The following is a 70,753-nucleotide window of genomic DNA, read 5'->3' on the forward strand; positions in this document are numbered from 1 at the left end:
AATCAGTCTTAAGAGCAGCTTGGGGCTGGTCAGTCATTTAGATGTGAGCAGTGAAATAGATGGACAGGAGATCTTTCTACTTTTAATGCCTTTATTAAGAAGAATCAGCTCAGGTGGGGAGAAATCGACGGGTTGCGCCCACGCCGCCGTTGCTCCCAGGCATGGCACGGAGAAGGAGGGTGATGCAGCTTTGTCCACTGGTCTGCAGACAGAGCTGGGGATTCCATCCTCACGGGAGATTAGCAGATTCCTGGCTTTTTTGTCTAACACCCCGGGGCTTCTCTTTAATCAACATCTTTTCAGGATAGGGTGAGAAGCAAAAAGGATCCAAGCAGGTCCGGGACAATGCTCCTATCCTTAGACGTCACTTAGGTCACTTGTTGGCTCGTAATGTTAGGGGGTTTTCCTGTAAAAACTGTAAAACTGTAAAAATTTGGGGCGCAATGCATTTCTCATCTGCATACTGGCTCTGATGTCACTCCTATTCTCTTCATACTTGGAGGGTCTGTCCCTGTGTCCGTCCCTGGCAAGCAGCCAGCATCAGGGGAACAATGGCTAATCACCGGACATTAACAGGTAATTGAAGAGCTTTTCTTTGGCAGTGAAACTAAAGAGGTCTGATGGTCTGACTTGTTGTTAACTCTGAAACTTAAAAAAAATACAAGTTTCTAATCATAACAAGCACTGACTGGGGTACAGGCAACAAAACAACATTAGCTGCAGGCTACCCATACAGCTTTTCATCTTAATGAGCACAAAGCCTTTATTTTTGCGAAGGGATGGATATTGGGAGAAATTTTGCACCATCAGGCCGAGACAGAAGGCTCTGGATCTACACAGCACTTTGGTAAGGAGGGGAACACAGGTGGGGGCAATCCAGGCTGTTAGCAGTGCCCCCACCCCCTGATTAGGGACAGCACAATTGCTTTTAGAGCTCATTAACCAGATGGTGAAACACTGATCTTCTTTTCCTGCTCCTTGCATACTGACAGGCAAGTTGAACAGTAAATCTGCCTCTTCCTCCATGATCTCTGAGCACCAAAGCAAAGAACCAAGGAAAAAAAAAAAAAACAACAAAAAAACCCAAAAACACCCCAAGCAACTAAAACGCAAATATTATTTGCTCAGGCTAGGTTTTTTTAAGAGGCTTATAAGACTGACTAAGCCAGTGCTGATTTAAGAGTGGCACATGTTATGTGCCTTCCACAAAGTGTGGGACAGCTGCTGCAATGCAAAGTGGGTGCAGAGTCAGACCCTTTACTTCAGACCCAGCCCTGCCTTCCTGAGGGATAGAAATTCATCTGTTAGAATCCCTTGGAGCTTATGGAGCTGCTCTTGGCCGTCCTGTGATAACGGGACTACTGTGGAGCACTGGAGAACTTTCAGCTTGGTACCTGTTATATATATTATGGTAATTCGTGCTGATAGAATATATATATATATATGGCTAGATAGATAGATACATAGATATATATATAATGGTAATTCATACTCATACTATATATATATGTGTATATATATATATATATATATAAAAGAATAAAATATAAAACTTGAAATCACAGTAGCAAGGGAAGAGGGGATTGCTTCACAGGGTGAGGAAACCGCAGCTGGCAGTCGGGTAGGAGGAGTGTCATTAACATAGGAAGTGAACCCAGCCGGCACAGGAGATTGTCGTTCTCACTGGTGTGAACAGGAGGAGGTCCAGCGATGGTGGCCCATGGAGATGTTCATCTTAGACAGAGGGGACCATCAAGGACATACATCTGCATACGGGATTCCGGTAACCAAAGAGTGGATACACATCAGTTCCTGCACAAGGTTTTGTCCAGCACAGGACGGAGAATAGAGGCATCATGAATGTGAAGAACCCTGAGGAAAGACAAAGGGACTCCGCCACGGGCTAGAAAAAGAGTATAAGAAGGGATTCTGCCAAGCGGCATTGGTGACCAGGGGGGATTGGGTGCGATAGAAGGCGGATCTGTGTTCACCCAGCTTCCATCCCGGGGTCGGTGCTGTCCTTGATTGTTGGCTGTCGTGGCTGCATATCGGTTGTGAATAAATTTATATTTTATTTTTATTCAATTGGCTGGATCGATTTTTACCTATAACAGTATCCATGTATGGGGGCCTGCAGAATCTAAGCAGCATCTTCCTTGGCCAACAACAGACTGGAAAGGGAAAACCAGCATCAGAAACCTGTGAGATGGAAAACTTTGGGCTGTTTGAGATCAAAAATGTCACCTAAAAATCTCAATGGCGAAGAACAACCTTTCTGACAAGGATTCCAGTAGAATAAATGACACAGGTGTTGGAATAACAGCCAGTGCCCACAGCAATGACAATTCCTTGGTGAGGAGGGTCCCACGGAGAGTCGGCTGTGTAATGACACTCACAGCCAATGTGGCTACATGTCGTTCTCCTTTATTAAGCAACTTTGACATAGTTATCCTCCTCTATACACTGTCTCCTGCCACTAATGCTTAATGCTCATTGGTTAAGTAGCTATATTCACACATACATCTTAATTACTGATTGGTTGTCACACTATAAGCATCTTTAGCTAAGGTGTGCCAAATTAGCAGCTCCCACAACGTGCTTGGCGCATTTGGTTTCATCCTGGCACAATGCTCATTCTTCCTTGTTGTATTTGAGGACAGCACATGGTCTATCTTGTTCCTGTTTGAGGACGATACATGGTTTTCAGAGTAACTCTGTAATCTGCAGACCAGGGCTGTCCAATTCCCACAGGGTGATATCATGGCATTGTTCAGCCAAGAATCCTCCTACACCTTGGAATAAAAGGCAGTGCCCACTGCAAAGACATTTCCCTGTCCTGTGGGCTCCACAAACCGCACACGAACATGGCACTTTTCCTGAGTGCTTCCCAAAGCTTCTCTGCAAGAAGCACTGGGGAAGTGCATGGGGTAAGAGTTCTGCAAGTGCCAGGCTCTTGTGCAGCAGAAAAGTCATAAAATATGAAAGATTCTAGCAACCCAAATAAATCCATCATTTATGGCTTGTAAATATTCCGGTGAATCTCAGTTACTTCAGGGCAAAAACAAACACAGGGCAAACTTGCCCAAGTATGATTTCATGACAAGATTCCCATTTGTCTGCTCCTGTCTGTGGGAGAAGACGAGATTACAAGCTGTCCAGCTGAAGAAGGAAAGGAGGATCTACACTTCCCTGTCATATTTTCCTACTGACTAAGGAATTAAGACCAAGAATTTGGGTAATGGAGGGATAAGACTGGAGTATGGATTAGGGTTTACATCCTAAGATACTTCATTTGCTGAAATAGAAGCACTTTTATTGTACATGGATCTCCTTGCTAAACCTCTTTGTTTACAAACTCCCTTCCTCCATGGCAGAACTGAACAAGCAACATAAGTCAGAGCCTCAAGTTAAAAGCTCTGTGATGAGTTAGTTTTAATGGATCCATTACCATTCTGTGGGGTTGCTGTCATGAGGAGCTCAGGTGGCTTTTTGTTGAGATCAAAATCAATGAGCCATTTGTCCCAGCTCCACCTGTCCTGAGGCAGCACTGGCTCCACTGTGCCATTTCTAAATGAAAACAGAATCTCCTAAAGAAGCCAGGCCAAAATCACGAGGGAGTAGTCACAAAAAATAACTTAGGTCGTTTGCTGGGTATTCATCTAACAGATACCACCTTCCCAAAGTCCAGGCTACACTAAACAAGGCTCTTTGCTCTGTAATCAACCTTTCAATTGGTAGTGTTTCATACCCATGCAGAAGAACAAAAAGCCACTTCCACTGTAGAAACATGAGCTGCAGCTATGCAGTAAGTTGTGCTCAGTAGCTGACCTGCTGCTTTAGCTGTGAGGCAGGAGATACTGCCATAAAATTTCACAAGAAAATTTTCAAGCATCTAAAATATGCCGTGTTATGTTATTTTCTACCTCCAATATTGCCTGCACATAGCTTAAGGAAGAAAGGTATTTACCAGCCACCATAGATGAAAAAAATTAAAATGAAAAAAGGGCTTTTAAGGATATCAGAGTGATGGCCACCAGTCATTTTCCAGCTTTGTAGGATTTCAGCTGAAAGTCAATCTAAACAAGCCAGCATATGTCTAGCAAGAAGGAAATCACAGATCATCTCTGCTCCTACACCCAAGCTTTTATATATCAAAGATGGATGGTATTCTTTTCCAGCTCTCAAAAGATGTGTCATAATTTACGAATAAACAAAATATCATGCATAGAAATATTTCATGGATTGTAGCAGTTCCTTTGAGGGGAGCTCCCCAGGGAGTCCCCGGAGGGCCCCCTGGGCTGTGAGTTGGCTGGCAGCAGCAGGCACGCAAGGAGACTCCACACGGCTTCTGAGGCTGCTGATTAGATGAGGGTTTATTGGGGGTCCCAGCCCCGGGTGTAACATGGTTTCAGAGGGAGAAGGGGGAAAGGGAAAGAGAGGGGGAGAGAGGGCGAGCCTAGGGGAGAGATGGGCCATGAGAGAAACTGGTCTTCCTCACACAGCTTAAGAGGGAAATTCAATGTAGGTGCGAAATAAGGTTTGGGCAAATGGGATTGTAGATTCATGGGACTTCAGGGGAGGAACAGAGCTTGGAATAAACCATATATTTTCAAGAGCTACATTTTTGAGACAGAGCATACCATTTGAATAAAATGCAACACCACAATTGTTTATTAAGATAGATAGTTGATAGATAGATAGATGATAGATAGATAGATAGATAGATAGATAGATAGATAGATAGATAGATAGATAGATAGACAAGGCAGATAGAGATAGATGAATGCACTTGCCTGTATCACTTTGTATAGAAAGGGATGGGGAAGTGACAGGTTATTCTTTTCCACACATGGGAAACTATCTTTTTCCCAGAAAATTCAGCTTCCTTCTTCAGTGACCACCAGGGTATCTGAAGACCCCACCAAGAAGGCCCTGTGATGCCAATGGTCTGTGCATCCAGCAAGTCAAGAAAGTAAGGCCTGCCTCTTAATACTACAGTGGTATTAAAGAGGTTTATTCTTGGCTTTTGGTACAAAGAGGAACAAACTGAAGCCACTTACTGTAAAATGCCTGCATAAGCACCAGTGCAAATCACAGCCAAAGGAAGGATGAAGCCAAGGTGTCCCACAACCACAGCCCAAGTGGCCAGAGATCCTCCTTCAACCCTGGCTGCATTGAAACCCCACTGACTGCCAAGAAGAAAAGCGCCCTACTGAGAGCAAGCAAACTTAACCCTATGGCAGGACACAAATTTAGAGGGAAAAAAATGTTAAAACCCCCACACCACCAGCCACACTTCCCAGTGAGAAGGGTTGGAACTCTCTGGCTCCCAGCACTTGCCCAGCAGGCAGGTTCACAAAGGTGCTGGGAGCTAAGCTGTGCCCTCCGAGGGAACAGAGCCAGCCTCCCTTCAGTGGCAGAAGGCGCGGCCTCAGCTGTAGCCCCGGGTGCCTGCGGTGGCCCAGGGCACGGCCATGGCTGTCAATGTGTTGGGCTGCAGCACAGGGCAGGCCGGAGCTCAGCAGCCTCAGCAGAGCCCAGGGCTGCGGCCCTTCCCTGCCGGGGCCCGAGCCTGGCCCGGCCCGGCCCGGCCTGAGCAGCCCGGCCTGGCCCAGGGGATGGGCTGCGCCCGCCCGCTGTGCCCACAGGCTGGGCCCAAGCCTTTGCAAGAGGCTTTCTCCCAGCTTGGCAAAACCTCGGCCAAGTGTCCCTGTGCTGTGCTGAGAAGAGTAAAAAACCCCCTCAAATTTAACCCTGCTGCCCAACGCATGAGGGATCCCTGCACCCCTTAGGAGAGGCCATCAATACTCCTTTGTGCCTCATGAGGGATCCCTGCACCCCTCAGCAGGGACCTCAAAATATCCCTGTGTGCCTCTTCAGGTCCAGGCCCAGATGATGCCACAGAAGGAAATGTGCCCTCAGCCCAAGGACGCTCAGCATGGGCTCCCCCATCCCCTCGGGGCCCCGCCGCTGGGCACAGCAGCCCCTGCCTGGCTCCTGCCTGCCCACACCGTGGCCATCCATGGCTGCTCCTGGGCATGGAGCTCAGCCAGTGCTGGTGCCGGGTGGGCTTTGCTGCTCTTACCACACGGACATAATTGTGAAAACTTTATTCTTTTATTTGAATATGAAATATGGGCCAAGCCCTGCCCTGGCAGACAGGGGATGCCCACCTTCATTCCTGGCCGGGGAACAGGACCAGGAGGCTGAGGGGCAGAGGGTCTTGTTGTGGAGGGGTGGGTTTTGGGACGGCCTCCTGACGCTGCTGCAGCCATGGCAGGGCAGATAGGGGCAGAAGTGGAGAGCTGGGATAAACTGTCAACCTCCCGCTGCCTGTGTTCTTAGTCTCATCTGCTGACGATGCACAGGAGCATCTGTGAAGAGAGGAGGTGGCTGAGGCCCCAGCTGCCAGTGGCACACAGGGACCCTCGTGCACAGCAGGGCCCAGAGCTGGCAAGGCTCCCCAGCACGGCTGGAGCTGCTGGCACAGCTGGGCCCAGCTGGACAGCTGCCCCTCAAGGCCCCGGCCAGCAGGGCACGGCTCTGGGCAGGGTCCCTGGCCAGGAGCGGGCCCCAGAGCACCTCTGCCTTTCAAGGGCACCTCGGCCCTGCTCTTTCTCCTCCCCACCTCCCTCTGCCTCTGCCCCGAGCCCCTGGGGCTGCTCTTGGCCAGGCAGCCCCAGTGGGAGCCAGCTCTGGCTGCAGCCCCAGCGGGGCCCCCAGGACAAGGCCCAGCAATTGAGAGGCCAATGGAAGCACTGGGCAGCAGCAGAACCCTCAGCAGAGTTATTTGGACAATCATGGACTGGCCACAACCCCACTGCAGTCTCAATGGGAATGTTCCCTGACCACGTTAGACTTTCAAAAGAAGCTGTTGGAGGGGGAGAGCAACAAAACACTCACTGTTTTCTCTTCCCGATTCCAAATACCGGATTCCAAACAAGCACAACACGAAGACAAGCTCCAAACAAAGCAGAAATGCCAGTATTGCTAGCCAGCAGCCTGTTTCCTGATAGAAACCCCTTCCGAGGCCATCCTGGGCATTGGGAATACGTGTTGTGGTGCCGGCTGCATCTGTGGGAGCAATGGGAAGCGTGAGCCCGTGCTGTGCTGCACTGCTGAGCTGGCAGCACGCTGGATACGGGCAGGACGTTCTCTGTTTCCCCCAGAGCTGGGGCCTGCAGGCACCTTGCCGGCCCTTGGCACAGGCTGTGCCAGCCAACAAAGCCCAGCAGGCCGGGAGGAGAGCCCGGGGGGCAGCGCAGCTGCTTGGGCAGTGGCTGCTGCCAGGGACACGGGCCAAAGCCATCCCTGAGCAGCCACTGCCACCCCTGGCCCTCCCTGCCCCGTGACAGCTCCCCCAGCCCCAGGGGACAGGCTCAGGCCCTGTCAGGAGCCAGCGCAGCCCCTGCCCAGTCGGGAGCCAGGGCTGGCTCTGGCCCTGGCTGGGGCTGCTCCTGTGCCTTGGGCCTCTGGGCACTCAGGGCCAGCTCTGCAGCAGCTGCAGCGGGAGGGACGTTGCTGCACCAGTCCCATTTCCCTGGGGCTCTGAACGAGCTCCAGAGGCCTGGAAGCCAAGGGCAGGCCCTGGGGGAAGAGCTGCTGCCACACAGCCCTGCCCAGGGCTGAGCCCAGCACGGCAATTACCTCCTATGCCTTTGCTCATGTCTGGCAACTCCTCCTTTCCTCCATCAGAATCTGACACAGAGCCATTGCTTCCAGTATGATATGGCGCCATCTGCATGGACTTTTGCTCCATTGCTGTGGAAAGGAAAAAGTACAGCTGGACCAGATGGAACCATTCAGCATTGTGGAGGGTTGCATCATCAGGAATCAGTACTTGTGAAGTCATGGATAATGCTCAGGAAGATGGCCAGGTTGTTAGGTCTGGGCCAGGGTCCTCCCTCCTCCATGGAGCTGCCCCTCCACATGTGCTCAGAGACTGGGAAATTGCAAGGGATCTCAGGGTGGGCATGGCCCATGGTGCAGTTTGGGTTGCCTGGCAGCAGATGCCAAATGCTTTCCTGCAGGGGCTGGGCAGAAGCTGCAGTCAAGCCAGGCTGGGAAACAGCCCTGCAGGGTGTGAAAGCAGCAGCGGGGCAGTGAGGCTGCCATGGATCCCTTCCCGCTGTGTTGCCAAAGCCCCCGGCTGCTGCGACACAGGGGTAGGTTGAGGGAAATGCACCCACCACGGCCTGCCATCTCTTCCTTCTTCATTGTAGGAGGACCTTAATGGAAAATTGCTCCATTTCTCTTTCAGGCCTGAGTGGCAGTGAGGGCACCTGGGTGATTGATGCCCTCCAAGGTACTCCCTCAGCTCTGCCTTCCACTCAGGAGCAGGGGCAGGGGGAACATGTGCCTGCAGTGGCCCCACACTGGGATGGAAGCAGCCCCTTGCCGGGCATTCGGGGCAGAAAGGACTCCCTGGAGCTGCCAGCAGCTCTAAACCGAGCCACAGGCAGGGCCAGGGCTTGGCAGTGGCAGCAGGAGCAGCTCAGGATCCCCGGGGCTGGCAAAGGAGCTGCCAAAGGCTCAGCTCCGGGGCTCAGCCCTGGGCCCGGCCCCTTCCCTCTCTGCTCTTCTGCCGGGCTGCACAGAGCACACGGAAGGACACACTGGCATGGCACACGGGAGGAAGATGGACAGCTAAATGCTCCTTCCTCCCACAGATTGCAATCCTGTGAGATCATTCATGGTTCGAGAAAGGAGCATAGCCAGATTTCCAGATACTTTAAATCAAGAGATTATGTTAAGGGAAATAGCACATGAGGGAGCTCTTGCCACTTGGACACCAATTATTTTGTCAGGAAAGACACATGAAGAACATGCCTCCACCATGCTTTGGAGTCTTCCAACTGTTATGCACTAGCTTTTCCATATAAGCCATATCACGATCCCAATCTAGAAGGGAGCAAAGATCAGAAAATTTCCATGGTGTGCTGGGATTCCCCTCTCCCTTAGAGAACTGGGCACTGCAAGGGGGTCGGGTAAGGCCTTGGCTGCCAGATGTCAGTGGACAAGGCCAAAGCTGCACAGGGGCCTGGGGAGCTCTGGACTGGCTCTGGTCACTCTCCACCCTCTTTGCAGGCCCTGTGCAACACCCCTGGGGTGGTGGCTGGAGCAGCCCCAGGCCCATGGCAGCTCTGTCCCTGCCACAGAGGAAATCCTCTTTAAAGCCCTGGGCAAAACCATCCCCAGCGCTTCCCGGGGAGCAGGGAGCGCTGTTGTGGGAAAGGGCAGCCAGGCAGCCAGCTCACCTGCTCGCCGCGCTTGGAGTGGAGCCACCTGTGCAGCCCTGGCAGGCAGGGCCACGGCCAGGAGGAGCAGGAGTAGGAGGCGCAGAGCAAGGGCCATGCTGCCTTGCCCTCTGCCAGTCCCGCAGCTCTTGCTGCCACCGCTGTCCTGACTCCGCTGTCCCAATGTCAGCACCGCTGCTGCCACCGCTGCTGCTGCCGCCGCAACAGTTGTGCTCAGGGACTGACTGCTGGCTCCTTGTGCTGCTGTGCAACCGCGGGGCTCTAGGACCTCTGTGATCTCAGAGCCTGCTTGTGACCTCATGGCCAGGGTGGAGTTGTGTGGAGTGGGTTCTGCTTTCTTTGGAAGGGAGCTCATCCTGCTCAGCTGCTCTGCCTAAGGGCTGTGACACAGTCCCAGCTCAGCTGATCTCACAGGTTGGGACATGAAGGGATGGAGAGCAGCTCTGCCGAGAAGGACTTGGGGGTACTGCTAGATGAGAGGTTGGACATGAGGCAGCCATGTGCATCCAAAGGAGAGTGCCCAGCAGGTTGAAGGAGGTGACTCCCCCCCTCTGCTCTGGTGGGACCCCACCTGGAGTACTGTGGAAGACGTTTTACAGTGACCTCTGTGAACCATCGAGAAGTTAGGTAGGAGGATCCATGTTTACAACTAAAAGAATTTTCTAGTAATTTTCTATGTCATTGATCATAGAAACCAAGAAAGAAAGAAGGATAAATAAGAGAAACCTGCAACTCCCTATTCCAATGAGCATTTTGCTTGTCTCTTGTGACCAATGAATAAAGTGTAAACATAACAGCTTTGTAAGAATGCAGAAAAAGCATGCAGGCTAGAATAAAAACAGGGTTTGAAGCCTTCTGGAAATGGACTGTGTTGCTTTGTAGTGTCTCGGTCTCTCCCACGACAGAGTACTGCATCCTGCTCTGGGTCCCCAAGACAGGAAGGACACGGTCCTGTTGGATCTAGTCCAGAGGAGGGACTAAATGCTCTGAGGGCTGGAGCCCTTCTGCTTTGGAAACAGGCTGGGAGAGCTGGCAGTGTTCAGCCTGGAAGAGAGAAGACTCCAGGGACACCTGATTGCTGCCTTTCAGGGCCTTCTGGGGGCTTGTAAAGAGATGGGGACAGAATTTTTAGTAGAGCCTTTCATGACCAGACCGAGGGGGAATGGTTTTAATCTAAAAAATGGTCAATTCAGACTAGATGAAAGAAACACATATTTTACACTATTGCTGATGAAACCTTGGCAGAGGTTGCCCAGACAGGTGGACATCCATCCCTGCAGACATTCAAGCTCCTGCTCTGAGCAACCTGACCTAGTTCAAGGTGTCCCTGCTCACTGCAGGCCATTGGGACAAGATGGCCTTTAAATGTCCCTTCCAAGCCAAGCCATTCTGTGCTCCTGTGCACCATCAAAGCAGTGCTGCATTAGTGCTGGGCTGATTATGCTGGCACCTGTATTTTGGTACTTGTGCCATTTAGCAATTGACCACAAGAGGATTGATGGGCTGGACAGTGAAGTCTGCAAATAACACACAGTGTGCTCAAGGAGAAACAGGAGAGGAACATGGCTTCCAGTTCAGATAAATGCCAGCATTTTGCTGCCCATTCCTGGTTAGAGAAATAAAGGAATGTCCTGAAGATCCCTTCATGTGGGTGCATTACTTGCCATATCAGTACTTGTGTTCTGTAAAACAGGTTAAGTTGTTACAGCTTCTTGCCACATTTATCCCTGGATAAACCCCAAATACTGCTTGCTCCTTGTCTATTTTCTTCCAAGTCAGGGCAAATTTTGTTCATTACTGAGTGGGACATATTCATCTGTTCACAAGCAAATTCCTCTTGCCACTCTCACAATGGCAAGACTGCTTTGTTGATTTGCTCAAATCAGACTGTAATTAAGGCTACCTCTCACTAGAATTAAAGCTGATGCATTGGGAGGCAAAGTGTTGAGACATTTCTCCTGCAGTCTGACACTGTAGAGAGTTGTTCTGTAAGTAAATGACATCTGAAGACAGGTGTAGTCTACCATACTTCTGGCATACTAGAAGTGAGAAAAAACCCTTTGAATCAGGATTTTATCCTTTCTTCCTCCTCCCCCTCCCAGGAATTTTAAACTCTGAGGTCTAAGCTCTTCAGCTGCCTCACAAACATTGTTTTAATTCAGACAGTCATCCATGCAGTGAGCCACAAATCAGGACCGTGGTGTGAACCTGGAAGCAATGTAGGTTTATAGCACTGAAAATAATAATCCAATACCCAGGTTAAGCCAAGCATTTCTCAAATAACTCCACATGTCCTCAGAGATGTTTCAAAAATGATCATTTAATAAGCTGGGAGTGGGGAGAGAGAATGTCCTCAAAATCAAAAATACAGCTTTTTGAAGTCTTTATATTCCTATAAAAAGAGAGTCCAAGTTGTTAATCTATGGAACATTAACTAAGAAGTGAATGACAGATTGTCAAAATAATTGCTTAGGGAGCAAATGACCATTAATAAAAACAAGTTTAAATGTAGATAATAAGTAAACCATCACACTAAGGAAAAAGCCCGACCTGCCAAAACTAAAACAAATAAAGCTGTTTCAAATGTCTCATAAAAGAAAAAAAAAAAAGAAAATAATCAGAGATCCTCAAGGGCATTATTATCTATAGAAACTTTTGGGTATTGGGAAAAAAGGAAGGAAACTGTAGCATGCAATTCACAGATGTAACCTGGAATTTATTGGTGGATTTGTTGCAGAATTTCTGAGAGCAGAGTGGAGAAGCATAGGGGCTGATCAGACCATGTGTGGGCATTTACAGCAGTCTGAGGGATGTTTCTGGGACCAGCTGCAGAGAGGAAAAGCAGCACACAATTCCTGGGACAATCTCTTTGCTGGCTGTGGACTTTTTGACAGTCTGTCCCCTGGGGCTGGGGGAGCTGTCACGGGGCAGGGAGGGCCAGGGCTGGCAGTGGCTGCTCAGGGATGGCTTTGGCCCGTGTCCCTGGCAGCAGCCACTGCCCAAGCAGCTGCGCTGCCCCCGGGCTCTCCTCCCGGCCTGCTGGGCTTTGTTGGCTGGCACAGCCTGTGCCAAGGGCCGGCAAGGTGCCTGCAGGCCCCAGCTCTGGGGGAAACAAAGAACGTCCTGCCCGTATCCACCGTGCTGCCAGCTCAGCAGTGCAGCTCAGCACGGGCTCACGCTCCCCATTGCTCCCACAGATGCAGCCGGCACCTCAACACATTCTGACATCATCTGGAAAAGCATGAGAAGAGCTTTCTGCTGGGGAACAGCTTGTTTGATGAAGTTGATGGCCATTGTGGCTGGTGTGGCACTGTGCCTGATGATGTTCTGTGCTGGAATCTGGTATTGCTGGAAGATAAAACGGTGAGTGTTTTACAACTCTCTGCCTCAAACTCTCTTCTTTAAAGGCTGCTCATAGTCAGGGAACATTCCCAGAGAGCCTGCAGTGGAGCTGTGGCCAGTCCATGGTTTTCTCCTAATAACTCTGCTGAGGGTTCTGCTGCTGCCCAGTGCTTCCATTGGCCTCTCAATTGCTGGGCCTTGTCCTGGGGGCCCCGCTGGGGCTGCAGCCAGAGCTGGCTCCCACTGAGGCTGCCTGGCCAAGAGCAGCCCCAGGGGCACAGGGCAGAGGCAGAGCAAGGTGGGGAGGAGAAAGAGCAGGGCCGAGGTTGCCCTTGAAAGGCAGAGGCGCTCTGGGGCCCGCTCCTGGCCAAGGACCCTGCCCAGAGCCGTGCCCTGCTGGCCGGGGCCTTGAGGGGCAGCTGTCCAGCTGGGCCCAGCTGTGCCAGCAGCTCCAGCCATGCTGGGGAGCCTTGCCAGCTCTGGGCCCTGCTGTGCACGAGGGTCCCTGTGCGCCACTGGCAGCTGGGGCCTCAGCCACCTCCTCTCTTCACAGATGCTCCTGTGCATCTTCAGACGACGAACCTAAAAACAGAGGCAATGAAATCCTGGCAGTTTATCCCAGCTCTTCCCTTCTGCCCCTATCTGCCCCGCCATGGCTGCATCACCGTCATGAGGCCGTCCCAAAACCCACCCCTCCACAACAAGACCCTCTCCCCCTCAGCCCCCTGGTCCTGTTCCCCGGCCAGGACTGAAGGTGGGCAGCCCTTGTCTGCCAGGGCAAAGCTTGGCCCACATTTTATGTTGAAATAAAGAAATAGAGTTTTCACAGCTATGTCCATGTGGTAGCACCAGCAAAGCCCACCCGGCACCAGCAGTGGCTGAGCTCCATGCCCAGGAGCAGCCGTGGATGCCCACGGTGTGGGCAGGCAGGAGCCAGGCAGGGGCTGCTGTGCCCAGCGGCGGGGCCCCGAGGGGATGGGGGAGCCCATGCTGAGCGTCCCTGGGCTGAGGGCACATTTCCTTCTGTGGCATCATCTGGGCCTGGACCTGAAGAGGCACAAAGGGATATTTTGGGGTCCCTGCTGAGGGGTGCAGAGATCCCTCATGAGGCACAAAGGAGTATTGATGGCCTCTCCTAAGGTGTGCAGGGATCCCTCATGCGGTGGGCAGCAGGGTTAAATTTGAGGGGTTTTTTACTCTTCTCAGCACAGCACAGGGACACTTGGCCGAGGTTTTGCCAAGCTGGGAGAAAGCCTCTTGCAAAGGCTTGGGCCCAGCCTGTGGGCACAGCGGGCGGGCGCAGCCCATCCCCTGGGCCAGGCCGGGCTGGTCAGGCCGGGCCGGGCCAGGCTCGGGCCCCGGCAGGGAAGGGCCGCGGCCCTGGGCTCTGCTGAGGCTGCTGAGCTCCGGCCTGCCCTGTGCTGCAGCCCAACACATTGACAGCCATGGCCGTGCCCTGGGCCACCGCAGGCACCCGGGGCTACAGCTGAGGCCGCGCCTTCTCCCACTGAAGGGAGGCTGGCTCTGTTCCCTCGCAGGGCACAGCTTAGCTCCCAGCACCTTTGTGAACCTGCCTGCCGGGGAAGTGCTGGGGGACAGAGTGTTCCAACCCTTCTCATTGGGAAGTGTGTCTGGTGGTGTAGGGATTTTAAATTTTTTTCCCTCTAAATTTGTGTCCTGGCAGAGGGTTAAGTTTGCTCGCTCTCAGTAGGGCGCTTTTCTTCTTGGCAGTCAGTGGGGTTTCAATGCAGCCAGGGTTGAAGGAGGATCTCTGGCCGCTTGGGCTGTGGTTGTGGGACTGGCTTCATCCTTCCTTTGGCTGTTATTTGCACTGGTGCTTGTGCAGGCATTTTACAGTAACTGGCTTCAGTTCTTTCCTCTTGCCCCCAAAAACTGAGAATAAACCTGTTTAGCACCAATGTTTGGGCTCCCAAACAGAACTGTTCTCATTCTACGAGTGTCACAGACATATTTTATGAAAAATCCTTTTTCCAGGGTCTTTTCTCCTGTGAAGCTGGGAAGCTTCAGCTTCTCCATGTTTTGTTGCTTTGGAATGTGATTTGGAGAATTGTTACCCAGCATGTGAAATTGTTTTTACTTGATGAGCAATGACAGCCACCTGTGTTAAAGCTGTGAACAGTCACAAGATTTGTTATTCATTCCTTTGCTTTCCCTTCCAGCTTTTTGATGAATTCTTTCTCCCTATTTAGTATAGTTGTAGTGTAGTACTTTAATTTAATATAATATCCTCATATATCAGCCTTCTGAAACATGGAGTCAAGATTCTCATCTCTTCCCTCATCCTGGAATCCTCAAACAGAGGTATACCCAAGTCTTTCAGGCTTGCTCAGTGAATGAGCAGCTGATTGAAGTACAAAAATACTGAGAAACCCCACAGTCCCTTCCTAGGAAGAAACATCTCCCCATCTAAACCTCACCTGTCTTTATCCAGTTACAGGGGAAACAGACATATATATATATATATATATATATATATATATATGTATGTCTGTAATAAAATAACTTCAGCTTTAAATGAAATCTCTGTATTTATCCTTTTCCTATGAAATTTTGGTTAGAAAGAAGTTTTATTTTACACAGTTACATTTAGTAAAGACATTAAATAACAGATGCTTTTAAGATGCCAAATACTGGAACTGCAGCAAATTCCTCCCTGACTGACATTCATGAGTGCCTGCTCTCAGGGAGGAATCAGAAGGTCCTGTCCAGAGGGTGAGAGCAGATGTATGCCCTCTTCTCCAGGATCTGCTTTGCAGCTTTTTTAATGGAATCATCCAGGTTTTCATCAGCATCTGTGGAGAAAGAGAGAAAAGTCAACTAAGGGACCACAAAGAGCTGTTGTAAATTTCTTTCAAGAAGTGTTTTTGAACACAAATGCAAGAGTGTGAGGGCCAGGAAGAAACTGAACATTCTCTATTGAAAAAGATTGGTTATTACAGACTGAGCTTCAGAGACCCAATGCCCAGCTGGTCAGTACTTCCCAAAGAGTCCAAATCCCTCATTTCTATCAGCTACTTGTCAGAAGTATATACATGAAATGTAGATATTATATTCCTCAATAAGGAACTCTTGCAGTTGGCTTTAGCTATGAAGTGAAGACTCTTTTCAACAGGTTCCAGCTCTGCTGCTTGTTTCAATTAAAAGCGGAGCCAAACTCTTCTGTTGGTCACATCAAACTCACCTTTTTTTGATTACAGTCTGAAAGACAGAAGAGCGTAAGAACTATTTTATAGTACTTACATTTTTCTAATTGAGCCATGGCATAATTATTCTTGAAATAGGCTTCTGTGCAGAAGATATTTGTAAGAAGCACCTGGAAAAGGAGTAAAACTGAGTTTAAAAATAGTGAATGAATTTCATAACAAAAACCATGTAGTAAGAATACAGTAATTGAAACATCTCAAAGCTCTTTGATGATGGTGCCCTGAACCCCAGTCATGTGCAGTGCAGCCTCAGCTGTCCCTTTGAGGCCAGAGAACTGCCAAGGCTCAGGGCTGGGATGAGCCTTCGCCCAGAAGCTACTCCAAGACTGATTGGGAATCAATCCAGAGCAGGGCTCACACAAAGAGCAAAGTCTCAAGGCCAAAGCCAAACCTTCATCACGTTGGATTTGTTTTCACACTGATCTGGAGCAAATTTTTCTTGTGCTGCAACACCACTGTTACCATGAAACTTTACATGAGCTACTAAATAAGCACTGTCCTGTCCTGACCTGAGCTGTGCTGCCCAAATACTGTTGTGCTTATGTGTTTTTATTAATGATTATATGGAAAGAGCTTGGGAAGAACTGCATGGTGTTAACAGATTTGAGAGAACGTGCAGAGTTGTGGTGAGGTTCTAAATGTCTGTGTATGTGTTAAAGAAGTATTTTAAACATGTTGAAAGTGTGCAGCTCAACAAGCAGAGCCCCTGAGAGGCTCCTGCACTCTGGCAGGTTTAGCCACGTTCTGCTGCACTTTTATGGGAGAGTTTGCTGTAATTCCCCAGAGATGCAGCCTGCCTGCTGCCAGGAGCACAGCCTGAGTGGGAATGGTTGGTGCTGAGGGACACTCACCTCGTGGTCATGGTTCCTGAGCCCGATGCTGATGGAGCGGCTGGCCCGGGAGATGGCTGCAGTCATTGCATACAAATTAATCACCACATCTGCCACTCTCTTCAGCACCAGCTGCTCATCCACTATTGTCTGGGAGAGAGAAAATCATTATCTGCTTGTGGTTTGCCAATTTAAAACTTTAACCAAATATCACTGTCCATACTTCATGTTTAGGTCCAGCTTTATTTCGCATAAACCCGTTCTAGCCTAGGTCAGAAATTATCATTGTTAGTTTTGGGTTTACTAAGCTGCACCTTTTAAATTCTACTTGTAAAATTGTAATATTGATGTGTGCCTTAAACCACTTTGTTAAATGCCTGTAGCAGCAGGATTTGTGCTTACACAAGAAGAAAACAACCAATTCACTGAGGGTGCTGGTACTTTGGTTTTGGTTCTAACAATGTAACTTGCCCATTACACTGAGTACCTAATGTCAGTGTGTTTTCTCACACCCAGTGAGAAGGTGTCATGTGAAGGAAGTGCTGGTCCTGCCACACTCAGTCCCCTGCAGGTTCCAGTGGGGCCCTGAGGATAAACTATTCAGTAACAAAGACAACAGACAAAATAAATAGTTACCTTGCCAAACCTACTTAGCAGGCCCCTGACTGTAGTTCCAAAATAATAAACGTTTTCTTCAAGTTTCTTGGCATTCTCCTATAAAACAAAACACAAAATAGAACAATTTGAGTAGTCTTATAACAGAAAAGCAACATACCCCCACCCCCTTTAAAGAGGATACTGGATTTTCTCTTTTTTAACATTCATCCACCTTGCTGCTAAAAGCCAGACAGGCACATTTCTTTCTCTCAAAGATCCATTACAATTTTCTGGAGTTTACTCTCAGTAACTTTTAGTATAGGCTTATGATAACAAAAGTAACTAACAGAACGCCCCATGAAAAATATACCTTATCTTTTTCCTATTAACAGAACATTCATTTTTGGTCATAAAAACCTTTTCCTAAGTGATTAAGCAAGTATGTGTATGTGTAATTCACAGTCATTCTGACCTGAAACTCTGTTCCAATTAAACAGGAAAAACTCCTGTTTTGTAACTAACCTTATAACAAAGGGCAGCTATTAAAAACGCTTTAATATGGTGAAGGCTCAATTTATACAAATTATCCAAATGGATCTAAAACTGGATTTGGTATAAACACAGGCTTAGAGCAGCCTTCATCCTCCCTTGATACCTGGACAATAACTGTAACTTCTTACCCTGTCATGGTGCCAACATCTTCTTACCCTGGAAAATCTCACTGCCCCTAGGTATACATTTTGGTTTGCAAAACCAGGAGATGAAATTGTGGCAAGCAGCAAAGGGAACAAACACAAGAGCTCAGCAGAGAGGCCCTTACCTGGAGGCTGGGATGCACCACCCCACTGTCACCTACAAGCCCCAGATCCACCTTCCTGCCCAGGGTGTCCTGTAACCTGGTCAGGAACTCCCCCAGCGCCACTCCCACGTTTCCTTTCTTGATTGCTCTGAAATGTTGTGGAAAGAATGGCTGTTAAAATAATTCCAAGAGGTTCAGACACAACCAGTTGGAATTCCAAATACTTTAGCACCAAGTCCTGATCCACTGCTGTGAAGTCTGGAGAACAACTGTGGAGCCTTAAGAGTCATCAGCTGCTCTCCAAGACACCCACAAGGAATTCCAGAGACCAGTACTCAATATGCACAATGCAGCTGTTGTGTCAATACAACTTCATTCAGATACAAAATATTAATTACTGGTCTTGAAAGAAATAATTACAGCTTGTGTAAAAGTCCAAGATAAAATGCATTAAATGCTACAATTCCTAAATCTATGAACCATCCCATTAAAAACACAGAGTCCCTGTAACAGTGAACTTTTACAGACAATAAATAGAAATACTGCAGGTATTCCCTGCAGTTTGTCCTCTTATCTATAAAGTTATCTGATTCTGTTTAGTTTATTTAAAACTATTAAGAATAAATAAGAACATACTTAATTTTGTCAGTTAAGATCTTCCCTGCATGCTGCATCCCTGTCAGTGCAATGTACATTCTCAGGATTTCATTGGTGCCCTGGAAAAAGCAGAAGAGAAAGTGAGAAGGTGGGTAACCAGAGTTTACAATAGTGTTTTCCAAGCAGGTCTGTTGTGCCCCTGTGCTCTTCCCACTGCTCCAGTATCACATGATGACTCTCCCCACACATAAACTGCCGCCTTTTGCTTTATCTCAGTTTTAATTCTGATTTCATGGGGCATTGCAGAAGTTGAGCCCCTCATCATTAAACACACAAATATACCCCAATGTAAAAGAAAACAGACAAAATGCATTTTGATTAAAAATGCTCTGCACTGTTCCAGTGAAGGAATATTTGAATAGTTGTAGAACTGCTCAAAATGAGCTGAGTTAAAATCAAGTCTGACAGTGACTCTGATGTGCACATGATGGGTCACTGACAATCCAGCTTGGAAAGAGAACAAGCTTCAGAACCAACCTTTCTTTTAATTTAAATAGCCATCAATAAGTTAATTAAATGTCTAAGTTGATCTTTTATGAGTTTCTCTGCTTCTCTTGTGAGAAGCACACAAGAGGAAAGGTTACTGCTGTAACTCACACTGTGGTCAGTCTGTAAAAGCCATCATAGCTTATTTTATTATAGGGAACTACTATTGATATTCCAAAGAAAACAAGGTTAGTCCTGCAGTTTTACTGTTAGAGACTTTGCAGCTGAAGGAACAAGATCCTGGTCAATCAAACCTTCAGGTTTCTACTCCCCTTTATAGGAGGTGTGAACTGCAGTTTGCAGAAAAAGGGGATCCTGGTACTTGCCTCAAAGATGAGCAGGATCCTGGTGTCTCTGAGGTAGCGTTCATAAGGATAATCCTTCATGTAGCCAAGGCCTCCAAGGATCTGCAGAGCCTCACTCACACATGCCCAGGCACCTTCAGAGCTGAACACCTGCCATGGAACAGGGTTTGATCAGCAGAGAGTAGATAATAAATCAGCAATAAACACAGGATGCCCTGCTCTGGGGTTGTATCCACAGGACACTGCTGCAGCGTTTTCTGTGTGTTACACCGGTCCTGGAGCAGTATCCCTGTGGCTCAGGGGTTTGTCAAATTTAGTGATGCAATGCACAGGGCACTCTCCACATTCCAGGGACAGGGGCAGCCCCACACAGGGAGAGCAGCTGCAGCTGCTTGGCTGGAGCCCAGAGCAGGAGTTTTCTGCAGTGACCATGAGGGACACCCTGACAGCCACAGCCTGGATATTCCACAGGGTTTGTTGTGCCATCAGCTCCCTGGGAAAGCTGGCACAGCAGCAGCTTGGCCAGGATGGCAGCTGGAGTGTGACTGAGTGTCCCAGTGCTCATGTGAGGCCTCCTCAGACGCCAGCTCAGCGGCTGTGACATTCTCAACCTGTTCCCTGCTGGTTTTATTTTGCACGAGTCTGAGCTTGTGGGGTACAGACAGAACAGTATCTGTCATTCCACCTGGCTGCAGTGCTTCTCTCCTCTAAATGCAGCCCTGAGTTCTCAGCCCTCTGCAGGCTGAACACTGAGCCTTTTCCCAGCCCTGGTTACCTTGACCATGGCAGCCTCGACGGAGCAGTCAGGGAAGCCTGGCCTGTCCATCATCCCTGCAGTCAGGTAAGCCGTGCTCTCCATCACATAGGCTTTCACAGCCATCAAACAAAACTTCTCCTGCCACACAGCAACAGGAGGAATCGTACAGAAATTCAGATGCAAAAGTCCACAATCAACCCTCAAACTTAAAAAGACCTGCAGTTCTTATATGTTTTACATCATCAAATTAATCAATCAATAAAAAGTACCACTTTGAAACAACAATAAATAAAAAATACTTTTATACATTTATCATTCTGGACATTTAAAAGATCAGTGTACAGAAGTCAGCACCAGGTTCACACAAATTTCTAGCAAATCCTTTAAACCAGTACAGCCAAAATACACCCAATGCAATCTATGTCCTGGCACTTCGCACAGAGATTTAGGTGTTTCATGTTTTGTTACCTGAATTAATCCAAACTGGCTGAGTTTCTTATTGAATTGTTTCCTGGTGCAAGCATACTCTGATGTCAGTTCTTCAAAGAAAGAAAAACAAGTCATTCTCAGAAGGGCTGTGACAGACCATTCCAGCAGCTGGTGTCCTTCCCTGGGCGGTGACATTCCAGTCTGTGCCCAGGAGCCCCCTGGCTGTTCCAGAAGCAGCACTTTGTGAAAATCACCCTCACACTGATGATGTTGACCAAGTGTGGGACCAGCCTGTCAAAGGCTTTTGAACCAGAGGTATGAACCTGTACTCTTAAGAGAAGTGATCAGGTTTGGTGCTAATTGGTTAGAGAGACTTCTGTTACTGTTTTGGCTAATAATTGGCAGAAAGCAGTTTTAGCCCTAGTTACTGTGTGCAGCTTTGAGCCAGTTATTCAGGTGGGAGGTTCCAGGGGAGATTACACCTTCTAAAATCAATAGTACAGAGGTTTTTTTGTTGGGAATAACATTTTACCTCAGGGAAGTCCAACAGAGGCAATAACCTCCCACTCTATGAACTGAATCTACACTGTACAAAAGGAAAAATACCTTTATTTCAAAACCTCTGCAAGCAGGCTTTTAATTTAATTTTTCAAAACCATATTTTCGTGTTTTAAAGATATCAAAGCCTGTTATGACAAGGTCAAGACTCCTGCTCCCACTCTGAATGTCTTGCATGATCTGCCTCAGGCAGAGCAGTTTCTGCTGGCACCCAGCCATGCAGAGCTCCCAATTCACCCACCTATCAACTTCTTAATCATTCCAGCAGATGCACTGCCCATGCTAAATCTTCCACTGTTGAGGATATTCATGGCAACCTGTGAAGAAACAGATGGGGTTTAGGCCACATTCTCCTTAGGTCACTGCTTCCTGCTTCTGTGTTCCCTGGATTTCACTCCTCACTGGGACACACTGCCAGTCCTGGAGAGTGCCCTCACATCAGCCACCACAGCTCTCAGCATCCCAAGGAAAATGCTTCAAAACTGGGCTTTTCCTGCCACCCATTACATCCAATTTTGTATCTGAAGTAGATGATCCGGTGACTTGGAAATAATCTCTAATTAGATGAAGGTAAAATGTAGATAAAAATGCATTTATCTGCAGCTGGTAAACAACATTCCAGCTGGACAGCACGGCTCCAGTTTATCAGATGAAGAAAACCACAGTATTTCTCCTTGCAGCTGACCTGTGATGGCTGCTCTCTGCCTCAGGTGGCTTTCAGCAACACATCACAGAAGGGATAAGAAAGGAGGTATAGAAATGAAATACAGACCAATAACGTAAAAAAAATAGATTTTGGAGTCTGGTGTCTGTAGTGTTGTTTCTCAACATGGGTGACTCATGTCAAAGCCTGTTAGGAAAGAAGTCACTGTCCTACATTTTAACTTGTCAGGAAGGCACCATAACAATCTTCTTTTAATCTCTACTACATTAAGGAAAATAATTTCTTTTAGCACTTAGGCCTGGACTTGCCTGCTACAGCAGGAATAAGAAATGGAGAAGGAGTAAGAGCAGGTTAGCAACTCCCCAGGTCACACTCTCAGAGAAAGGTTACACAGCAAGGCCACCTGTGGTTTTCTCTCCTGGGGTCCTGCCAGCATTTCCCTGTGCAACAGGGCAGCCCTGGAGAAGCACCTGACAGCCAGGGCACCTTGGAGCTGGGCATGCCTCCAGCACTCCCTGTGACATCCACACAGCCTGTGCCAGGGTGTCTCCCTTCCCACATTCTGCTCTGGAACCAGCAGAGGACATGTCCTCCATTCAGGGCAGAAGGGCAGCTGAAGTCACTCCCTCTTCTGAGGGGACACCACAACAAACAACCAAAAGCCCAACAAGAAGAGAAGAAACACAGAAATCTGAGATGATGGCACACTGTGCACTGTCCAGTGACACCAATTTACAGATCAATGGGGGAATCTCTCTTCCTGTACCCTAGAGTGTGGCAGTGCTCACACCACCCACAAGGAAACTTCAGCACGGGGGGAAACAGCCTCCTTCAGACTTCTATAAATCACCAGTAGTTATTCTCCACTGCTTACCTTAAATCCCCCTCCAACTTCTCCAATTACATTCTCTATAGGCACTTTGGTGTTTTCAAAATGTACTTCACAGGCTGAAACACAGAATTAACACTTGATCAAATATGACACAGAAATACTTAAAAGACATTCAGGAACTTAAGTCACTATTTGTAGCAGGAAATGAAGTCTTCCTAATGCATTGTTTATGACAGAATTATACATGCTTCGCCAAAGAAGTGAGAATTTGGGAAAAGGCTGTAGTTGACATCAGTTATTGATGTAAAATATTTAAAATATTATGAATATACACTGTGTAAACAGAGAACTACAGTTTGGTCTTTATTTCTAGTTCTAAGGAACTGACTGAACAGTCACCAAGATGGTGAAAAGATGCAATCATTACAAAGCTTAGAAGAGCTGAAGAACGTGGACTTCTAGATTAAACCTACTGGCCACTGAGTCTCCTGAATGATTTCTTTCACTGCACAGTGAATGAACTCCACAAATTGGATTTCTTATTTCAGACCCTGCGTCAGGAAGGGCTCCTGGGAAAAGCCAGCTAAAGAAACATGAAACTTATACTGTAACATGGAATACGTATTGATTTGCCCCTGAATTCAGATGATCCAACCAAAATAAAACCTTAAACTATGAAAACAAGTTCTGCTAACAGTTTTAGGTGGCTCTTACTGTTGGAGCCTCGAATGCCCAGTTTATCCTCGGGTTTCCCATGGGTGACGCCCCCGAAGTCCCGCTCCACGATGAAAGCAGTGATTTTATCCTTCACCTGCCCGTCCTTGTCCACAATCTCTGTCCTGGCAAACACTGTGAAAATACTGGCCAGGCCACCATTGGAGATCCAGACCTGTTTTGAGAGAGGGAAGATGTGTAAGAAAGGTAAATGTGCTGATTTTGTGGGCACAGCCCTCCAGGGTTTTGTAACAGGCTGGGAAAAGAACAGAGTGCTGAAAAATTGCTGTTCCTTCCCTTCAGTTCTAATGAGGGTCTGCTCCCAGGGTGAGCACATTTCTGAGGAGAGCTGACCACATGTGCTCAGTTTAGAGCAACTTTAAAACCAGAATGTAGTATCAATATGCATTAAATTAAAATCCACAGTGCATTTCCACAAAAGCTGGTCCATCCTGCTGCTGCTGGCACCTGAGAGATACAGGGGCAATGCAGACTGGACAAACCCTGTGGCCAAAAATTAACTCTGATGAGAAATTCTCTGATCAGCCTCTCCCCCAGGGTGGGTCTCTTCACACCACAAATGGATCAACAACTACAGACCAAGTCTGCAACGCATCCAATACTGCTGAAACCAGGACATCTCTGATTTCTTCAAGACTGGCTTTTGTCACGGTTTCTTTTAACAGAAAGGTTCCAAGCAGACCTATTTCTAATTAAATATCAAGTTTTATTTTAAAATCTAGCCTGCAGAATGAAGAGATGTCAAATACAGGTTCAGGTTTCCTTTTACCTAAGCTGTCATGGAAGGGGCTGATTTACTAAGAAACCAACCCGCCCTGAAGCTGAACACACAAATGGCCAACAGAGAAAGAACCCAGGGTAGTTTTCCATTTTCCTTACCAGGAGTTTAATGCAGTAATTCTCTAACAATAATTTTCTAGTCCCTTTGTGCCTAATCTTTTTGACAGGGTCATTCTCCTCTAGCTTGGAAACCTCCCAGTTCCAGACTGATGCAAAAGACAAGAACACTTCCTACATTTGTAAGAAACCCCTTTCCTGTTCCCAGTCTGTGAGTAGGTACCTTGGAGCCATTTAACAGGAAGTGTTTCCCATCTTCACTCAGGGTTGCCCTTGTCTGGATGGATGCAGCATCACTCCCACTAGAAAACAAACAAGTTACTAATGTTTAAAGAAGTAAACACGCTTTAAAAAAACAAAACTGCATATTCCCCCTCTTCCTATTCTGTAAAAAGGAGGGGGTCTCAAATAGCAGTATATAAATTTTAGCTTTTAACTAACAAGGAAGCTCACTAGATTGAACAGTTCTAAAAGTTACCTGAGGGGACATTTCTTCTCATTACCATGTTATCAGGATTATAACCTGACCAGACTGTGTAGAATGCCACAAAAGCAACATTTTGGAGCTACACTTTGAGCTATGTGAACACACAATGAGCCTCTCACTTAAGTGACAACAAAAATTCTTCCTTTTAGTTTTGGTAGCTCCTTCAAAACAGGCTTTTATATTTTGAATAAGAACTGAAAGCATCCCAGAACAGTCACAGCACATTATTTCTGACGTAGCACAAAGCATCCTTTCAAGTAAATGAATTCCTGGGATGAGAACAAGAATCAAGGATTTCATGGACACTGCCAAAAGCAGCATGTTGGGGAAAGAGTAATTGGAGTGTTCCTTGAAATACCAAAACTAAGCCACAGATGTATATACTGAAGCCATGGGCCCCAGATAAAGAAGCCTGAAGGTATGAAGCAATGCAGCTAAGGCAGTGAGCCCCTGTGGGGCTGTGGGGCAGCAGCACCTGCCGGGCTCGGTGAGGCAGAAGGCAGCAATGTGCTCCCCCGAGGCCAGGCGGGGCAGGTACTTGGCCTTCTGCTCCTCGGTGCCAGCAATGAGGATCCCCTGCAGAAACAAGCACAGGAAACTTTGCAGCATCACCCTGTGGGAAAAGACAGGGAGCTGACAAGCTCCAGCATGTTTAGAAAGCTTCATCTGCAAGTTTTATGGCATAGCAAGAGACAGTTTAATCAACAAGACTGTATTATTTGTCAGTCATTAAAATATTTTTTCATTAGCATTCTCTGCTCAATTCGACAAGGAATCTTCTCTTGCTATAACAAACTGAGTGTGGTTTCAAGCTTCTTTCTGCCATCCACCCAGCACTAAAAAGGTAAATACCTATGGCTATATTCAAGTTCAAAACTGACACACTTTCTCTCAGATGAGTTATCTCCTCTAGGCCCCCCAACATGCAGCCCCAGCCAGCCAAAGTTCCTCTTTTCTGAATTCTTTCCTTCCTCATCACCTGAGCCCCCCTGATACTGTTTCAATTCTATTTATTCTAGGTACTTTAGACAAGTTTAGCCAATTTAAAAAAAAACAACTTGGACTCATTCACCTAAGAACAATTATCCTAATAGTAACTTCCTTGTGTACTTCCTATGCAGCCTTTCTGTCTCACACTGAACCAGTGGCAGAGGCTGCTGCAGACACCAACAACCTGATTTATGCTTTGCCAGTAATTCTGATTTGCTCCCCCTAAGCCCCACATTTTTCACTTCACCTTTTCCATGCAATCTGTGCAGAAGCCCTGGCCCCAGAGCAGCAGCATTACCTTCAGCCCAATGGCCTGGTGAGCTGCCAGGGTCACTGCAATGGAGCCATCCAGGGAGCTGATTTCTCCCAGACGTGCATACATGGTGTTTGACAGGCCCAGCCCACCTGGAACAGGCACCAGGTTTTATTTCAGTACATTTTTTGTGCCACTTCCCCGCTCCCCCAAAAATCCATTTCAAGTACAGAAATACAGGAATGTAGCAGCTTTAACTGGAGAGGTACAAAAGCGGCACAAAATGCACCCCTAGATGTTCTTCTGTGGCATTTACTCACCATATTCCTCTGGAATCTGCATGCCAAAGAGACCCAGGTCCTTCAGTCCTTGTAAGGTTTCGGGTGGGATTTTTGCATCTTGATCGATTTTCTTCGAGTCCACTACAAATACAGAATTTTTTCTCATTTGACACTGTGTTTCTCAGTGCCCAGAGCAGCTGGGAGGCTACAGGATTCCCCCACCAGGGCCACAGTCACTCATGACCCTTCTCATTCCCAGCTTCACAAGAATTTCTTCTTTCTAGCTTCAGCCTGACCATCCTGTTTGTCCTCATGACATATTCAGGAAAAAGACTTGGAAATGGGAAAAATGCAGCATTTATTTCATTTTCTCAAACATTTCTACTGGTTCTGCATGCCAGCAGATTCCAAGACTGGAATAAGCAAAGTATTTTCAGGATTTTCTATCTGAACTAAGTCTAGGTTGTGAATACAAGAAAAAAAAAAGTACATAAATGAGGAAATTAGAAAATCTTGTTCTTAGGAGATTTTAAGATTCTTGGGGGATTAAGAGAGCTGTTCTGTACCATGGCAGTGAAAACAAACAGGAATCATACTTTCTCCAGACTCCATAATTTGACCCTTTTATTCCTTCCCTAAACATCAGGCTGTTTACTCCATGAACCATGTTCCCCCCCACAGAGCAAAGAGTTAAAAAATGTAATTTGAATAAATCCTTTATTTACTGTCACTGAGCAACACTACAATTTTACAGTTAAAATCACCTGGATCTTGCCAATTGTGATGTGTGACAATCACTGGCTTCTCCAAACTCCTACAGAGTTTGGAAAACCTCTGTCAATGGGAAGGCTGAGACAGTGCTGTTTAACTGCCCCAGAAATTGCTGTCTGTGCAAACCACTATTCTGCAATTGCTCTGGAATTGGCTTATCCAAGGCAGCACGAATGGAAGAACACCCTGCAATGCTCTCTGGAATGCAGACGGGTAATAAGGCCTTTCCCAAATGGAATTATTACTCTAATACTGAAAAAACAGAAATGCTTTTGATTTTTCATAACTCCTCAACGAGCCAGCATTTCTGAGTATCTCTGCTGCATTTTGCCACGGTCAGTTTTAGCAGAGTAGGACAGCTATAAAGTTCTAGGAACTAGAACTAGGAAAAAAAAAATCACAATGTATGAAGTAGTTAGAAGCACAATTCAGCTGAGCTAAAACCAATTTCAAATCCTATCTTTATCCCAGAATTCTTTTACATCCTTGGTTTTTCCCGTTTTGGAGATTTAATTCTTCTGATCAGCACCCAAATACTTCCCAAAAAAGCCACAAATGGACATGCTACAGAATCAGCATCACTGTGTGAGCAGCAATAAATGCATAAACTAAATTAAATGTTTGAAACACCTTATGGAACTGCTATAGTGAAATAATTTTGTAATCACTAAACCACTTGCATGGATAAAACCACAATAATATACCTTCTTCATTGAAGAACTTTTCAACAGGTCCCACAAACTGGTTGATTTCTGCCAGTTCTTCATTGCTAATTTCTGGGTAAGGAAAAACTTCTTCCTAAAATAGGAGAATAGGAGAATTATTTAATAATTTTTAATACACGAACCATGCAGTTAAAATAAAAATCATGGGAGATATGCCTTGCAAAGACTCTAAAACACTGTGCAAATTAAGAATTGTGGAAAATGTCCCGAAACAGAAATAGGGCTCCACAGGACCCAACTTTATTTCACATCAAAACCAGACCAGAGGGTGTTAACTGAACAACAGAAACATGAGGGAGAAATCAAGAGATCTTTTAAGAACCACGAGGATGCAAAAGTTCTTCATCACCCATGAGTTTTAACCCTATTCAGGGACTGATAAAAATGAGTTTGATGTTTCCAAAGCTCAGCCCATGAGCACTGTCCCTTGCGAACACCCAGCACATTTCACCTGCTAATGCCTCGAGGACAAAGGTGAGTGAGCCCCACCACTCCTTATCATCCCCAGGGTGTTCTGGCCATGAACTGGAAGCAGCACAGCCTGACAGGTTGGAATTGGTAAAAAATACAAACAAGGAACACAAGGAGTGGGAGGCTACGTGAGAAGAACACTTCTGATTTTTACTGCCTTTCCCCTTTTAAACAGAAGAATTTATCTCTGTCCACACAAATCTGTTCATGGTACTCTGAGCAATATATCAGCATCAAAAATTCAGGACCTGTGAAATGTTAGAGGTTTTCAGAAAGCTGCTGTGTTGAAACTTGAGAGAAGAAACACTCCAGACATATCTGTAGAGGGGTTTAACACAGTGGAGCCTGAGTGCTGCCTGTTTTAACACCTTATCTGACAAGCTCCATTGCAGGAGACTTTATTGCTCAACTTATTTCAGTGGATTTGAGTTATTCCTTCTTTCCGTTTACTTCACCCTGCAATCTCTGATAAATGCACACTCTAAGCCCTGCAGTAACAAACTCTGCTTAATACAGCGTTCCATCTCAGATTTTAACTTCTTTGTCCAGTGGCATCTCAAGGCACCACAAGAACACCAATCTTTCCTACCAAAACTGTAGGCAGAGATTTACAAGAAGCCTCCATCCTTGAAGAACAACCAGAGGACGAAGCGATCCAAGTTCAGCGGCATGCCCAGAGGGGGAGCACGGCGACAGGCAGCGCCCAGGGGACCCGCGGGGCTGGCAGGCACAGGGGCTCTCGGCGTTGTTTGGGTCACTCTGAGCCCCATCGCCTGTTCTGTGTGCAAAGGCTCCCTTCAGTTACCCGGCTGCAGCTGAGGGACACACAGAGCCAGGGCAGGGAGCTCCGCAGGGCTGGACCCGGGGGCTGCGGGGCAGCCGGGCCGGGCCGGGCCCTGCCGAGGGCTCACAGCAACGCCCGCAGCCCGGGCTGGGATGAGCAGCTGGGAAAGGCCCTGGCGCTGCTGCGGACGAGCCCCCGGTGCGTGCCAGCCCCGCTGTCCGCCGGTGAAAGGGCAGCGACCCCCGGGCGCGGCCGGCCCCCACCGCCCCCCGCGGACCCACCTTGCGCAGCGTGCCGAGGAACAGCTCCTTGGCGAAGGCGCGGCGGGGCGCGGCCGTGCGCAGGCCGCGGGGCCGGCCCGGGGCTGGGGCTGGAGCTGGGGCCGGGGCCGGGCGGAGCGCAGGGCTCGCAGCAGCAGCAGCACCGCGCTCATGGCCGCGCTCGGCGCTCCGCTGACGGCACCGCCGAGCGCCCGGCCCCGCCGGGGCGGGGCACGGCCCGCAGCCCCACAGCCCCGCGGCCTCACCGCCTCACGGGGCGGCGCTTCGCTCGCAGGAGCCGCGGGGATGTGCTCCATCCGGGTGACCTGCGGCGGGCACGGCCCCACAGCCCTGGGGCGCTTCGCTCGCAGGGCCCGCAGTAACGCCGCTCACGGCTTCCTCACGGCTTCCTCACGGCTTCCCTGGTGCCCTCCCCTCCCCGGCCCGGCAGCTCTTGCCCGAGCCGCACGGTCCCGCCGAGAAGCAGCTCTTGGTGCAGCCTTTGAATCGCCCTCATGAAGCGAAAGCCGCGGCGCAGGCCAGCCCGCGAGCAGCACCGCAGGCAGGGATCGCTGCTTCCCCTCCTGGAGCTGCGGGACACGCTGGGCTGCAGCGTGGAAATCGCCCCCGAATCTCCCAAATCCAAGCCTAACTCCCCCTGCTCCGTGTGTCGGGAGCCGGGGCAGGATGGTGTGGGCAGCTCCAACCTCCCCTGAGCGGCCCCGCACTCCTGCAGCCCTTCCCACACATAAATAAGTGTCAAAGACCTGTCTGCTCGCTGTGCCCTGCGAGAGCGCTGCCCTGCACCGAGCATCCCCCTCCTCCTTCACTTCCCCTGCCATCCCTCTGGCAGCGGGTTTTGTCTTTTTTTAAAAACCCAGGTGCCAAACCTGTGTGGAATTACTGATATGCACTGAAATCTGGCTGAGAAGCACTCAGTGCTCCCCTTCTGTACGGGAGGTCACGGTCAGTTTTGTGGCACCATCACCCCACAGCCGCTGCCTCGCCTGCAGGTGGCTGGGGCTGCTCACCGACACAGAAGGGCTGTTAAAGGCGCGTTGAGCTTCATTTACTCAAGGGTAGAATTAATTTGTTTGAACTGTTTCTTTCAGATAAAATAAGCCCTTTAAAGGCTGCCGCTACTCTGTCATTTTAGGCATCTCCATGTCCACCTGCCTTGACTTTGCTTTGGTCTGTGTGGAACTGCAGAATGTTACAAAATGGCATTTGCAAAAAGAACAAGTAAACACAGGCTTAATGAACTCACTTATTTTGCTTCCTTTACTTATGACTCATAAAATGAAAATCCTTTAATGTTGTAGCACAAATAAATTGCCATGTTGGTTGCCTCTCGACTGTACTGCAAGTAGGGAATGAAATAAATGGGCAGGAGATCTTTCTCCTTTTTAATGCCTTTATTAAGAAGAATCAGCTCAGGTGGGAAGAAATCGACGGGTTGCGCCCTCGCCGCCGCTGCTCCCAGGCGTGGCACGAAGCAGGAGGATGATGCAGTTTTGTCCGCTGGTCTGCAGACAGAACTGGGGACTCTGTCCTCACGGGAGAGTCGTTGAGTCCTTAGTTTGTTGGTTTAGAAACCCGGGGGGTCTCTTTAATCAGTTTCTTTTCAGGTTAGAGTGAGAAATAAAAAGGTTTAAGCAGGTACGGGACAATGCTCCCATCCTTAGACGTCACTTTAAGTCACTTATGGCTCGTGATTTTAGGGGTTTTTCTTATAAAAACTGTAAAACTGTAACAATCCAGGGTGCACTGCGTTTCTCATTTGCATGTTGTCTCTGGTGTCACTGGAGGGTTGTCTCTTTACCCTGGAGGGTTTCTCTTGGTATCTTCTTGGTATGCAGCCAGCATCAGGGAAACAATCGGTTAATCACCCACCATCAACGAGTGATTAAGGGCTTTTCTTCGCAGGGAACCTAAAGAAGTCTGACTCGGTCTGGCTTGGTTTTTTTAACTCTGAAACTTAAAAAAAATTACAACTTTCTATTCATAACAGTTCCCCCCTATTTTTCTTTGATCAAGCTTAAGCTTGCATCAACTTATAATTTTTGGCTCATTAACATAGAATTTCCTGTATTTTTTGTATTGATCATACATTTCCTCAGCACTTGGGTGATCATATTTACTAAGCTTCATTACCTTTTTTGGTTTTTTCAGGTTAATTTCTTTAGAGATTCTTAGGTTATTCTGTACAGCAGATGTCACTATTTTTGTTAAACATGGAAATAAGAACAGACTAACAAGTGTACCCACAGTGAAGGTTATAGTTTTCCAACCTTTTTTGAAAATCCATAGATTATCCCACCAACTGGAATCAAGTGTAGGAGTTTTTTGATTTTGTAAATATGCTAGTTCTTTTATTTCGTTTAAAGTGTTTCTAATGACTGCCACAATTAATTTGATTTGATAAACTACTGTTTTGGTTTGGTTGAGTTGGTCATTAATATGATTAAGAGCCGATGCGGTCTGATTAGATATTACTTCTAATTCTGATTGTAGTTTCAAAATTTTGTTTAACATATATTGTTCCTTCAGTTTTGTTTTTCTCAAATCCTCATATATAGGAACTCTTAAACTTGATCCAGATTCTTTGTGTATTATACAGACAGTTTGTTTTATAATTCTAATGATGTCACCACTAGACCAGTCTCTTGGCAATTCAGTGGATGTTGTGGTACCATTGACCCAAAACAGGTGTTTAGGGGTTTCCTGAAAGAGATTAATTTTTGTCGTGCCCTTCCAATATTTAGAAATACTTTTTCCTTTTACCAGATTTACCAGGTTTGCTTCAGTAGCATCACGTTCAAAGCACCACCAGGTTTCTCCTACAGGGTGCTCTCTCAGGAGTGGCTGCCTAAAGGTGGCAGTGTTCTGGGTCATCCAATATATTTTCTTATTCTCTTGATAAAAGATCAATTGGGAGAGGTTAACACAATTGTTGTGGACTCTCAGCAAGGAGCTTACTTCTTTCTCATAGAAAGGTTGGTAGTACTCATTGCACAGCTCTCCTGGGCTCTCCAGAGCACCACTAGCAATCAGAGCCAGCACTGCTACCCTTCCCAAGAGTCCGGTATGGGTCATCCTGCACAGCCTGCCCACCCGGCCTTGCCTCTTGAGGATTTTACTGAGAAGAAGTCTCCAAGTTCTTTAGAGTCTCTTGCTCCTCTGGTTAAACCTCTCTTGATCTGTCCCTGCTAATTTGGTCCCTCCTAGGGGAGCACTCTGGAGAAGATTAACCTGGGGTCTTTGGTACCAAGTTGGGCCGACTTAACCAGAATTACTTATTAACAATTTTTAACTTTTACAAATTTCTTAAAACACTTCAAGACATGTTATGATTTTAAACTTTTTTCTTATGCAGTTCATCAGTCTTTTTGAATGTCAATTTTAAGTCATTTGGTCCTTTTATAATAGTATACTCAGCTGAATTAACTCCTGATGCAGTTGAATCTTGTCCTGAGTTAGAGTGTGAGGGTGGTGTGGAATCTGGTCCAATACCAGAAGGAGACACTGACGAATCTTGTCCAATGCCCGGGGGTGAGAGTGGTGTGGAATCTGGTCCAATACCAGACACTGAAGAATTTTGTCCAATGCTTGGGGGTGGGACTGGTCCTTTAATTCTCGTAATGTGAGTCCAACCTTTTTCTCTGGTTCGCACGGCCGAATTAGCGATGAGGAGTACCTGAAAGGGGCCTTCAAATTTCTCCTTCCAGGTAGTCTCCTGTGCTATAGGGTGTTAACAAGAATGGCAATCCGAAAATCATTTTATAAGGTGAAATCCTTATATCAGACTGGGGTCTTGTTTTGATGCGCAAGAGCGCTAGGGGTAAACACTTTAGCCAATTCATTTTTGAGAATTTTGTTCATTTGTTCCACCCTCCCAGAACTCTGGGGGTGCCACAGAGTATGCAATCTCCACTTTATTCCTGAAGCTTCAATTATAATTTGCAATGTTTGGGCCACAAAATGTGGACCTCAGTCTGAGTCTAAGGTATTCACTATTTCATACTGGTTCACTTTTTGGCAAGTTAAACACTCTTTTATAATTGTTTTTGCTAGACCATATACACTTATGCACAGGTTATTTCTTAGGAAATAATCACATAGTCCTTGGACTCCCCAGTGGGTTAGTTTCTGTAGCTCTGTTAGCACCATCCTAGCATGTGCTTTGTTTAGCAACACCCGTCCGTCAGATATTAACCACTCCCCCATATCCCTTGATGTAACTTTAAATTTCACAAAATATGAGTTCTTTTTTTTCTTTTTCCCTACTCGGGTGTGGTTTCTGCTTAAAAAAACCTTTTACCAGATCTTCTGGTCTTAAAGCTGCTTCCTTTGCTATCTTGATCAGCTAGCAAAGGTTTCACAACTTTAGGCTAAACAGTCTTGGGCGGGGGGTCCAGTTGCTCCACAGTAATAGCAGCAGCTTTCACTCAAAGGGACTCGAGGCCTCTCCATGCCTCCTGTTCCTGACAGTACTGCCGTATTCTTGCCTGCTCCTGGTGGTGTACTCCCCCACTCTTTTGTGACCTTGTGCTGTAGGAAAGGGTTGTTTGCTCCCACACTTTCTCTGGCTATAGCAAGCATGATCTTGGCTTTGGCTATTGCTTTTTCTTCTTCTCTATTTTCTCGGGCCGTCAGATAGTTACTCAGCTGCTGACACATCCACTTGTCTTTCATCCCACACCATGGCCATCCTCCTTGCACCTCTAATTCTGGCCACACTTCTGAACAGTAATGTACCATCTTAACTTTATCTAATCCTTCTGTGCCTTCTATAAAGTCCCATCTCTCTAATAGTTCACCTAGGGGACTGTGGGGAGGTATATTCTTTAATCTTTGGCCACTTTTCTTACTACCGCACCCTCCCATTATTTTCTGCCTCTAAACAAATCACAAAGATGTCTTTTTTCTCTAAAGGAAATATATCTTATTTAAGAAGTCTCGACCTCCTGCCAAAACTCCAATTTCACTGACCCTTTTCGTCAGGACTTTGTTAAGACCTTGGCCTTCTTGCCAAGACTCAACAAACAACCAAAATACAAAAAAAACATCCTCGAGGTCTTGACCTCTGAGGTTTGCCTGACCTCCTTCGTCAGGACTTAGAGAGACCTTGGCCTTCCCTTGCCAAGGCTCAAACAGTCAAACCTCGAAACCCTGGCTTCTGAGGCGCCCTTTGTCTGGGCCAAACTGCCTGATACCCTAACTTCTTTCGTTAGGACCTGTATCAGGGCCTTTGGGGTGCGTGCCACTCACACAGCTATTCCCTCCGCACGCCCGGAGGGGTGCGTGCCACTCACACAGCTATTTCCTCCGCACGCCCGGAGGGGGGTCCTGTGGGGTGCGTGCCACTCACACAGCATTTCCTCCGCACGCCCGGAGGGGGGTCTTGTGGGGTGCGTGCCACTCACACAGCTATTTCCTCCGCACGCCCGGAGGGGGGTCCTGTGGGGTGCGTGCCACTCACACAGCTATTTCCTCCGCACGCCCGGAGGGGGGTCCTCTTTACCCCTTTGGAGGCGCCTCAATCACCAGTTCCACTCGCTTCCCCCTGTTCCCGGCCGGCCCCCTCGCGGGGGTGCGGAACCGCGGTACTGAGGGGTCCTCACTCGCTTCGAGGGGCCGAGCTGCCGGCCCTCGTCTCACGCACACACACTCGCTCGCCTCCCTCTCCCGCCGCCGGATATTCTCACCTATCCGATGCTGCTCCGTGTCACTGTCCCAAGCCGATCTTCTCTGGTCCTGATAGCCAGCTGTCCTGCAGGTCCAGGGTGGGCGGCCGTCCCAGTCCTGGTGTCCTCTTCAGGCGTGGCTATCCCGGACGAGCCCCCAAGCTGAAATAAATGGGCAGGAGATCTTTCTCCTTTTTAATGCCTTTATTAAGAAGAATCAGCTCAGGTGGGAAGAAATCGACGGGTTGCGCCCTCGCCGCCGCTGCTCCCAGGCGTGGCACGAAGCAGGAGGATGATGCAGTTTTGTCCGCTGGTCTGCAGACAGAACTGGGGACTCTGTCCTCACGGGAGAGTCGTTGAGTCCTTAGTTTGTTGGTTTAGAAACCCGGGGGGTCTCTTTAATCAGTTTCTTTTCAGGTTAGAGTGAGAAATAAAAAGGTTTAAGCAGGTACGGGACAATGCTCCCATCCTTAGACGTCACTTTAAGTCACTTATGGCTCGTGATTTTAGGGGTTTTTCTTATAAAAACTGTAAAACTGTAACAATCCAGGGTGCACTGCGTTTCTCATTTGCATGTTGTCTCTGGTGTCACTGGAGGGTTGTCTCTTTACCCTGGAGGGTTTCTCTTGGTATCTTCTTGGTATGCAGCCAGCATCAGGGAAACAATCGGTTAATCACCCACCATCAACGAGTGATTAAGGGCTTTTCTTCGCAGGGAACCTAAAGAAGTCTGACTCGGTCTGGCTTGGTTTTTTTAACTCTGAAACTTAAAAAAAATTACAACTTTCTATTCATAACAGGGAACAAGAAGGGCTGAGAGTGAGGGATCAGGAAAAGGTGAGGATGTGCTCAGCTCTGATTAAGTAACATTATCCTGCTTCTTTTGGTTTTGAAAGGTGGAAAAGCAAGAGGTGATGTCTAATGCTCCCGGGCAGCAAACAATGGGTGGGGAACGCTGAGCTGGGTGCAGCACTTGGCAGTCTTTGGGGTGCAGTGATGAGGTGCCAGTGCTTGATGGTATGGATAGAAGGGGACACGCCTCAGCCTTGTGACATGTGGGGTTAATGGGGCAGAGCCACACCATGTCCCTCTGAGGGGACCTGGGTGGCACTGCCACACCAGTGCCACATCCCAGCTCTGGGCAGGAGAGGTAAAAAATTATAAAAAAATTAGTTTTTTATCTTCCTGGGCAGGAGAGGTGCAGGTCCCACAACACCTGCCAGACTGAATATCAGGAATGAAAGGGTTAAACTGAGGCCACCCTCTCCTGAGACAAGTCAGGCAGGTTCTGGTGATGTAGGGGTGATGTGGCAGCTTGAAAGAAAGGATAAACAGAGCGTGGTACAAACTGCTTGAAGAAAATGATCCAAAGAGTGAAAACAAGGCTGGGCAGTTGGGAAGCACAGGGAAAAGATGCCTCATCATGAAGTCCACAAGAACTGAGGCAGCAGCCAGCACACCCCACCCTGTGTGTTCACTCAGCAAGCATGAGGATGGCATTGTGGGGATATCCTGAATAAATAAACACCTGGGGTTTTCCAGTCACAGGGGGTGATATCACACCCACAGCACGAAACTGCAGGTGGACCATCACTGGCACGGAGAATGCTCTGTCCCTGCGCTGGCACCAGTGGTGCCACACCACAGATCTTCTCCCATCCAGTGCTGTGTGTAACCACAGCTGAAATCACACTGCTGGCAGCTGCAGTTCTCTGCAGAATCCCTCCACCCTGACCTGACACATCTTCAAACTGCCTTGCACAGAACTGCACCATCTACTAAAAAAAAAGTTAAAACAGTATTTTTCTCTTTTGCTTCAGCAATATGCCCAACCTTTTCCTTTCCCCACTTTTATTTATGACTCCTCTCTGCTGTCTCTGCCACTGAGGTATTCATCCACGTGTTCCCATCATTTCAGGTTCCCTTCCTGGGCCATCCAATCCCTCAGCTGTTACAGCTCCTCATAACCCACATTTTGTGAACAACCACAACTCCCACAGTGATGTCCATTTCAGCCCATTCCACACAGAAGCGGAAAAATTTCTTCCTGAGAAGGAATTAATGCAAGAGAAGTGGAGATCAGTAAATGACTACAATAAAAATACCCTTCAGCTTTCCTTTTTATTCTTCCATATTTTTCCAGCAGCTGCTTAAAAACTGGTATTCAGCAATAAAATGACCTGATAACATTTAGGTCTTTGAGACATAGATATTTTATTTACTGAAAAAGTGTTACTAAACCACTTTACAAAAACATTCACCAGGCTTTGCAGCATTTCCAGGAAAATGCATACAATTCCTCCTCTTTTTATGCAATCATTGTTTGCTCCTGTTCAAGCTGACAGATGGTATGAAAGTTTTGCACTTGACATCCATAATTGTCTTTCCCACAGGCGTGTGCTCATCGATGATGTGCTCATTGCATCACCTCCTGACTTGGAACATTTTTTTAAAAAGCTGTTTCACATATGAAATCCTGGGAAAGGTGAGGGCAGGAACGGGTATTTCCACTTTTGCTCCTGGTTGTGGGCTGTGCAAGTGATGTGATGTGTTTGAAACCCAGATGTTAACATGGTCACTGTATAAATACATCAATAAATTCGTCCAGGCTCTTGTCCATTCACACTGACTGGACTGTGGCCATCTAAGAAACCACCTGAAAAATAAAGACACATTCTGTTAGTCAAAGGGACTCTCACAACGTCAGGTGGCACTTGCAGGGAAATTGTCCATCAGCTCTGCCATGTTAGATTAAAAGGAAGCACTAAATTGCCTCATGTTTTGAAGTATTTTATATTTTATTTCACGCTATAATTTTTTTTAACAGCCAAATAAGATTTAGTTTCTCAAGCAAGGGAAAATGTGCTGGAGAGTGTATTGAAATCAAGTTTCTGGCTCAGCGAGGGGAGGTGACCTGAGCTCAGTGCAGGAAAGAAGCTGTTGCTGTGGGACTGCACCCAAGGAGCTGTGGGCCAGCCTGGAGAGTGCTGCCTTTATGTCACACCCAGGGGACAGTGATGAGTGAGAGACCAAGGCTGGCTATAAAAAGACCTTGCAGCAACTGGTTAAAGCACATCTTGGCACTATTAATGGATACAGAAGGGACATGGGTCAAGAAGCTCTTTGCCAAAATAACCTTCATTGCACTGTAATGTCAGAGACAAGGGAAGAGCTCCATGAACTCAAGAACATTTCATTAATAATTATTAGTACAATATTAATAAACTATTATTTACATTATTTATATCAAATAATTTAAGTATTTCTATTAAATAATTTATTTATATATTTATGTTAAATATTTCTATTATTAATTTAATTTATTATTTATTTATTAGTTCAATGAGGCATCTGTTTCTCCCTTTTCTCATCTGGGAAGAGAAACAGATGACCCAAAATGCCAGTGCTTTTTCACCAGCTTTTTTTCAAAGGCATTTCAAATTCCTGCAGTCAGAGGAATTGCTGAGGACATGTCCCCTGTGGTTCACTACTAATATATAGACAGGTTGGGTTTGTGTTTTTTTTTTTGTTTTTGTTTTTGGTTTTTTTGTTTGGTTTTTTTTTGTTTTTTTTTTGTTTTGTTTTGTTTTGGTTTGGTTTGGTTTGTTTGTTTTTTGTTGTTGTTGTTGTTATTGTTTGTTTGGGTTTTTTGTGGGTTTTTTTGCATGAAGCTATGCTGGCAGTCTGGAAATTTGTGAGGAGGGTAATGGAATATTGCAACAGCCCAGGAAACTGCATATTGTACTAGTAGAAAAAAAATAGGAAGAGCAGAAACAAAGTTTCCTCCTCCTTTAGGCACAAAATACACAATCAAAAGATTTTGAAAATGTACAGATTGGCATAGCAGAGGAGTTAGCACATAATCAAGGACATTTTTAAAACCTGCTGAAATGCCATGAAAATTCAGGGCTATAAACACGTGGGATGCTCCAAGTCTGAATTGGAATATTCAGCACATTCGTCACTGGGCTGGAAAATGTTGCTGCTCTTCCAATTTCAGGGGTTGAAGGACAACAGAAGCATCTCAAACTCTGCTGATTGCAGGGGTGTGTTTGGTTGGTTGGTTTTTTGGGGTTTGGTTGGGGTTTTTTTGGATGTTATTTTTAATTACAGCAGAGTCATTTTTTGGAGCCTGGTGTAAGGGCTGAGGCAGAAGCAGAGACACGAGACTACCAGAAAGATGGCAAGGACAATATACAGGATGAATCATTAAATAAAAATGTTCTTCCTTGTTGGAGATGGGCATAAAGAAATATTACCCAGCAAGTGAAGGAATATCAGCCAAGAGAACACGGGGAGCTGGTGGAGGGGGAAGATGCTCAGGGGGTGGGCACCTCCCTTCAGGGCCCCACACTCAGCTGAGCTCTGCTCCTATAAAAAATCACTACAAAGTCAGACTGGCAATGGTTAAATGAACTAATTTCCAGCCTTGGTTCACTCTGATCCCACTGCTGAGTCACAGAACTCCTGCACCATCCCTGCTTCTCCCACTTCCCTGGACACTCACCCAGGGCCCATCTCCTCATCAGAAACCAGGCACTGTGCTGTGGCAGAGCTGAGAAACTGCAGAGAAAAGACATTTCCATCATGCCCTCCTAATATTTCATTTGCCTTGGAATGAATTTCCTCTGCTCATCTTGTTAAAGACAGATTATTTTTGCTTTGCTCATTACACAGACCTGTCTAAAGCACTGTGTCCAAGGATGAAAAATAAATGAAAGCTCCAGTGGTGCCGTTACCCAGCAGAGCTGATGGATTGCACTCTCCTGTGGCTGCTTTCAGCTGCTGTGTCTCGTGAACCATGCTGCTAATTTCACATCTCAGTTACTGCAAAAATGCTAAATAAAGGTTTTGTTGTTGTTTTTTTTCCATTTTATCCCTAAAAATGTGTGATTATTCACATGGCAAAAATGATAAATCTAAAGATTTGAAAAAGTGAAGAAGTGATGGCTTCAAGTCAGCATCATGCACACACAACTTTCATTTAAGTCTTGCTTAGCTGAGGAAGTACTTCCAACAGAAATATTAATTTAAGATTTTCCTAACTTTCATGACCAGCCTCATCCTGAAGTTGATTTACTTTTGCTGAGTAATACAGGATTTGTCTTTAATTCTTGAAATAATAGGAAACAGAAAGAAGGCTTACTTAAAAAAAACTACACCTAAAATGAATTTTTTGTGTGGTTCAGATATTTCTATTAAATTGGTTGTGCTATGTTCCCTTCCAGGAATTTTACATCAACAAAATATGGCACCAAAATCACTAAGCAGGGTAAAAATCCAGAAAGATTCCTTTGGAAAAGGTGTATTTAATGCAGCTGTAACACAGGGTGGAGATGAATAAAACACTACACAACTATTAAAATAAATATATGCTAAAATACCATACCTGTTTTTATGAAACTCTGAATCAAAATCAATCATTAAGGCCAACTGGAAAAAAACAAAGTTAAATAGAATTCATTGATTGTTAAGTCAACAAAAATCTGAAGAAAGATACAGATAAAACATTTGAAGATCTTTGTTTTTCTGTCCTTTTAATCTTGCATTTCTTTATTTCAACAACAAAAAAAAAAAAAGGCAAAAATTCTTGGGAAAGAACCTGTTTTTAAAAAGTTGCTATCTAGAAGAGCTTGAGAAGTTGTTTATTGGATGACGACTCATTCCCACAATCTGTGAGTGCACTGCCACGTGCAAACCTCTTGTCTTCTCAAAATCTGCTAAAGTTCTACAAATCCTAATTTCTAAACCAGGAATAGAAGCATCAGTGAAGAACAGCTCTGCAAATTCTTCTACTTCCACTAGAGGATGTTTCACTGGTCACCTTCAAAGGGCTCCCACAGCTCAGAGTGGCACAGAGGATGATGGTAAGTGGGTACTTACCTACCAAAAAAAAAAAAAATTGGTGAAGATGCGCATCCTGAAATTACAGCCCTCCAGAAAGAGGTCATAGTTGACTATTCCCACAAAATAATTCAAGAATGTCCTAAAATTTGTAGAAAACAGAAGCAAACATAGTGTTTAGTTTAACTGACAGCTGAGCATTAGCTTGGCCAGGCTTTCCAGAACACACTACAATCTCCTGGAAAGGCTGGAAATGCACCAAGTTCAGGGCACAATGGAATATCCACAGGTGATTGTCAAAGTGTAACTGCAATTCAAACACTGGGAAGGTCACGTGTGGCAAAGGATCCTTCAGGGCTGGAAACTGAGACACACAAACAGAGGACAAGGAGTAACTGGGCAGTACTTACTCGGTGCTGGGCTGAGGGGTCCGGGGCTCCCTGCCCGTGGCCACGAGGCACTGCCAGCTCCTGGGGGTTCCACGGAGCAGCCCAGGACTTGACCCTGGAAAGGACAAACGGGGCCCTGCCCAGGCAGGGCACAAGTGCCCTGGACAGGAGCTCCTGAGGCTGCGTGGGGTCAGCTGGACACACAGCCCCTGGGACAGAAGGTCTCAAAGCTGCCAGCACTCTCCGGGGCTCGAGGGTTTAGGAATTGTCCACCAGGACCTCTGCTGTGCCTCCCTGTCTGCACATCTGGGTGCTGGAGTCACTCTCTCCCTGTCTGCACATCTGGCTGTTGGATTCATTGCTCTTTAGTGACTCTACAACTCAATTTATTTCAGCACTACCCCACCAAGCTGAGTGAGGACGGGTCACAGACTCCACTCACCACCTCCTCCACCTGATCCTCAGTTCCTGGCCCCTCTGAAGTGAGCAGCACAAATCCCACTGCCTCAGCAGGGCCAGGATACCATTGGAAGGAATTTCCTTCATTTCAAATATGAGGAGTTGAAGCTCTTGGATTGCATTAAATGAGAAACAAAGAGTTTTAAATGATTTATTTGATTTCTCCACATGATCACAGTTATAGTTTTACATCAATAGGGTCTGTTACTACTTACAAACAGAATGCATATTAAAATTAAAGCACTCCTTTCTTCCCCAGAGTTACAAAAGGGGTCTTGAGCCTCCCCAGAACAGAAGCTTCTTGTAAGCATAATGATTTTTGAAGTCTTTAAGAGTCTGCATTCAAGACCTAATTCTAACAGTTTAATACAACTCAAAGCTGATTTAAGTTCCTAGCAGGAGATAGGCAACCTCAAAGTGACTGCAGACTTATAGTAATGCTAATTTACACACTATGTACAATTTAGATAATTCTCTATTCCCCCTACTGGTCCCATTTTCACCACCCCCTTTTCTCTTTTCCAAATTGAATCTTGTTATTGGTTCCACTTTTCTTTGAAATATATACACGAGAATCCATTTCTCAGTCAAGAAGTGCGATGGTATTTTACAAGGGAACAGCAAAATGCATGCTTAACTGCAGAAAACACACAGCTTCATATGGAACAGCAAGTCAACATCTAGAGATTCAGTGTTTAAATATCTGCTGACTGTCTTTCAGCTCATTTTATCAAGAAACAAGAGGCTTCTGCTGCATGCAGTACATGATGGGAAAATCATTCTACACTGTATGTTAGACTATTTTTTTTTAGCAATACAAGACGCACATTATATTAGGATGAACTTTGATTTTTTGTTTCTTTACATTGTTTTACATTTCATTCTTAACTTAAAAAAATAAAAACCCCAAATATATATTTGATTGTTGTCCCAGAAAAGATTTTTTTTGTTGTTGCCACACCTTCATTCTTTACATTTCCCTTTCATTTGCCCAAATCAACATTACTGCTTTGCCACATCGTTTATGGGAAGAGAGAATCACGGTCAGTCTATGCCGTTCTGTACCAGTTTGTAATTGGCAATGGTATCTGATAAAAAACCCTCTCCATTCTACTCCTGTCTGCAGGCTGAAGAATTCATTTTAATTCATTTTCTTAACCCCAGGCAGTGTTAAGTGCTGGAATTCTCCCATTCTAGGCACGACCCACACTGCTCTAAGCAACTGTTGATCAAGGATGGAGTCAGAGAGGTTTTACTATGACCCTAAACAAGCAGCAAAGGTCTGGAGACTTGTGCTGACACCAAGACACTTTTGTTTGGTTGGAGTACATAGAAACACATAGTCTAAGAAACAAAACAGAACAAAACTAGGAAAAAAAAAAAAAAGTAAAGTCCACTGTTTCTCCTCCTTGGCTTGAAAGAGCAAGAACAGAGTTTCCAAATCCCGTGCTCTCAGGTTACCAGTTTTGGTTTCTAACCAGCCTCCAAGTGATCTGTGATTTCACACTCCCTGCAGGCCCAGGGCAGGCACATTCTCCTCCCCAGTGTCCATGGAACCATGTGGAAATGTTTCTGTGCATGCACGTTTGTGACATCTCCTCAACACTTTGGTTCACAAATACATTGACTGCACATGGAAAATCAGTGGGCAGGCATTAAACTGTGGCTCACTGTTTAAGCACAGAATATATGTAACTCTAATTTAAATGAATGAAAGGGTTTTTTAAACACAAAGCAAATGCAGATCTGGGAGATTTAACACCTTCAGCGTTAATCAACACAGTGAGTCAGATTTTCCTCTCCACTGCTACTGCATATTCTGCCTTTATTCCATCTACAGAATTTTACTTCCATTATGCCTCTGCATCTGAAACAAGTACAGACTCCATCACCCAGTGAAGAGGAGCTTTCTTACCTCTGTTTTAATTAAAAGATGCAGTTTCTCAGAGATGTTTGCACCTAAATGGTTCTTCATCTTTTCTGGAACAACCTATAAATTACAGTTAGACTCTACTATTGGTACAGATGTATGAAGAAAAGTCTACATATTGAAACATGTTATCACTTTACTTCAACTAATATCAACAGTAACACTGATATATTTTGCAATTATACAATATGTAGAGTGTAGCCTCACACTAATAACATTAGATGACATGCAGACAGTTCTACTTTCCCTTATAAGAACAGTATATATTTTTTAAACTGCAAGGAACAGAGCCTCAGGGGACCCAGGTGAGCCCTCTTAAGGTAAGCCGCAGAATTTAGAATAGAATGAGTGACACAGAAAAAGAATAATAATCACTTGTTTTCTTTTCATGGAGATCATTCTGAGGAGAAGGAGCAGAAGGGGAAAACATATTGCACATGTGTGAAACAAACGTGAACTGCTGGAAACAAAAGGCTAAACTCTAGATTGCTGTATTTGCTCTCTGTGGAGGTGAACAAAGTGCTCAGTTTGCAGTTCTGCTGGTATTGTGGTATCCATGGTATGAAAGGGAAAAAATGACTGAACCTCTCCCATCCTCCCCACGCTAGAGATGCCATGAGCAAGCCAACAGGACAAGTCACTCTGTTGCTCCCATGTCCTCCCGATTTGGGACGCTTTTATTACTGTTTGTTTTCTGTTACACAGAAACCCGACTGGTTGGAGCTGTGATTACTTTTACCCATCTCTCACTGGAACTTTTTGCTCATCCTCTTCAAGGTTTGCTTTTAGGCTGGTACAGTTTTGCAGTTGTGATTCCTTTGTCTCTACTGTTTAGGTGTTAAGTCCTTGCAGTGGCTCAAAGTGCTGAAACTACAAAGTAGGTGCCATGGATAACTTTGTACAGGATTTCGGGATACAAATTGTAGAGAAATTTGCAAATTGTTTGGTTACAACACATAAGCAACAACAGCACAGCCTATTTTTATGTGATGTCTTGCAACTAACTGGACTATGGAAGTGAAGGTTTGAGCATAAACTCAGCCTGCTGAGTGCTGGGTGTTTCAAACTAACAAATGTGATGAGTAAAAATGGTAAAGCCACTTCATTGCTAGCACATGGCTACATGGAATTACAGATTTTGAATTTTTTTTTAATATATATATATATATATATAAAAAAACCCTATACTAAATTCTAAAACAAACCTTCAAGTTTTAGAGCACTTCCACTGGAAACACTCTGGACTAGAATTCAGCTTCGCTGGGGGTAAAAATGAGCAATTATGGTAAACAGGAACCAAAGTAGCTGAGAAGGATGGAGGTTTGCCATTTTCATGTTTGAGATGAATGTTTTTGCAGTGTTTACATGCACCTGGCGGAACTCTTCCCATGTGCTCGTTCAATCCATATGCTTACAAAAGAAATGTGGATCATGTAAATTCACAGTTATCACAGCCTTTAAAGTGTCTAAGAACTTGTGTGACCAATGCTCGGAGGTGCCCCCTGGTAGGTGGGCACCCTCCATTGCTACGGAATAATTACTGCATCTTAACGAGTTTGCTTACCTGAAATAGCAGAGCAGCTCTAATACTGATTACGTATGATATCATCGTGTTAATAAAATAAGGATTTATACAAAGCAGTATTGGACTATAACATTTAAATGCTATGTTACTTGGCACATTTAGTAATGATTGCTTAGAAATCTTAACAAGTCCAGGGGACTTGTGATGAAAATACTGAAATGTTTGAAATTGGTTTCTAACGTTTAATGGTTTTGGTCTACTTTCATATGCTATTCATCTATTATACTGTCCTATCAAGTAAGTGGAATTCCTTGTAAAGTCTATATTGCTAGTTTTGTGGACTGAAAAAATTTCTTTCCAAGCACAAATGTTAACTATACAGTATATATATATATATATATATATATGTATATATTTATATTATATAAAGTTTACTTACGTACTTTCATCAACCATATCAGGTCTACTTATTTTTTTTGCCCATTGAGAGTAAAAGAGCAAGAATGCAACACTTGGTTCTGTCTGACTTTTTTCCCTGTTTTTTTTTCATAGGCTAGCTTTTCATTATGTGTGTAAAATTGTCCAGGGGTTTGGTGTAAAAGGTAGCTTTCCTCAGATTCAGCAAGCAGCACGTTGTCAAGGCAAGTTTGGAAATAAGAACTAACCAGATGGTGGTGAACATCTATCCAGTAGATAAGTAAAACCAGTATGGCCTGGGCTAACTGGAATTATTTTATTTAGTAACAGCAAGCCTTTAAGCTCATTAAACGGCCTGGGTAAAAACTGACGGTGTGATTTTGTTGCTTCCTCTAAGTGCCTTTGCAGCTGGGTTTGGAACTAGAGTCACGAGGAGGGTCTTTAGGCCTAGACTATGGTGCTGATGCCGCTGTGTTTGGGCTTGGTGCTGGCGGCGGCGGGCGGCGGGGGCGGCCCGTGGTGGTGCGGGCCGTGGTGCGGGCCGTGGTGCGGGGCGTGCGGCAGGTAGGGGCCGTGCCCGTGGCCGTGCCCGTGCTGGTGGTACTGGTGCGGGTGCGGGTGCGGGGGCGGGTGGTAGTGGTGGTGGTGGTGGTGGTAGGGCGGCGGGTTCTGGTGGCAGAACTGCGCGTGGTGCGGGTGCGGTGCGGCGGCCGCGCCCTCCGCGTGGTGCGGGGTCTGCGCGGCCGCGTGGCTCTGCGAGGGGGGCTTGCCCCTCTTGCTACCGAACAGGGACCCTAGGAGTGAGGAGGAGTTGGGCATAGTCTGGTGAGGGCGAGATGGACACTCTCGGGTTGATGTAGCTCTTCGGCGCATGTGAGGACTGCTAATGATGGACCCCTAAAAAGAAATTAATAGAAAATAAAAATTAAAAAAAATATATCTTGAAATGTTCGGAAAGGGAAAAAAAAATTAAAAAAAAAAAGAAAAGAAAAAGTTCACACTGACCCACAAACTCCTCCTTTAGGGTTAACATGGGTGGATTATGTTAGAGAGCTCTAGGGGAAATTTTATCTCCACCTTCCCTAAGTGGCCAGTGGGGCACTCATGCCCTTCTTAGAGGATGTTAAGCATTGGGTGATTTTCTCTCAATATTTTGACATAAAGTGATATGACTTCAAATTAAAAAAAAAAATGTCACGGAAATGTAACATGATATAAGACCTACAAGTGTGTTTTTAAAGGAAAAATACATTTTAAAATACTGCAAAAAATACCATACTTGCTTTTTTACCACAAAAAAAAAGCGCTAGATTAAATGCAACCTAAATAGTTAAACATACAGCAGCAAATATTACAGTTACAGCTCAGATTTTAAAATGGTATTTAAATATTTATTTATAGCAGTTTTCCACTACTATATATGACAGTGCTGCTTCTCAGGCCTACCTCTGCATTTTGTGTTAAATGGAACCATACCATTTTTGCCACTAACATTTCTATGTGCTTATATTTTTCTGACCTATGGTCCAACATTCTCTATTATTTAGCCTGGAATTTAGTTGCTGAAGTTGAGGGTTTGTATTTTTAAAGAGTTATGGGACACAAGAGTAGTTAGGCAAAGTATGCTAGATTTAAACTGTAATCTACCTAAAGCAAACACAAAAAAAAAAAAAAAAAGAAAAAAGAAAAAAGAAAAAAAAAAGAAAAAATCTGCAAGCTGAATTCAGAGACATGAACAGTATATATAAATGGTTTGAAGATGAATGAAATCTCATGAAATCCACATTGAATTCACCTATCTGAATAATTTTTTTTGTCCTCCCATGCCCTATCTGTGCAATTCCATGGTGTCATGACTGCATACATTTAGCAATTGAACTCGAAAATAAGCAATGGGGATGGTTGAGCATGACAGTCAATAGTTGTAGCTAAATATCAAACAGCAAGAACAGTGTACTCGGTAACAAAGAGCAAGGTGGGCTTTTAAGCTGGGACCAGACTGAAATGGTGGCAAAAGGACACATCATATCCATTTAACCATGCTGGCAGGAACAAAGGGAACAAGGTTAGCTCAAACCAAAAATGGCATTGCTCTAAAACAAGCTGTCAGTGCTTTGTAAGCTGGAAGAATACAGAGTGAATAGCCTAGGCATGCATTTTACTCGTGGCAGGCAGGTTATATATATGTGTATATATATACATGTTAGAAGAAAAAAGAGCAAAAAAATATGTATGTATATAAAAGAAAGGTTTGAAATGCACATCATCACATCCAGCTAGACATCAGGAACTTCCTACTTACTTCCATATTGCTGTCTAGCGATCCTGCACTGCTGCGTCGCCCACGCTTGCCTGCCCAGGACATGCAACAGCAGAGATTAGAGACTGCGACACGACCGGCGCTAGGAGCCGCGGCCCCACAGCCCCACAGCTTCAGGGCCAGCAGGGACAGCAACTCCCTGCACCTGCCTGCGTTTCTAGGGGATCAGTGGAAATTTGGAGAGCTGCTGGTGCTGGGGATCGGCTCACACGAGCGGGGGGTGATTATTTTGTTGGTAATTTGCACAACTTTTGAAGTAGAGGTGTTTGGGCAGCTGGGTTTAGTGCTGCGCTTGTGATGCTGAGCAGCAATGATTTTAAAGGGTTTGGTTTACTGGAAGCTAATCGGCCATGGAGGTTTTTTTTTCTTTAAATATTGAGATATAGTTGTGGGGTGGCATTAACTTAAATGCAAAATTTAACGTTGAAATATTCTGAACTTCAGTGTGGGGCACTGTGAGGGCCATCGGTTTTATCAATTAATCCGTTTTATCACTTCATCGGTTTTATCATTTTATCGAATTTATAATTTCAATTTCAGCTTTGAACCTCAGTGGATTTCATACAATATTCTTTCATGAGGTTTAAAAAAAAACTAAACTTAATTTTTGATCAGTAAATCTGGAATCTGTCTTGACATTATGGCTAGATTTTGTTTGTTTAGCTGTGCAGTGCTTTATCTTTAAGCATGTTGGATTTGTACTCCAACAGTCTCAAACTGCAAAAACTTTTGCCTAAACCCACACGTGAAACTCCAGACAGTTTGCCTAAAGAGCCAGAAGACCTCAGTGGCTGGATAGGACACAGGATCTCAGATTTTCTTTCTCAGTTCACAGCAGAGAAAATAGCATCTGGCTGCAGTGGAAATAGAGATTTTTAGAAGATAACTTGTGGAGCTTTGCTTTGTAAAGTTTCAGAATACTTTCCTGGCAGGGTGCAGAAACAAAGCTGAGCTTTGAGGAGCCCTCCTGGTGCTCAGAGCTTCCCTAAAATCTGCAGGGCTTTCGAAACCAAAGCTTTCTCAGCACTCTCTCCTTGTTTTCCTGCAAGGCCAAATATCAGTCTCCACCCTGCATTGGCTGTATTCAGAGTTTTCTACACTGAGAGGTAGTTTTGGCAGAGAATGTGAGGATTTCAGCATCACTTAACCAATTAATGATGTACCCTCATCACAGACACCCCAAAAGTACCTGTGATCAGAACTAGAGAGCAGTGGAACTGCTCATAGGGCAATTCAGACTACCCAAAGGATCAGGATGACCAAAAACTACCACCTGCTGGATTTATAAGCATAGTATTGACCTGGTTGGTCACAGAACACTGCCCTGAAACAAGTTTCTTGTAAGAGCTACAGTTCCAGGCTACTGGAACATTCTCCCCTCTTAAAAAGAGTTGCTCCCCAGTACAACCCCTCTGCAGTGACATTAAATTGAGGGGAAGGCGTTTGTGGTCAAGGTGTTGTGTTTGACTTGAGAAATTCATTGGGATTTGGAACAATTTCCCTGGATGGGCTCTTTGTCAAAAGCTCACTGCTTCATCTCCTGCTGCAGTTTTAGCCTCAGCCAAACTCTACTATCTTATGAGTCCCCCAAGAAAAACTGGGTTTGTTCATCCCTTATGTTGACTCCTAGTCAGGTTTGATATTTTGCTGCTCTGATAACGGGATTAGTACTGATTAACACTCCAACCACTCTTGCTTGCTGATGCAAACACACTGCGGCAGCCACCTCGGAACTTAGCAGTCAGGGTTGCAAATAAGACTGAGAGCTGACACGGGGCATTAAACGTGGCCAAAAATGAAGGAAAACACAACAATCCAATGCCTTTTGCATATGGCAGGAGTCACAGTCTGATCAAATAACCACGGACACAGTAAATACGGACAGAGAGCGACAGATGGAATTTTGCTCAGAATAACTCCAGGGCAAAGTAGTACTTGCAAAGCCAAGAACAAACAGAAAAATCCACCTTAAATGCCTGTAATTTCCCTCAGATAGGCACTACTGCCGTACAGAGGCTTAGTTCTTTTTCTTAAAAACAAATTGATCCCGATTCTGTGCTGACATGCAGTGTGGTGGGTTTACTCAGTAAATCCCCTGGAGCATTCCCCCTGCCAATGTGTGTTTATTCCAGACTGTTCCCTGGTCTTTGGGATAGCATCCCATCGCAGAAATGCCTCCCTGGAGCTCCAGCCTTCACATGCATCTCAGGGAAATTCTAAACTAGAACTGCACCCAAGCATGTACTGGCAGGATAATTAGTAGCTGTGGTACAAAGCAAGGTGGTATTTATCAAATCTGAAGATTAGTTTTGCTTAATATATTAAGCTTACTTTAATATTTTAAGGCTGTTAGAGTGGACTTTAATTTATAAAAATAAATTTTCAATTAATTTAACCTTATCTGTTAGATATGAATATTCCTTGCAAGAAATATCTTGAACTTACACAAGTGTATGCCTCATATATGAACATGCACTATATAGGGCCAAGAACATTTCAAATTTATAGTAGAGATATGAAGTGATTACAAGATTTTTACAAACTTAACCATGCCAAAAGAATATTGAGCTTCATTAATAAAGGCCACTGCACCTTGCAGAATGGATGTGTGCAGGACACATCACAGGATGTGTGGTGATCTCACAGTTTAGGCTACAGATCAGCTCAGTTCATGGAAATATTTCTCACTCCTGCTCTGTAGTTCTTGAAACTCTTCTGGGCCAGTGAGATAACTGATAGCTAAAGACTATCAATGATTTGATATTATGATTTAGTATTATGATTTGGCTTTGAGTGTCTTGGGGGAGAAAGCTTGGAAAAAAGTTTTAAGTTAAATTACTCTCTCCAATGACTGGAGAGACCACTTTTGAGGGGGAAAGTACTGTTTGCCACCTTTACATTTTCAGCTTGTTTCTGTGTGAAACAGGTACAATCTTAAGATTTCACACTGAAACAGAACTATTTTAATCCTGGAAATACCTTTGGTTTTGTTTTGATTTTGCAGTAATCTTTTTTGGCCTGTGGCTGTTTTAGACAAGCCCAGCTCTCAGTAACAGGAACCACTGCACCACCCTCACCTGGTCAGTACTACCTGGCTGTGCCAGTTGTGGAGTACTGGGGCAAACAAGAAAACTGCAATTTTTAAACCAGTTCAGTGTGTAAATACTACTCCCACCTTACAGATTAGTGATGTGGGAATAAAGTTTGAATTCCTCTGTAAACTCAATGTAAAAGCACTGGGTCCCCCAGCAATTCAAAGTGGCTGGAATTCAAATTGAAGAACCTAAAATCAGTGCAATGGGACTGTTTCTGGGAGAAACAGAATGGGAAACACAGCCAGTCCAACTCTTTCTGCTCTGCTTTAGTGACCAAATCATTCTTCCTGTGGAACAGTGGCCATGAGGGGACATCACACTTTTCCCATCTTCCTGTAAACTCATAAAACTCAGCTTTAGATTCATTAAAATTTGCCTGGCTCTAATATTTTTGTATAAATTAAGAATTTCAAGGTCTGGAAAAAATAAATTCAGTTCTTCCAGCTCAAGAATGTGCAATAAAAATTATACATTTATCTTTAGAGAAAAATAAAGCCCTAAATATTTTTGACATATTCGCATCTTGGAACACTTGGATGTCACATTCTGTTTTATATTCCATGGAAAGAACTGTCAAGGCACAAGGAACAACAGCATCTCCCAGTGAAGAGATCCTCAGCACATCCTTCCCACAGCTGGGAGTTGAGCTGCTGTGGCCAAGGCATGGAAACACTCTCAGGAAAGGATACCTGATGGACACATCCTGCTTTTCTGTGCATGCCCAGCCTAGGAGGCAGAATCAGTCAGGGTATTTGCTAGATCTCAGAAGCTGCTGAATTGTCACTCAGAGAAATTTAGTAATTTCCACAGCCTCCATTTACTGGGATGTCTGGGGGACAGCAATGGATTTTTTTCCTAAATAGTTCTGTCAAGTACCTGTGCAGCCAAATGCTGTTCAGTCACATTTCCCTTCACTGAATAAACAGTTAAAATTTTGAGTTTGCAATGTTCACTGGACATTTACCTGCCTTCCTGCATAAATATGAAATCAGGCCATTTTCTCTTGTTTGTTAGATTTATTTTTGATTCAAGGTAGAAAGGTCTCTCTAAAAATCTACTTTCCTACAGGCCCACACACTCCTGTTCCTCCTCCTTGTTCATCCTGTGCTTCATCCACAGAAGGATTTGAGGGAACCTAACTCAGGCCTGTTTTAGAGAAGCAATTTAATATGGGATAATCACTGAGGGGCAGTATCTTCCTAACTGAAAGAGATTTCTTTGCTTTTCTGTGGATCACTTCTCCCACATTAAAAATAAAATTAGCCTCACATGCAAGCTATTCCCTGAGAGAAGGCAGAATGATATGGATCATCTCCCTTAAGTCATTCCACCAAATAACAAAGCAAATAACAGGCTGGTTGTTTCTCAAGTCAGTTGCACTGCACAAGACCAAACAGAAGCTCTCCATAATTCTCAGTTATTTCAGGTTAAAATTAAGTTTAGTTGGGTTTAACAAACTCATTGATAAACCCTGCAGTCTGTGAGTGATTTCTACTTTTTGTCATGGAAAAAGGTTATTTTCAGTAAGAAGCATGCCAGTTGTAGGCATGCCCTGTGAAATGTGTTTGTGATTACAAATGTTGGTTTGTTGAATTAAACCCATAATATGAATTCAAATACATGGCAGTGTTTGAAAGAGAGGGATGAGTAATTCTAATGGAATGAAAAAATTAATCAGAAATCACATTTAGGGGTACAGATACCCACTGAACTCACATATTAACAATATGGTAGTTCTCATTCTAATGAAATAAAACCAAAACAACAGAAAAAGATGAAGTATCTTCAAATCTGAGAGATAAGAGTGGTGAAGACTAGGGCTTGATCTAAAATCCGCTGGAGCCAAGCAAGCACCAATAGTCAACTTCAGCCTGATTTTGGATCAAGGGCCTAAGTCTTTTTAATGAAGCACATGGAGATGTGAGTATGAAAGCCTAAACAGAGAAGAAAAGAATTGAAAGAGCTCACTCTCTACATATTTGTATGCACATACATATACCCACAAAACACAGGCTATCATTTCAGTTTACAACAATTTTATTTATTGCAGCATAGCTAATGTCTCCTCTTTAGTTAAAAAAAAAGGAAATAGGTAAGTAGTGTCTACTACCAAAGATATACAGAATATTGAAATTATGACTACACTGGACATCATCACTGCAATTGAAAGAACAAAGCAGAGTATGCAACACAGCCTATGAACTAAAAACCAAATAACTAAAACAAATAGAGTTGCTACTATCTATGGAAGTACTTTCTGAATAGTGGACATGGTGTTCAGATAAGAGTTCTTGTCAGTGACAGGAATCTTTAACACTGAAAGATTACATGGCTATGCCAGGTGTGAGGCAAACCATCAAATAAAAACATGCCCAACTTCCCCTGGCTTGCTTTGGCTAACAAATTGTATCACCACTGCTTTCCAGTCTTTGACCAGTTAATAAAACTTAAGACACATCAGTGGCTTTGTGGGTTATCAGCATCCTTGTCCAATAGGGCTTCTTTGGTTCTGTTGCAAAGAGTACTTCACAACAACCTCTTTTTGCAAGAATTAGGAACTGTGTCTGAGTTACAGAACCAGAAAAGAGCATCAGGGGCACACTGGTGTTACACAGCTCTAGAGAGAATTTAGTAGGGCTTCACTCAGTTTCATTCATCGAGGTGGTGACACAGGTACACTTGAGCACAGAGTACACAGAAAGCACTCGTCACACAGAGACCAGGAGCTTTCCTTCCCTTTCCAGGCCTAGTCTATGAGGGGGAAAAAGCAAAGGCAATGAAAAAAAAAGAAAGGAAAACCAAGTGAATTGCTCCTAGCACAAGTCAGTCACTTCTGTTTTATTAAAAACTTACAATTTTTCCTCTGTCTTCACTGTCCTTTAAAAGTTTCTATAGCAACCTACAACGGCTTTAATACTTTCAAACAGCAGCCGCTTAACAGAACAAAGGTAAAAAAAAAAACCCAAAACAAACAGAAATTAACCACGAGCCGAGGAGGGGGGAGTAAGGAGCTACTTGGAAGTGTAAGATTCCACCACTGCTATTTGTGGAGGCATGCAGCGAGCCGGGGAGGAGAGGCAGCTCTTACCTGCTTCGGACAGGTCGCGCAGGGAGGAGCTGAGCGCGCTCCGCTTCAGCCCCTCGCCGCCGGCGTAGCTGTCGTCCAGGCACGCCCGGGGCAGGGTCCCGTTCCCGGAGTCCTTCTTCAGGCTGGAGCGCTGCGACATGCTGGGACGCACCACCCCCTTCTGCTTCTCCAGCTCGGCTGCAACACACACGGGGGCTTTTACAGGGGTGTTTGTGGGCATGAAACAACCCAGAACGTCCCACAGGGAGTTTCACCCCTCTACCCACAGCTGGATTTCTCTTTTGGGAAAATGGGATAAAATTTCATCTTCAGACACTCACGGGACTACCAGCAAAATGTATCGGTTTGGACCATGACTTCCTTACTGACCACAGGAATTGCAACCCGGAAATGAAGAAAAATTCAATGAAGCTTATTGGAAGAGCCATCATTGGGAATTTCAGTGTGAGGTAAATTGCCCTTAAAATTCCTGCTGTAATTTGTGATACAAATCACAGAGCCAGCTCTCCTCTGTCCACATTATCCCTAAAATTCTTACAGGAATTTATAGTACAAATCACGGATCCATCTTTCTTCTCCACATTATCCCTAAAAATTCCTGCAGTAATTTATACTACAAATCACAGACCCAGCTCTCTTCTGTCCAAATTATCCCTAAAGTTCTTCCTGTAATTTATGCTACAAATCACAGACCCAGCTCTCCTCTGCCCATTGTTATTTGCAGCTTGTCCAAGATGAATTCCACTGCAGCTACACTGCAGTAAATAGTAGTCAATGAACTCAGCCGGGGCTTAAGGCATTATTGGCTTTTTCCTTCTTCTCAAGATAAAGTCACAGAAAAACCCACATTATTTTGAACTTTTACAGAGTTCTAATGTGTTATACTCTTATACTTTTTATTAATGGTAATTTTTAATTTAAAATTTAAATTTCCCAAGGGTAATATTACTTTTTATTATTTTGATTAGCTGGAAAATGCTCCATTATATGTACCTTTGTACTTACACTCTATTCTGTGCTTTTCCATTTCTTGAACTTCTGCAATTGATTCCCTCAAATCATCTGTAAACTTCTTCCTGTCCTGAGGATTTGGTGCATTGAAATTTATGAGTACTTTGATATCTGCTCCTGGAACAGCTGACGTGAGCCGAATGCCATTGGGATAATCTGGAAGAAAAAGGCAAGAAAAACTAAGCTCTGATTAATACAATTACTTTTCTTTTAATAAAAATACCCACAAAACCGGAAAGCTTTTAGTAATATTACCACAGAGGATACAAAGTCAGAGAAATAAAAGTCTGACAGCATAAAATTAGAATAAAAATCCCTAAGGTACATTGGAACAGCCTAACTGTCAAATACTGAACGAATACTGAGAGATATCTCTATGTAGCTGCTGCCCTTAAGGCACAATATGCAATATATATCAAAAACAGTAGGGAAAAAAAAATCTAAGGGGATATTTTTTTTTCATGGAACAGATCCCATGATCACCTTATCCACTTGTGACCAAAGTTTTGCTGAGTGTAAAGGCTACTTGAAGACATTTCAAATGCTACAAATTATCTTTTAACTCACCATTTGCGGGTGAGTTGACACACAAACAGGTACAGATTTAGTATTTCCTATTGGATTGTTCTCCCTGTACATGCTACTTTCTTTTTTTCTTTAAAATGAAATTAAAAGTATCTGTGAAATCACATACTGAAGAAGTAAAAGGACTGATTTGGTTTTTTCACCCTTCTTTTGACCCATATGATGGACTTTTAATAAAAGGCAGATGTTTCAGGAAACTGTCTTTGCCTCTTTTCTAGGTGTACTTCTGAAGTTTTAACAGCTGGTCAAAAATACCTCCTGGTTGAGACAGAATGTTCATTTACAGAAAGATACTCAGAATGAAAATATGTTCTGTGTTGAGAGCTTTGTAACAAGCTAGCTCCGAGCTAAAGCTCACAGTGAGATTAATTTGACCAAGATAGAAAATGAGGGGAGTTGCCTTCCAATTAAACTGTGTCCTTGGCCTGCGGATGAAGTAATGCACCGAGCAGGTGGTGGAGAAAAACAGCCTGGGAAAGTAATAAGTAGTTATACCAAAATAGCACGTAAATAGCTGATAGCTAGTTAGCCAATGGTGAGCTGGGATTTTGCACTATGCATGAGCTAATTAAAAGGTGTATAATAATCCGTAATTCGGGAATAAAGACGAGACTTGTCGATCATCATATGGCGAGCAAGTCTTCCTTCTCCATCAAATGGTGACCCCGACGTCGACGACTACGGACAGACACGGCTGCCACGGATGGGGAAGTAGGAGCGGGTCCTTCTGAAGCAAGGGGGGGACGGCAAACGACCACTGCGGGTCGCGGCCCTAGGAGCTATAAATATAGTCCTAGCCTACGTGCTGCCGAAGTCTGTAAGCCTTGCAACAGCGCTGATTAGAAATGGAAAGGCAAGCAGCATATGATTTATTTATTTGCTTTTTAAAAAAGCGGCAGATTAAAGACATGGACTTGCAGAGAGAGCTCCCACAGTTGTTAGATTACGGGTACGCTACAGGGTTGTTTTTCAACCCCCATACGGTCCATGAGCTAACAGAGTGGCGTAAGTTCGGGACCAGGAGGGCGGTTACGCGCACCGCGGGACAGCCCGGGGCAGACGCGGAGGCGAAAACGCGTATGCCGGCGGCGCTCCCGGTGCTGCAGTGGCGGAATGGACCGAGCGCTGCGGAGGCGGCGTACTCGGTGCCGGCGGTGGTTACGCGCACCGCGGGTCCAGTGACACGCGCGGTGACAAAAACTCGCACGGCAGCTGTCCGTGGGGAAAGCGCACAGATCGTGAGGGAAGTGCCGGCCAGGGCCAAGCCGGCCAAAGCGAGACGCGGCAGCCGAATAGGTGCTAGCGGCGGCGGACGCGCACCAGTAACGCGAAACCCGAAAGCTGGAGCTAGGAGGGCTTTTTCACTTTTTGCAAGCGCACAAAAGCACCAGCGGTGTGGGACATTCTCCCGCTGGCTGCGGGTGCTGGCGCAGAGCCAGGGGGAACCAGCCCGAGCGGAGATCCAGGCCGAGCGGAGCCCAAAGGAGATCGGGGCCGCGCGGGTCCGGGCGAGAGCGTTCCTTTCCGCACCCCCGGGATAGCGCAGACTGAGGCTGTGCCGGAGCACACAGGAGACGGGCGCGGGCAGACATTCCTCAAAGCACCGCCCTGTCACAGCTGCCTAGCAACCACAGCAGACAGCCCATCGCAGCAATTCAAACAAGTGTCTGAGAAAAAACAGGTCAGGAATTTCCTTCAAGATCAGGATAGAAAACTTCTGAAAATTCACACAGTGCTTCATCCAGATGTTATACGGGGCATTTCACCCAACTGTTCCACAGACTTTACAGTTTGTTTACCAGTTTTTTTTGTAAATGTGTTTGCTTTTCTAAAAGTGATTGAGTATTTGGGTTTGATGGCTTTGAGTTTGATGACTTCATTTCCTTTCCCTTGCCTGAGGCGAGAACAACCTTTTAGGGGGGCAGAGTCTAAGTAAACTTCCTAGTTTCTGTTTGGACTACATATGAGAAGATTTAAACTGTAATATTTCTGTATACTATGGGCTTTATAGTCTTTGCTTTCTTCTATTCATTAAGAGAGGGCATTACATAAATGGATGTAAATGTGCTAATTATTTTGACTATCCTTAATTTAAGTGAAATTATTTGTGTTTAAGATTATCTGTCATCTTTTTCAGTTTTGTTTTAAAATATCTATCCAAGATTCAAAGTTTTAAGAATTATTGATATTAAGTTTATAATCTTTGTTATTTTTAGTTTTTGTAAGTAATGCTGATAGATAGTGACTGTTGTTAATACCAGATGAATACTTTAGGAAGGTTGTCTTAACCCCTTCAAGCACTTCTTGTTAAGGAGTTTTCAGATTTTTGTGATAAGAATTATTATTAAGATATTGTTGCAGTATTTACAGCCAGCTTTCATGTGTTTTTCTATTTTTTTGTGTGATCACCTACAAGACACGTGTCTCTTTAAGATCCTGTCTTTTTATTTCCTAACTATTTTGATGTTTCTGAGGGTTTTTATCCAAATTGCCAGTTTTGTAGTTCTTTTAATTATTATTACAGGAATACTCCGGCAGAGAATTCAAGAAGTTTGCTGTGTTTGGAAAATCTCTGTCTTGACAGAAACTTCAGAAGGATTAAATTATTTGCTGGTTTGATTGGTTTGTAACCCTAAGGTTTCTTGTTTATAACATTTGTTTTTAAAAGTCCTGTTTAAAAGGTATGTTAAGTGATACTCACCAATTAGAGTTCGAGCTCTGGCCAAGTTCTAACTCTATTTGGATGGAGTGACTGACAGTCAACCCAGATGTTTTCTGCATCAAAAAATATTCAAGTCCTTTTGACTTGGCGATTTGACCATCTGTGACAGCTGAGCCATTTTCAGAGGTAATTTGGAGAAACATGAATCCGGACATGGTTTCTCCAATTCTCTGTCATTTTAAGGTTTATCAGCTGTCGCAGACTCTGGGATAAGAGTTCAGTGTTGTAGTGTTTAGTAATTTTTTGATTTTGTATGTGTTGTTGATTGTGTGTATTATCTAAATTAATTCCTAATTACTTTTATTTTAACATTTCTTTATGTAACATTGCAAAATGAAACCAGGACCCATTTTTCACCTCCAAGATTTTGAGAAGATTCTTCAGTCCTGCAGGGATGTGGGATTTGTTTGTGTTTTAACAGGTGCCCTGTCTCAGCTTGAAAAGAAAACGGGGGAGCTCAGGGTATTGGAGTGGCTCTCTCCACCGCTACAGCAACAGAGAACTGTGAGACTGAAAATTGAAATGATTGCATCCCTCATAAAGAAAGGACGTTTTAGGGCAATCCAAGTTACAGGAGCAGAGCCTTCAACAATACGATTGCCCATTAAAAAGGACACGCTTGACTGGTATTTGGTGAACTCTGGGGAGCTCCAGGAAGCCCTTTTAGGAGCTGGAGCTGTCGTGGAGACTGGGAAAATGCATCCTAGTCCCCTCCAGTGGATGACAGAATGGGACTGGATAACAAAGCCCATTCAGAGTCTGTAACCATTAAGGGGGGCTATCACGGCCTTTACGGACGCTGGTAAAAAGTCCAGGAGAGCAGCCGTGACATGGAAACAGCAAAGACAGTGGTGACAACATTTGTTAGATGCAGATGCCAGGGACAGTCTACAGACATTGGAACTTTTAGCTGTAGTATGGTCAATGATGAATTTAAAAGGTCCTTTGAATATTGTGACTGACTCCCTTTACGTAGCAGGAGTAGCTGCCAGGCTACTATACTGGGGGAGGGGATATCTTTGTGTTTCCTCTCCAACAGGACCCTTGTGGATCCCCGCGAAGTGGACTCGAGCTGTACCAGATGTTGAGGACTGTCGCGGCCTTGTCACCGGAGGACAAAGAGAGGGTGCACAACAAACTGACGCTGATATTGCGACCCTATTTGCAACACCTTAAGCCCTACTCTAACGATGCGCGATGTGCCTGTGTTCATCTTCCTGACGATTGGATCGAGTGGTGTCAGGACCTTACGGTAGAAGTAAAAGCCCCTCAATCACAGCCATGCTTGGACTGTGGGGACAATAAATGTGCTGCATGGATCGTGCTAGACTGTGGAGGCTGTAATAAGGTGTTTTGGTTGGAGCAATCGACCGTTCGGCAGAACTGGTGCCCAAGCTGCCGATTCTCCTGGAACTTGCAGAACTCGTGGCAGCAAGCACTAAGGGATTTTACAGGGCTTGATTTGAGAGGATCGTTAGACTTGTATGAAGCCCCGGAGCAAATTATTTTGGCATATGTTACTTGGCAACTTAAGACCTTGTGTGAGCGAGTAGAAAAGCAAGTGCGTACTCACATAATAGCTTCGCGCTGTCGAAAGCTTGTGGCCCTCACACAGACATCCACTGTAGGACCGATTAAAAAAGACTGTGGGGTTGAGGAGGCACTAGACGACTGCATCAAGCAACTTAAGTCCTGTTCTCTTCGCTCCAGAGGGACTGCCAAATAGGGCAACCCACATTCTGGAGCAAGCTGAAACAGGTAGTAGTAGCTACACTTTAACCTGGAGGGGCAGCTAATAAGGCCATGAATTTGGCCAAGCAATTAGGCTGCTGGGCCAAAGACGAACTGAACGCCACCTCCCAGGTAGTGGACATGCTGTCTCAAGATGTACAAAGTGTAAATCATGCAGTATTGCAGAATAGAGCAGCAATCGATTTCTTATTATTAGCTCAAGGCCATGGTTGTGAAGAATTTGAGAGTATGTGTTGTATGAATTTATCAGATCATTCTGTATCAATATGCTATAGAGATATTGTGTGATAGTATTGCTAATGCTTGTATTACCATGCTTGCTTAATTGCATACAAAGAATGGTGAGTCAGATGATGGAAAGGGCTTGGAAAACAACACTTCCGGCTCAAAAAGAAAACGGGGGAAATGTTGAGAGCTTTGTAACAAGCTGGCTCCGAGCTAAAGCTCACAGTGAGATTAATTTGACCGAGATAGAGAATGAGGGGAGTTGCCATTCCAATTAAACTGTGTGTCCTTGGCCCACGGATGAAGAAATGCACAGACACAGGTGGTGGAGCGGGATAGCCTGGGAAAGTGGTGATAGTTATACCAAAAACAGCACGTAGATAGCTGATAGCTAGTTAGCCAATGGTGAGCTGGGATTTTGCACTATGCATGAGCTAATTAAAGGGTGTATAATAATCAGTGATTCGGGAATAAAGACGAGACTTGTCGATCATCATATTGTGAGCGAGTCTTCCTTCTCCATCAGGCACGCGTTGTTTCCTGTGGTGGTCACACTGGGGTCTTTGGTGGTCTCTGAGGCTGAAGGCTGTGGTCTTCCTCATGACTGAACTTTTGAACTTTTCTCTATTGTGCGTGCACTGTGGTCCCCTGGTGCTTATCTGAGTACGTCTGTTGGTTTGGATCAGCTTGGAGACAGAGGAGCTCCTTCGTCTAGGCTTCTTGCATTCCCTGGTCTTCTCCTGTTATGAGTAAAACACTCATCTGTAGCTATGATATTTTATTAAAAATCCTTTCCTAGGATTTTTCCCCTCCTGAGGAGCTGAGGGCCTCAGGAAAGAAATGTAAACAATAACTATCTGCTGCTGTGGAATGCAACAGGTGCATCTTCCATTGGTCCATGTGGATTGTTTTCACTTGATGACCAATCACAGCCAACTGTGTTGAGCCTGTGAGCAGTCACAAGATTTTTGTTATGCATTCCATTCTATTCTTCTTCTTTGTAGCCTTCTGGTCATTTTGTCCTCTCTGTTCTTTTAGTATAGTTTTAACGTAGTATTTTAATAGAATATATAATAAATCAGCCTTCTGAAATGGAGTCAAGCCTCGTGTCTCCACACCTGGGGTGTTCGCCCCAACAGATTATCCATTTTTTTTTAAGGCTGCAAAGTTAAACAGGTTGGGCCAGTTGCTGAGAGTTGAAATGTTGACTATTTGTTGTTGCAAGCTTCATGTTGCAATCACCTCTTGTTAATAGTTTTTCTTCAATTACCTGTTAATGGTTAGAAATCAAGCGCAATTGTCCCCCTGCTGCTTCCCCAGAGCCTGCAGGTAGCAGGGTGGGGGTGGTGACATCAGAGCTAGTATGCAGATGAGAATGCATTTCACCAAATTTTTCAATTTTCCAGGAAAAAACCCCTAAAAACATTGAGCCGACATAAAATTAAGAAACCTAAGTAAGGTCTAAAGGTGAGGAACTTAATCCAGTATGTGCTAAGATCCTTTTTACTCCTCACCCTAACCTGAAAGGATGTCAGCTAGAAAGAGGACCTGGAATGTTAGACCAAAGAAGCAGAATTCCCACTACTCCCTCGAGGATGGAAGCCCCAGCTCTCCCTGCATACCAGCGGACACAGCTGCATCATCATCCTCCTCCTCCGTGCCACTCCTGGGAGCAGCAGGGGTGCGGGTGACCTGTCGTTTCTCCCCAACCTGAGCTGAATGTTTTTAATAAAGGCATTAAAAAGGAGAAAGATCTCCTGCCCTATTTATGACACTGGTATTGTCCTTCATAGCAAGAAGCTTCAGAAATTTGCATTTTCCTATGCCCTTTGTACCTTGGCAGAAGGTTCTTAAGTAAAAGGTTAAAATTCAACACATAATTCTACAATTTAAAATTTAAATGCTTAGTCCATATTGCTAACTTAATTGAACCCCCCAAAACCTCCATTTCAACAGCAGCCCCTGCCTGGTTTCTGCCTGCCCACACTGTGGGCATCCACAGCTCCTCCTGGGCATGGAGCTCAGTCAGTGCTGGTGCTGGGTGGGCTTTGCTGCTGCTGCCACCTGGACACTGGGGTGACCGCTTGTCCTGGGTTGCAGTGTAAAGATGTATTCTAATGCCATCCTCAAGAGCTGCTGAAACCAGGAGGGGCATTGTTTCTTCCTTATCTCCTGTTAATGGGCCCATCAATGTCTTGCCACATGACTCAGAGATAACTCCCTCCCAGAGCCATTTCTGTTTAGTGGCTAATCAAGGACCCACAGCATGAGGCAGAATGATATCACCCCACTGTGAGATGCTCTGCCCTTGGTGGAGGAGCTAAGCATCCCCAGCTGGATATAATCTGGGTTTTGGGACACAACAAGCAGTCTTTCCACTGGATTCCCAGAGGAACCGCCGCCCTTACCCACTGCTTTTCCAGAGGATGAGAGCTACCAGATTGTTTCTACAGGATCACCACTTCCACAAGTCCATTTCATCTGGACTGCTACCACCACCCTAACTAGCAGGGTGTCAGCAGGCTGTATTCTGAGCCTGTCAGTGGTTTTTCTTTTGTATCATTGCATGTGTTTTGATTTTTTTCCCTTTTTCTAATAAATTGTATTTCTGACTTGGAGTCTCTCACTGGTTTTGCTTTCCAACCAGAACAAAGATCCTTCTCTTTATTTAAACAGAAGAATAGGTCATTGCCTACCCTGCAAGCGGGGGGTTGGGGGGGTGGGGTGGGGGGGGTGTCACCTTCAGTGATTCCTAGAGGGAAAGGCAAGGGGGCTCAGGGGCAGAGGGAGAGATGTGTTGGTCTCAGGAAGGGCTGGAGGGTGCTGGGCTGGTCCTGGGGTCCCTAGAGGTACTCGGGTTGGCTGGGATGGGACAGACAAAGATAAAAAAAGGGATGAAGGCAGCTTGGGGAGGCCCATGGGGAGAGCAGGTGGCAGTGGGATCTACAGGGTAAAAGGAGGTTCCCTCGTAGACGGTTGTTCTGGGGTCCTCTTCACAGAAGACTTGAGAGGGCTGTCCGGGCCGTTACTGCTGCTGGAGGAGCTGCCCACGCTGTCTGGGTGTGAGGTGCAGCCACCGTCTTCCAACTCCTGTCCCGAGGTGCTCCTGTGCAGAGAGGAGGTGGCTGAGGCCCCAGCTGGCAGTGGCACACAGGGACCCTCGTGCACAGCAGGGCCCAGAGCTGGCAAGGCTCCCCAGCACGGCTGGAGCTGCTGGCACAGCTGGGCCCAGCTGGACAGCTGCCCCTCAAGGCCCCGGCCAGCAGGGCACGGCTCTGGGCAGGGTCCCTGGCCAGGAGCGGGCCCCAGAGCGCCTCTGCCTTTCAAGGGCAACCTCGGCCCTGCTCTTTCTCCTCCCCACCTCCCTCTGCCTCTGCCCCGTGCCCCTGGGGCTACTCTTGACCAGGCAGCCTCAGTGGGAGCCAGCCCTGGCTGCAGCCCCAGCGGGGCCCCCAGGACAAGGCCCAGCAATTGAGAGGCCACTGGAAGCACTGGGCAGCAGCACAACCCTCAGCAGAGTTATTTGGACAATCATGGACTGGCCACAACTCCACTGCAGCCTCAATGGGAATGTTCCCTGTCCACGTTAGACTTTGAAAAGAAGCTGTTGGAGGGGGCAGGCAATAAAACACTCACTGTTTTCTGTTCCAGGAATACCAGATTCCAATGCAGAACAACATGAAGACAAGCTCGAAATAAAGCATGCCTGCCACACACCCTAGCCAGCAGCCGGTTCCCTGACAGAAACCCCTGCTGAGGCCATCCTGAGCATTGGGAACAGGTCTTGTGGTGCCGGCTGCATCTGTGGAAGCAATGGGGAGCGTGAGCCCGTGCTGTGCTGCACTGCTGAGCTGGCAGCACGGTGGATACGGGCAGGACGTTCTCTGTTTCCCCAGAGCTGGGGCCTGCAGGCACCTTGCCGGCCCTTGGCACAGGCTGTGCCAGCCAACAAAGCCCAGCAGGCCGGGAGGAGAGCCCGGGGGCAGCGCAGCTGCTTGGGCAGTGGCTGCTGCCAGGGACACGGGCCAAAGCGTTCCCTGAGCAGCCACTGCCACCCCTGGCCCTCCCTGCCCCGTGACAGCTCCCCCAGCCCCAGGGGACAGGCTCAGGCCCTGTCAGGACCCAGCGCAGCCCCTGCCCAGTCGGGAGCCAGGGCTGGTTCTGGCCCTGGGCTGGCGGCAGGGCTCCCGCTCGGGGCTGCTCCTGTGCCTTGGGCCTCTGGGCACTCAGGGCCAGCTCCGCAGCAGCTGCAGCGCCAGGGACCTTGCTGCACCAGTCCCGTTTCCCCGGGGCTCTGAACCAGCTCCAGAGGCCTGGAAGCCGAGGCGCCTCCAGCTTTGGCTGCTGCCGGGATGGGGAGGGGCAGGCCCTGGGGGAAGAGCTGCTGCCACACAGCCCCGGCCAGGGCTGAGCCCGGCACAGCAATTACCTGCTGTGCCTGTGCCCGTGTCTGGCATCGCCTTCGTTCCTGCAGCTAGGGCTGCCAATGAGCCACTGCTTCTCCCTGGGTGCTCCTCCTTCTGCACAGCCTTTTGGTCCATCACTTGAAAAAGGGACAACTGGATCAAATGGAAACACTCCCCACTGGGGAGGTGGCACCTTCATGAGGCAATGCTTGTCTAAGTCACAGGTAAAGATCAGGAAAAAGCCCAGGTAATTGGGGCTGGGCCAGTGCACTCCCTTATGCAAACAGCTGCACCTCCTGATCTTCTCAGAGACTGGGAAATGGCAGGGGAACTCAGGCCCACGGTACAGCTGGGGCACCCTATCAGCTAATGCCAAATTCCATCCTGCAGAGGCTGGGGAGGAATTGCAGCAAGGCCAGGCTGGGAAACAGCCCTGCAGGGCGTGAAAGCAGCAGCGGGGCAGCAAGGCTGCCATGGATGCCTTCCTGCTGTGCCGGGCACGGCGTGTCCAGATGTGCAGCCAAAGCCCCCGGCTGCTGAGTCCCAGGGGAAGCACGAGGGAAACGCACCCACCTTGTCCTCGGGGTGCTTCCTTCTGTGTTTGTCTCAGGAATTCATCTGCCTCATGAGACGTTTTGGCTGCAGTATCTTGGGTCTTTCCTTTTGGAGGACCTTAAGAGAAAGTAGTTCCATTTCCCAGGAATGGATCCCACAAAAGCGGGGCTCAGCCTGTGGGGTCAGCAGGGACACACTACTCACCCCTGTAATGGGAGCTGGGTTGGAGCCAAGCATCCAGCCCTGGAGCTTGAGAAGTCCTCCCTGCAGACACACCTGTAACTCAACAGCCACAGAAGCTTCTGCCATCTCTGCTGATCTGCACGGGCACCACTGAGCCGCAGCAGTGGTGAGGGGATTGCACAGGACGAGGGCACACACGTGCATGGTTCTGTGCTGGCACCTGCAGCGCTGCCTCCCTGGCCCAGCTTTGGGCTCTGAGCTGGCAGCTCTCCCAGGGGGAAAGGCCTTGACCTACCCTCAGCATCTCCCAGAGGCTCAGTCCTGGATGTGGGGCCTTTGCCGGTAGGTTCAGCTGCAAAGAAAGGCAGGACAGAAGAGCTCCTGTGGCACTGCAGGAGATCCTCAGGCTGCCCACAAGGCTCAGCCCCGGGGCACAGCCCTGGGCCTGGCCCCTTCCCTCTCTGCTCTTCTCTTTGACTGCACAGAGCACACGGAAGGACACACTGGCACAGTACACGGGAGGAGGACTGAAAGATCAATGCTCCTTCCTCCCACTGACAGCGATCCTGAGGGATCCCTCAGGGATCCAGAAGGGAGAAGGGAAAGATTCTCAGAATCCTTCAGCCTTTACATAATGTTAAGGGAAATGGTTTATAAATGAGCTTTTGTTGCATTGATCCTGATTATTCACTCAGGAAGGGCAGAATGAAAACTTGCCTCTAGCATCCTCCAGGAACTTCAAACCATCCTTCATCAGGACTTCCTGAAAACCCATGTCACGATTCCAGTCTAAAAGGGAGCAGAGATCAGAACCGTATCTGTGGCATGCTGGGATGCCCGAATGCTACAGGGAAAAGGGCACTGCAAGGGGGTCGGGTAAGGCCGTGGGAGCCAGATGGAATGGACATGGCCAAAGCTGCACAGGGGCCTGGGGAGCTCTGGGCTGGCTCCTGGTCACTCTCCACACTCTTTCCCTGCCCTCAGCAACATCCCTGGGAGGGGTGGCTGCAGCAGTGCAGGGACCTGGGGCTCTCTCCCTCAAACTCACAGAATATCCTCCCTAAAGCATGGGGGAAAACTGCAGCAGGCAGTGCCACAGCTATCCCTCCCTCCTACACTCCCACCTGCCCTCCTTCTGCTGGGACAGCTCCCAGATCCCAAGGGCAAACAGCCAGGCCCTCTCAGGACACACTGGAGCCTTGCTCTCCCCCTCTGTCCTTTCCCCACCGTGGGCACCCCGTGCAGTCACTGCCAGGTTTCAGGACATGTCTCCCATGGAGGGACCCCAGCAGGACTGCTCAGTACCCGAGTGCCCTGAGACTGCTCGGGATAATTCCCCTGGGCTGTGCCGCTCTAGTCCAGGCTGTGCCCGCACTGCCAAACAGCAGAGAGGGCAGCTCAAGCCTCAGCAGGGCTCAGGCCCAGAGGCACAGCAATTACCTCCTGTGCCTGTGCCTGGCATGGCCTCCCTTCCTGTAGCAGAGGCTGGCACGGAACCACTGCTTCCTCCGGGAAATGCTTCCTTCTGCACAGGCTCTCCGTTCATTTCTGGAAAATGGAAAAGAGACAGCTGGATCAGATGAAAACATTCCTGACTGGGAATGGGGAAGGTGAGGCATCACTTATGAAAGGAATGGATAAGGATCAGAAAACACCCAGGATTTTGGGACAACCCAAGGCTGCTTCCTTCCCCAAACAGCCCCAACATCTGATCTGCCTGGACACCAGGAAATTGCTGGGGATCTGAGGGAGGGCATGGACTGTGGTGAAACTGGGGCTGCCAGTCAGCTGATGCCAAATGCCTTCCGGCAGAGGCTGGGCAGAAGCTGCAGCCAGGCCAGGCTGGGAAACAGCCCTGCAGGGCGTGAAAGCAGCAGCGGGGCAGCGAGGCTGCCATGGATCCCTTCCTGCTGTGCCGGGCACGGCGTGTCCAGATGTGCAGCCAAAGCCCCTGGCTGCTGAGTCCCAGGGGAAGGATGAGGGAAATGCACCCACCTTGCCTTCTCTGCAGACATTCCTTCAGCATTTGCCACATGATTTTTAATGGGTCCTGGAATTTCTTGCCTGCCATGTCTTTGGTCTCTCCTGTCCGAGGACCTTAAGAGGAAGTAGTTCCATTTCCCAGCAATGGACCCCACAAAAGCAGAGCTCAGCCAGAGGGGTCAGCAGGGACACACTACTCACTTCTGTGATGGGAGCTGGCCTTTTGTGCAGCATCCAAGGTAGGAGTTGGTGCAGTCGTTGGTCCAGATATATCTGTAACACAACAGCCACAGAAGCTTCTGTCATCTGGTCCTGACCAGTCAGTCAAACATTACGCCTTGGTGGGACAGTGAGAACATACCTGCAGAATGCTCAGAGGGCTTCACAACTTCAGAGCGCCAGGCTAATGGAGAATCCTTCCCAGCCTCCCAGTCTGGAAGCAAACCAAGATGAGAACTGTTTCCATTGTGTGCCAGGGCTGGCTCTGGCCCTGGGCTGGCGGCAGGGCTCCCGCTCGGGGCTGCTCCTGTGCCTTGGCCTCTGGGCACTCAGGGTCAGCTCTGCAGCAGCTGCAGCACCAGGGACGTTGCTGCACCAGTCCCGTTTCCCCGGGACTCTGAACCAGCTCCAGAGGCCTGGAAGCCGAGGCGCCTCCAGCTTTGGCTGCTGCCGGGCCGGGCAAGGGCAGGCCCTGGGGGAAGAGCTGCTGCCACACAGCCCCGGCCAGGGCTGAGCCCGGCACAGCAAGTACCTGCTGTGCCTGTGCCCGTGTCTGGCTTTGCCTGCTTTCCTGCAGCAGGGGCCGGCACCGAAGATGGAGTGCTTCCTTTAAGAAATGCCACCTTCCACTGAAGCACTATGTCCATCTCTTGACAAAGGAAGGGAGACAGCTGCATCAGATGGAGCTGTTCCCCACTTGGGCGGTGGCATCAGAGGTAATATTTGTGAAATTTATGGAGCAGGAAAATGGCCCGATTACAGTAGCGTGATGTGAGCACTTCCACCACCAAACAGCCACCCTTTTCCTAATCTGCAGGGCTGGATATAGTGGGGGATCTCAGGGTGTGTTACAGTTTGGGCTGCCTGTCAGCTGATGCCTTCCGGCAGAGGCTGGGCAGAAGCTGCAGCCAGGCCAGGCTGGGAAACAGCCCTGCAGGGCGTGAAAGCAGCAGCGGGGCAGCGAGGCTGCCATGGATCCCTTCCTGCAGTGCCGGGCATGGCGTGTCCAGATGTGCAGCCAAAGACCCCGGCTGCTGAGTCCCAGTGGAAGCATGAGAGAAATGCACCCACCTTCTCTTGTCTGCAGGGGTTCCTTCAGCTCTTTCCTCATCTGTTTGGATGGTTGCAGGGACATCTTATCTGTTGTATCTTGGATTTTCCCTGTTAGAGTAACTTAGACAAAAATATTTCCATTTCCCAGCAATGGATCCTACAAAAGCAAGGCTCAGCCTTTGAGGTCAGCAGGGACACACTACTCACCACTGTGATGGTAGCTTGGCTTGCGTATAGCATCCAAGGTAGGAGATGGAGAAGCTGGAGAAGTCCTCCCTGTAGACACATCTGTAACACAACAGCCGCAGAAGCTTCTGTCACCTGGTGCCTGCCCGCTTGTCTACAATTCTTCCTTGGTGGCACACTGAGAACATACCTGCAGGAGGCTCCAAGGGCTTCAAAACTTTATTCATCCAAGCTGATGGAGAAGCCTTCCCAGCACCCTCATCTACAATGCAGCACAGATGAGAACACTTTCCAGGGTGTGCTGGGATCCCCTTCTGCCACAGGGAACTGTGCACTGCCAGGGGGTCGGCTAAGGCCGTGGGAGCCAGATGTGAATAGACATGGCCAAAGGTGCACAGGGGCCTGGGGAGATCTGGGCTGGCTCCTGGTCACTCTCCACACTCTTTCCCCGCCCTCAGCAACATCCCAGGGAGGCGTGGCTGGAGCAGCGCAAGGCCCTGGGGCTCTCTCCCTCAGACACAGAGGAAATCCTCCCTAAATCCCTGAGGCAAACTGCAGCAGGCAGTGCCACAGTTATGCCTCCCTACCTCCTTCTGTCGCTCCTGCCCTCCTTCTGTGGGGAAACACCCCAGATCCCAAGGGCAATCAGCCAGGCCCTCTCAGGACACACTGGAGCCTTGCTCTCCCCCTCTGTCCTTTCCCCACCGTGGACACCCCGTGCAGTCACTGCCAGGTTTCAGGACATGTCTCCCATGGAGGGGCCCCAGCAGGACTGCTCAGTGCCCTGAGCCTGCTCGGGATAATTCCCCTGGGCTGTGCCGCTCTAGTCCAGGCTGTGCCCACACTGCCAAGCAGCAGAGAGGGCAGCTCAAGCCTCAGCAGGGCTCAGGCCCAGAGGCACAGCAATTACCTCCTGTGTCTGTGCCTGGCATGGCCTCCCTTCCTTCAGCAGAGGCTGGCATGGAGCCCCTGCTTCCTCCGGGAAATGCTTCTTTCTGCACAAGCTCTCCTTTGATTTCTGGAGAATGCAAAAAGAGACAGATGGATCAGATGGAAACATTCCTGACTGGGAATGGGGAAGGTGACAATTTCAGGAGGCATCACTTGTGAAAGGAATGCATAAGGATCAGAAAACACCCAGGATTTTGGGACAACCCAAGGCTGCTTCCTTCCCCAAACAGCCCCAACATCTGATCTGCCTGGACACCAGGAAATTGCAGGGGATCTGAGGGTGGGCAAGGACTGTGGTGCAACTGGGGCTGCCAGTCAGCTGATGCCAAATGCCTTCCTGCAGAGGCTGGGCAGAAGCTGCAGCCAGGCCAGGCTGGGAAACAGCCCTGCAGGGCGTGAAAGCAGCAGCGGGGCAGCGAGGCTGCCATGGATCCCTTCCTGCTGTGCCGGGCACGGCGTGTCCAGATGTGCAGCCAAAGCCCCCGGCTGCTGAGACCCAGGGGAAGCATGAGGGAAATGCACCCACCTTGTCCTCTCTGCAGACGTTCCTTCAGCATTTGCCACATGATTTCTAATGGGTCCAGGAATTTCTTGTCTGCCATGTCTTTGATCTCTTCTGGTGGAGGACCTTAAGAGAAAGTAGTTCCATTTCCCAGCAGTGGATCCCACAAAATCAGGTCTCAGCCTTTGGGTTCAGCAGGGACACACTACTCACTGCTGCCATGGGAGCTGGGCTTATGTGCAGCATCCAAGGTAGGAGTTGGCGTAGTTGTCCCTGCAGTCACGGCTGTACAACAACAGCCACAGAAGCTTCTGTCACCTGGCTCTTACCAGTCA

General features: G+C 46.7%; 2 protein-coding genes and 1 long non-coding RNA gene across 3 annotated transcripts; 1 reads left to right on the forward strand and 2 right to left on the reverse strand.

Annotated features, from left to right (window-relative positions):
• The first annotated feature begins 9,532 nt into the window (after positions 1 to 9,532).
• LOC135307070 (uncharacterized) lies at positions 9,533 to 13,425 on the forward strand. The gene is made up of 3 exons (XR_010367806.1): positions 9,533 to 9,884; positions 12,455 to 12,620; positions 13,153 to 13,425. It is a non-coding gene; the product is annotated as an uncharacterized LOC135307070 (long non-coding RNA).
• A 1,743-nt stretch (positions 13,426 to 15,168) lies between these two features.
• Positions 15,169 to 28,925, reverse strand: LOC135307565 (complex I assembly factor ACAD9, mitochondrial-like). The gene is made up of 17 exons (XM_064431972.1): positions 27,796 to 28,925; positions 26,360 to 26,461; positions 26,085 to 26,191; positions 25,272 to 25,372; positions 24,533 to 24,611; positions 23,452 to 23,626; positions 22,780 to 22,853; positions 21,483 to 21,558; positions 20,723 to 20,793; positions 20,273 to 20,392; positions 19,519 to 19,647; positions 18,686 to 18,765; positions 18,071 to 18,197; positions 17,290 to 17,367; positions 16,675 to 16,803; positions 15,861 to 15,933; positions 15,169 to 15,412 (listed from the first exon to the last, which is right to left on the reverse strand). Exons 2-17 carry the CDS (start codon positions 26,379 to 26,381, stop codon positions 15,312 to 15,314), a joined length of 1,542 nt encoding a protein of 513 aa, XP_064288042.1. The 5' UTR covers positions 26,382 to 26,461; positions 27,796 to 28,925; the 3' UTR covers positions 15,169 to 15,311.
• Positions 28,926 to 46,029: 17,104 nt separating this feature from the next.
• On the reverse strand, positions 46,030 to 56,784 carry LOC135308311 (IQ motif and SEC7 domain-containing protein 2-like). The gene is made up of 4 exons (XM_064433252.1): positions 55,091 to 56,784; positions 54,086 to 54,262; positions 47,885 to 47,934; positions 46,030 to 46,479 (listed from the first exon to the last, which is right to left on the reverse strand). The coding sequence occupies exons 1-4, from the start codon at positions 55,110 to 55,112 to the stop codon at positions 46,030 to 46,032; spliced, it is 699 nt and encodes a 232-aa protein (XP_064289322.1). The 5' UTR covers positions 55,113 to 56,784.
• Positions 56,785 to 70,753: the final 13,969 nt, after the last annotated feature.

Source organism: Passer domesticus, chromosome 9 (assembly GCF_036417665.1).
Source record: "Passer domesticus isolate bPasDom1 chromosome 9, bPasDom1.hap1, whole genome shotgun sequence".
NCBI classification, from domain to species: Eukaryota; Metazoa; Chordata; class Aves; order Passeriformes; family Passeridae; genus Passer; species Passer domesticus.

Coding starts and splice junctions, on each gene's coding strand:
- LOC135307565 (XM_064431972.1), bottom strand. CDS start 26,381: ATGCAGATTCCAGAGGAATATG. Junction 22,854..23,451: donor GGGCATTCGAGGCTCCAACA/GTAAGAGCCACC, acceptor TCTGTGTTTCAG/CCTGTGAAGTACATTTTGAA. Junction 15,413..15,860: donor CATGGCTCAATTAGAAAAAT/GTAAGTACTATA, acceptor CTTTCTCCACAG/ATGCTGATGAAAACCTGGAT.
- LOC135308311 (XM_064433252.1), bottom strand. CDS start 55,112: ATGGAAAAGCACAGAATAGAGT. Junction 54,263..55,090: donor GGAAAAGCACAGAATAGAGT/GTAAGTACAAAG, acceptor TGTGTGTTGCAG/CCGAGCTGGAGAAGCAGAAG. Junction 47,935..54,085: donor GCGCGACCTGTCCGAAGCAG/GTAAGAGCTGCC, acceptor TGTCCTGGGCAG/GCAAGCGTGGGCGACGCAGC.